This window comes from Nicotiana tabacum, chromosome 11 (genome assembly GCF_000715075.1).
Source record: "Nicotiana tabacum cultivar K326 chromosome 11, ASM71507v2, whole genome shotgun sequence".
Classification (NCBI taxonomy): Eukaryota; Viridiplantae; Streptophyta; class Magnoliopsida; order Solanales; family Solanaceae; genus Nicotiana; species Nicotiana tabacum.
Window position 1 is genome coordinate 132,126,162 of NC_134090.1, and position 72,089 is coordinate 132,198,250.

General features: G+C 36.6%; 4 protein-coding genes, 1 long non-coding RNA gene and 1 other non-coding gene across 9 annotated transcripts in view; 5 read left to right on the plus strand and 1 right to left on the minus strand.

Annotated features, from left to right (window-relative positions):
- Window positions 1–2,763: 2,763 nt before the first annotated feature.
- Window positions 2,764–5,934, plus strand: LOC107767533 (putative serine/threonine-protein kinase WNK11). Of its 3 annotated transcripts, none has more exons than XM_016586565.2 (3): window positions 2,764–2,940; window positions 4,171–4,673; window positions 5,371–5,933. In XM_016586565.2, exons 2-3 carry the CDS (start codon window positions 4,179–4,181, stop codon window positions 5,746–5,748), a joined length of 873 nt encoding a protein of 290 aa, XP_016442051.1. In that variant the 5' UTR covers window positions 2,764–2,940; window positions 4,171–4,178; the 3' UTR covers window positions 5,749–5,933. The 3 variants fall into 3 exon arrangements, with proteins under 3 accessions (XP_016442051.1, XP_016442052.1, XP_016442050.1); XM_016586566.2 differs by lacking the exon at window positions 2,764–2,940 and adding an exon at window positions 2,971–3,172 and having other exon boundaries at window positions 5,371–5,934; XM_016586564.2 differs by lacking the exon at window positions 2,764–2,940 and having other exon boundaries at window positions 2,971–4,673; window positions 5,371–5,934.
- Window positions 5,935–6,535: 601 nt separating this feature from the next.
- LOC107798735 (uncharacterized) lies at window positions 6,536–10,613 on the plus strand. Of its 2 annotated transcripts, XR_012696748.1 has the most exons (4): window positions 6,536–6,923; window positions 7,280–7,336; window positions 8,186–8,286; window positions 9,429–10,613. It is a non-coding gene; the product is annotated as an uncharacterized LOC107798735 (long non-coding RNA). The 2 variants fall into 2 exon arrangements; XR_012696749.1 differs by lacking the exon at window positions 9,429–10,613 and having other exon boundaries at window positions 6,540–6,923; window positions 8,186–8,500.
- A 371-nt stretch (window positions 10,614–10,984) lies between these two features.
- LOC107767531 (uncharacterized) lies at window positions 10,985–13,989 on the plus strand. The gene is made up of 4 exons (XM_016586561.2): window positions 10,985–11,418; window positions 12,532–12,613; window positions 13,235–13,393; window positions 13,590–13,989. Exons 1-4 carry the CDS (start codon window positions 11,215–11,217, stop codon window positions 13,661–13,663), a joined length of 519 nt encoding a protein of 172 aa, XP_016442047.1. The 5' UTR covers window positions 10,985–11,214; the 3' UTR covers window positions 13,664–13,989.
- Window positions 13,990–15,172: 1,183 nt separating this feature from the next.
- LOC107767530 (thymidylate kinase) lies at window positions 15,173–19,332 on the minus strand. The gene is made up of 6 exons (XM_016586560.2): window positions 19,087–19,332; window positions 17,741–18,079; window positions 16,664–16,775; window positions 16,533–16,592; window positions 16,188–16,292; window positions 15,173–15,779 (listed from the first exon to the last, which is right to left on the minus strand). The coding sequence occupies exons 1-6, from the start codon at window positions 19,122–19,124 to the stop codon at window positions 15,663–15,665; spliced, it is 771 nt and encodes a 256-aa protein (XP_016442046.1). The 5' UTR covers window positions 19,125–19,332; the 3' UTR covers window positions 15,173–15,662.
- A 19,056-nt stretch (window positions 19,333–38,388) lies between these two features.
- On the plus strand, window positions 38,389–38,469 carry TRNAL-CAG (transfer RNA leucine (anticodon CAG)). The gene has a single exon. It is a non-coding gene; the product is annotated as a tRNA-Leu (tRNA).
- A 30,417-nt stretch (window positions 38,470–68,886) lies between these two features.
- The window catches only part of LOC107796380 (GCN5-related N-acetyltransferase 9), a 4,664-nt gene continuing 1,461 nt past the window's right edge, over window positions 68,887–72,089 (plus strand). Inside the window, exons 1-3 of the mRNA XM_016619137.2 lie at window positions 68,887–69,166; window positions 70,204–70,275; window positions 70,750–70,837. Of these exons, the coding sequence (XP_016474623.1) occupies window positions 68,992–69,166; window positions 70,204–70,275; window positions 70,750–70,837 (335 nt within the window). The 5' untranslated portion in view covers window positions 68,887–68,991. The remainder of the gene's footprint in view (window positions 69,167–70,203; window positions 70,276–70,749; window positions 70,838–72,089) is intronic.

Below are 72,089 nucleotides of genomic sequence, written 5' to 3' on the forward strand. Positions count from 1 at the left end.
AAAGCAAGTCGCTTAGGTTCTTAAGAAAGATTTTTAGTTTTGTAAAGCGGAATTCTCCTTTGACTCGATCTTTAATTGAAGTATAGCATTATGAAAACTCTTTCAAAAATTCAATAAGTTTCTCAAGGATTTTGAGAAAATCCGACTTAAGACTCGACTTTGATTTTTTCTTTTTATATTTCTTTTCTTGTTTTTTTATTAAATTACATGAGTAAATCATCCATGTCTTTCTTGTTCCACTAGCTAGGAGATAATTTGAAAATGTCCCCTTTGTTATTACTTATTTCTTTATGTCAAAGACGAGAAGCGGGAAACATCATTTTTTTATTCTTTTCTTATGAGGTCGTGTACAACAACCTTAACTGCATAAGCCTGGGCTAGGCCTACTTCCATCCCTAGAGGTGCCGTATGAGGCGGAAGCTCCACGTACAGTTTTGAAGTCGAGCCTTTCCAGTAATAGGGCCTAGGGACCGATATGATGATTGGTTTAGGTAGGGCGACCGGCCTACTACAGGCACTTGTAGGGATTAGTGTGTGAGACCGCGATCCACAAACTGACGCATGGGACTCAACTTTTACTTGGGAATAGAGAGGATAAACATAGCATGTCACAAGAGCGAGGCGAGGGTTGGAACCCTACTGCAGGAGGGACGCCTCGCGAGCCTGGCTTTTAGACATGGGGCCTTTTGGCGAAGCCAAGTCAATTTCGGGCCACCAAACCCTGCAACTGATGAGAAGGCCCTATGGAGTAAAGGGAAGCGTGTACGTTGTCACACTCTCTGCCTTCTAAAGGTGCCTAGAGGACGGGCCAAATGCAGCAGAGCAACGATCGGGGAGCGGGTTCCCCACTAGAAGGGGGACAGGAGACGACCATCTCAAGGCACATCACGACCTACAGGCAACATCGGCGAGACCTGAGAAGGCAACCCGATTGGGTGTCAGAGGATCCATAGTACTTGCAGCCTCCCAGACTTCATATTCATCATTTTTTAAAGCGAGGAGAAGGGATCTCTTTTCTGCAACGGAAAAAACGGAGCAGATTTGACTCGGCACAACCTAACGAAACATCCAATACCAATGATCTGTGCCTAGAATGTGTTGTTAGATCTCTGCTCTAGAAAGCTATACAAGCAACAACGAACGTAGCTTTGACCCCCGGCTTCCCTTTCATTACTTCTTTTAGAAAAGATCATCAGAAAGGAGACAACCCGCTCAAAAGACCCCAATTTTCCGACCAAGACAATCAAAGATAGTTGGCAGGGGCGCGACTTATGTCCGTGGCCCTATGCCCGACCATGCCGAGGTGTGATACCAAGAGAGCCATCGCAACCACTGATCTACCTATTGGCCTAGAAGAGTGTGCTCCTCTATCTCTCGTTCACCATCGAACACCAGCTCGTCTGGAAAGAGCCCTATCTCCTTAGGCTTTAATGCCCTTCGAAAAAGAGAATCGATCATTTTCGCCTTCAAATAGGGATTGAGAGGCTTTCCCCTACCCAACCTGAATTCTAAGGGTAATCAATGTGAACTATAGGGTTTAGAAGCAGCCACTTTCAGTCGTTCTAAACATTTAGATTGAGTAGACATCAAAGGGGAGAGAAGACGATAGCCTGCACCAGCTAAGCGTTATAGAACAGATATTGAAATGTTATATTTACCCGCTAATTGACACAAGGCAAGAGTCGATCGACAAGGTGTCAATGCCACATGTATGGAACATGGAAATAATAATAATAATAATAATAATAATAATAATAATAATAATAATAATAATAATAATAATAATAATAATAATAATAATAATAATAATAATAATAATCTATATGTAATAGTATTATGAAAAAATATTTTCACACCATTCATTGAACAATTAACAAATTCAATTGATTGATGAATGAAACGACGCCGACACGTGGCATGAGTGCGTAGAAGACTACCGGTTTACGTTTTTTTTCTTCGAACTCTTGGTTTACTTGCAGACTTGCAGTGTTTATAAATAGGATTAGGGACGTTCGTGCTTCGGTTTGGATCGGTTTTTTCCTTAAAAAAAATCAAATCAAATAAGTCAGTTTTTCAAATATTAGAACCAAACCAAATCAATTAAGTCGGTTTTTTCTCGATTCGGTTTATGTCGGTTTTTCGGTTTTTTCGGTTATTTATCGGTTTTTTCTTAAATATAAGACATACACTACCAAACACACATTTCGGCGACCTCATTTTCAACGTAACACTATATTAATTGCCCTTTGAGAAATCTATTATTTACCAAGATATATTGATGATAATTGAATCAAATAGTGATGAATAATTTAAGGACTCAATTAAAAATATATTATTTTAACATGAAATAGATTCTTACACTTAACAAAAGAAAACTACCAATAAAACTAGAATGTAAAGGTAAAGAATTGTACTAAAAGTGCAAACGATTAATATTTACTATAAAAATTTTAAAAATTTGTATAAAAGTATAAATATATATAGGTGTAATAATAAATTTAAAATAGATACTCTTATATTCGGTTTGGTTCGGTTTTTTTAATTAAAACCAAAACCAAATCAAATTTGATCGGTTTTTAAATTTTAAAATCAAAATCAAACCAAACCAAAAAATATCGATTTTTTTGGTCGGTTTAATTTGGTTTTCGGTTTGGTTTGGGTTTTCGGATTTTTATGAACACCCCTAAATAGGATTGTTACATTTAATATTCTTGTTTAGGCGGCTAGGCCTTCCTCTTTAATTTCTCTTTGCCATAACTAAATCACACTTGCTTCCCTTTACCCTGCATGGTTCCCTCTTTCTTTATATTACCACCATATATTCTTGTTTTACTTCCAATTTCCCTTTCCTTTCTTCAATCTATATAAGTGTAGATTTTAAATAACAAATTCATCAGCGTGCGGAATATTAACTTTACCCACTACTCATTGTGAAAATAGGTAAATACATTACTATTTCTTTTTGTAAAAAATCTCTTCCTTCTGCCTACCCTACTCATTGTTTAATTTTACGTTGTGTATACCATCATTCTAAATTTCTGCTTTCTTTCTTGATTCTTGTTGTTCTCTCTTGGAAAGTTTAGATTTTTGTTTAACTAGCTGGGTTGATCATATTCAAAGGACACCCACTAAGGAATATGCTTTAAAGATTATCAAGAAAAGGATTATCAGAGTAATTTATGATCAAATTTGAGTTTCAGCAGTAACTTTTGGTGGAAGAAATCTTTTCTTGTGGGATTGAAAATTGGATTTTAAAGGAGAGATTATGAAACTCTGCCTTTTGGAATTAGGAAATTTATCATTACAAGAGGGTCCATATAATTGAAAAGAAGTTTTCTTTATTTATGGTTTTACAGAAATTTTGATCATAAATAGGGATTTTGACCTGAATATGTTAGGCTGTATTAATGTATTAGATGAATTCAAGGGTTTGGTTCTGCTTTCACTACTATAATTCCATCGTAATTAGTGTGTATGAGTTTTTCTTTTCCGGTACAATATTTATCTGTCGATTAAATTGGCACTTCTTGATCTTTTTGCTGTTAAAATTTTGCTGTATATTCATACTTATGAATTTCATCCAACCAAGTCGGAAGCTTTTGAATCTTTGAGTTCAATTTGTTGAAAAAGGATAAGTGATTTTGAGGGTAATAATTGTTGCAAACAGTGACAATGGAGTATGGTGAACGGGTCCAATTGAATCCCCCCTTGGCCGAAAATTTGTTCTGTGTATAGGATATAAAAAAATTCTTTTGGTATATATAACTTTTTGAATCCCCTTTATATAAGGAAAACTTTTAGTGTAGTGTTTGTTTGAATCCCCTTGTTAGAATTTCTGATTCTGCGGCTGAGCAGAGAGTGCCACATTATGCCCTATACACTTTATGATAATAGATGCAGACTTAGGATACCTACATATTTAAGAAGTTTTTCAACTTTATGTGCAACAGTTTGAATTGAAAGCAACGGGTGGTCCCCCAGTTTATATTTGTCCAAGTTTTTCCTGTTTATATACAATAATTTGAACCAAAAGTAATGGATTAGCCTGCGATTTCCCCGAGCTCACATCTCTGTTTCGAATTTAGGTCTTATTATGGCAATAGATATTGTACGATTGTTTCCTCTGAAGAATCTTCTAAATGCTTAGGCTTCTTCTGTTTACTCTTATAGAACTCAGAATGCCGACTGCAAATCCTGATCAAGAAAATGAATTATTTGCTGAGGTTGATCCATCCGGGAGGTTTGGACGGTACGAGGAGCTTCTAGGCCGTGGTGCAGAGAAGATGGTGTATAGGGCGTTTGATATTGCGGAAGGCAGAGAAGTCGCCTGGAATCAGATTAAATTGAGCAGATTCCATGGCGACTCTTTCATCATCAATAAGATATATTCTGAGATCAAGTTGCTGAAGAACTTGAAGAATGACAACATCATAGTCATGTACCATTTCTGGAAGGACTGTGAGAAGAACATTCTGAATTTCATAACTGAGGCATGTGCGTCTGGTAATTTGAGGGAATACAGGAAGAAGCATCGTCATGTTTCGATAAAGGCCTTGAAGAAGTGGTCGAGACAGATACTAAAAGGCTTGGATTATCTCCATACTCATGACCCTTGTGTCATTCATAGAGACCTCAATTGCAGTAATATCTTTATCAATGGTAATGTTGGAAAGGTATGAACTCAGTCTCAACTGACTTCAGTTGTCCGTCTATAGGTATTGAACACTGGCTTAATGTTTCTATGATCTAGACATAACTATGCGACACTACATGGTACGAAACATAATGTCAGATACTCCGTAGCTCTACTTTATGTCAGAAATACAATGTAATGATGCCTAGTCCTAATGAACTAGTTCCTCTCTCTTTCAGATGATCTAACGCTGCAAAATTCATGCCATTTACTTTCTTGATATATTCATGGAAATGTGAGGTTCTGTTTCTCTTACATATCCTTAAGTCTCCGGGAAGACAACTTGTGCTAGTATTATTAGAGATAGCTTATGGAACTTAAATCCTAAATTTGACTGAGTGGGTATTGGAGTACACACGCTTCAGGCTGCTGGGGGCACATTACCTCTACACCTACTGTCACGATGGATTAGCGGGTGAAGTTATAATCTATAGCCACTTAACTTAAAATCGCGAATCTACATCTGTGTGTTATTCTTGTCACTTTGTATAAAAGCGGGAGTCTAAGATCACCTTACGATATAAAATGTACCCTTGCATAGTGAAGTACATTTGGAAGTGTTTGGTTAATTTAAGGGCGGGCTTCAAAAGTATTCACTCGTGATCGTCAGTGTAAATTTAATCAGATACAAGACTCTTGATCAACCTTAACATCCTAACAATATCATGTTTACGCAGGTAAAGATTGGTGATCTTGGTCTGGCAACAATTGTAGGGAAGAACCATGCAGCACATACTCTACTAGGAACACCAGAGTATATGGCACCAGAGCTTTACGAGGAGGACTACACCGAGTTAGTGGACATCTACTCATTTGCAATGTGCTTGATTGAAATGGCTACTATTGAGATACCTTACAGTGAATGTGACGGTATAGCAAAACTATACAAGATGGTAACTGCTGGAACAAAGCCTCAAGCTCTTAACAGGGTGAGCGATCCTGAGTTGAAGGCCTTCATTTTAAGGTGCATCGGGCAGCCAAGAGCAAGACCCCCAGCCGCTGAACTGTTGAAGGATCCATTCCTTTCTGATGTTGTCAGTTATGATGAGAATTAATGATCTTTGATAGCTGATTCATTTTGTTGAAATTTTGTTAGTTATTGAGTAATATTCCTCATTGTAGCTCAATATTATTTTTGGAATAAATCTGTTCTTGATCATGCAATATACAAAAGACAGTCTCAGTATCCCACCTTTTCTGCTCAATAGAAGTTAGAAAGTGTTGCATAGAGATCCATTGAGATGTATAGTTTGAACGGAAATTAGTTGACTATAGTTGATATAATATTCACTTTCTAGATTTTTGCATTATGAGTTTTTGTAACATTTAGTTCATTGATACTAAGTTTGTAGGTTAAAGAAAGTACCAGTAGCAATAAGTGTACTCAACATATTTCATTGCAAGGGGAGCAAAACAATAAAATAAAACGGGAGAAATTCAAAAATAGTTAGATTTACAACTGGTCGTTCAAAAATAGCTCAGTTTCAAAAGTAATCAAAATTTAGCCACGTTTCATGTAAAGATAAATCTGAGCGAAAACACTGTTCAAAACCCGGAAAATACGCCAGTATATTATACTGGAGTTCCAGCATAAGTGTTACACCTTGTGTATTCGGCGTTATCATGCTGTAAATGGGCTAATTCGATAGGAAGATAATTTATATGAAATATTTAAATGATGTGATAGTTATACATTAAGATTGGAAGTCATTTGAGTTGTGACTAAAAATTCGACAAAGATCGCGCGCAAGTTACGGGTTTAAATTTTACTGGAATTTGGATAAAATGTTGATGAGCGTTTCTCTCAATATACTGGGAGTTATGGTGTGTTCTACCTACCGAATCGAAGGTCTATGAGTCTAGTTTCCAACTCAACAAACCGTTCATTAATACGACTTCGGAGTAGAGAGATATTAACATTTTCGTACAGGGGTGCACACTGTTACGGGAACAGTGTGCCTAGTCGGGTTTAGTCAAAATTTCCTTATTTAAGTCAATTTTTAAAACAGAACCCCTGCGTTTTATCCTCTCCAAAACAGAACCAAAAACCTAGGGATTTTCTCTCAAACTTCTCCCATCCATCTAGCCAAGCATAACAACAATTTAGTCATCCTCAAGATGGAGAACACCATGGTAGCTTCGGAATCGTGAATTCTTCGGTGTTTCACTTTTCATAGCAAGACTCCGCCTTGAAGTAATTTCGAATTTTGAGTAATTCTGGTCACGTAAGGTATGATTTAACTTCTCTTTGATCTTTGTAAACTTCTACCATAAGAATTCTTAAGAAATAGTTGAAACCTCTATAGAAATATTCTTGATTTTTCTTAAGAAACCTCTATTAATATGGCTTGATTGTTGGGGCTGTTCTATATGGTTTTATTGTGTTGTTTTGATCTGTGAAGACATGGATGGAATTCTGTTGATGAGGAGATGTAGTAAAGAAAAATTTGGGGGTGTGTTGGGGGGAAATTAATCTACAAAAGAGTCTACAAATTCATGGCCACAAGTTGTTCGCGTAAATGTCTAAATGAAGAATTATTTAAGCTATGAGCTTGAATTTGATTTTGAATGGTTTGTATTATGTAGGAAATCATTCCTAAGGCTTTTGAGGTCTTGGAAACAGTATATAACCCCATCGACAAGGTATGTAGGGCTTTCGCTATACTTTTCGGCATGACTAGAATTCGAATAAACGTTTATCGAATTGTCTCGTCGGATTTGAGTTATTTCACCTTCAGCTTATAAAGATGCTTAGACCTAATCTTTTCTCATAGATTGCTTACTCTAGAGGATATCTATGAATTCTCGGATTTCCTTGTTCCTTGCTTAAAAAGAACTAGAGCCTTTTTACTCGTTCTCATTTCGACATTCATATAAATCATGAATAAGGAACACTTACTTCAAAGGTATTCATAATACATAACTCTCATGTTCTTAGTACTTGTTGGCTCGTAGTTGAAAAATTATATATTTTAGCAACAACCATGATAGTTGAGGAATAATGATGATAGGCCACTTCGACTCTTCTTAGAATACGTCTTTTAAGGTTGGTTTCGCATTGCACCTATATAATTCATGATTTAGTACATGTATGTATTTACTTTCATTACCGAGCCGCACTATAGACGGCCGGGTATGACACATATTGTGTAACCACTGATCAGTTGGGATTACCGAGCTCCACGTGGCCGGGTACGATTCTACCGAGCCTTTATTATGGCCGGGTATGTTATGGATATTATAGCCCCACAGAGGGATTTATTATTATATAATGTGATATATTATAAGTAGCGATAGTGAACGACGGTGTCACGAGCATACATTTATATCCATGTTGAATTTTAGTTTCCTACCGAGGCTAGTTTCAGAATTCAAATTATCTCTATGTCTCTTCTATTGTTAATTACATTTTTCATGTTACACTTGTCGCCCTACATATTCAGTACATATTTCGTACTGACGCATTTTTATGTGCTGTGTTCATGCCCACAGGTTCGAATAGACAGAGTGGCGTGCCTCCTCAGTAGGACCCCCAGGATCAGCGTTGGGTTTCGCACTCCACTTCTTCGGAGTTGCTGACTTTGAGTCCATAGGTACTATTACAGATGTATATGTGTGGTTTTGGGCATGTCGGGGGCTTTGTCCCGCCCTGTTGAGATTGTCTTACACTCTTAGAGGCTTGCAGACTAGCGGTCATTGTATATATATATTTTTCGTATCGCCCTATCGACCTTCTGGATAGCTGTTATACTGTTGTTACAGCCTTGTTGGCCTAGTTTTTATATATATATATGTCGTGTTGGGCTCTTCTGCCTGCAGGTTATTATATTTCAGATCATATCTCATGGTTGGTTCACTCGGGCCTTCGGGCATCGGGTGCCAGCCACACCTCCCAAGGTTGGGGTGTGACAATAAGTATGCTTTAACTCCAGCATATTATACTAGAGTTCCAGGATAAGTATGCTGGAACTCCAGTATAATATGATGAAGTTCCCACAATAAGTATGCTGGAACTCCAGCATAATATGATGGAGTTCCAGCATAAGTACACTAGAACTCCAGCATAATATATTGGAGTTCCAGCAAGTATAATTGTCCAGTATAATATACTGAATTTTGGATCGGTGCTCCAGTCTCCAGTATATTATACTGGAGTCAGCAAAGTATACCGGTCCAACATAATATGTTGGAGTTCATACACAGGTGCACCGAACTCCAGTATATTATGTTGGACCGGTCTCTGTTGCAACAAAATAGTGGTTATTTTTCATTGACTTCGTAAACGCTGGCTATTTTTGAATGATCAGTCCGAAAACTGGCTATACCGTGCTATTTTTACAAATAAAACCTGTAAAATTCAAAGAAAAGTGAAGTGAGAACAAAATTTCAAATTTGAGGAAAAATCTTATATAGTATATAATATTATTATGCAGTAGTATGTGGCTATTGCCCCCACCATATCTCTTTAGTTGGGAATACCGAAATGAATTATTGGTTCACATATAGGTTAAGTAAACTGTAAAACAACATATTTATTACTGTATTATTGTGTCATAAATTAAATAAACGAATTTCTAAAAGGGATAGCTCAGTAACTACGAGGTCATAATTCTACTTTCAAGCAGGTTATGCTAGTAGAGATCTAAGAAGTGGAGTAAAGTAGAGTGTCACCAGCTAGTAGAGAAGATCACTACAAATATTCAAGTATTTTATGCTAAACTACTTTCATATGCAGGTAGATTGCAAGTGATCAATGCAGTGTTGTTTGCAATATACAACTTTTGGGGGGTTGTCTTTATACTCTCTCAAAGTGTTATAAGAGCAATTGATAGGAAGTGCAGGGAGTATCTATGGGGCACTATAGAAGGACACAGGAAGATGGCATTGGTATCATGGGAGGTATTATGCAGGCCAAAGAAATATGGAGGGCTGAACATTAAGGGATGTAAAAATTGGAACATAGCTTCTGTTGGAAAACTACTATGGCGATTAGTGACAAACAAGGAGGTACTGTGGGTGATATGGGTACATGGGGTGTATATGAAATCTTGTAAAAGCATATGGGAGCATAATCCACCCTCTGACTGTAGTTGGTATTGGAAGAAGATAAACAGTTTAAAGCATAATATGGCACAATGGTATAATGGAAGAACTTATAGGCTGACAAGCAATGGAGATTATTCGGTATCTAGCAGTTACAATGTAATGCTAGGACAAATGTCAAGGTGTAGGGAAATGGATTTGATATGGAGTAGGGTAATGCTACCAAGACACAGATTTGTATTGTGGCTGGCATACCAACAAAAAATGCAAACAAAAAGCAGACTAGTACAGTTGAACATTCCTATCACAGGTGATGCTGAATCTTGCATGTGTGAGCTGGGAGTGATAGAGACACAATAGCATCTGTTAGGGGATTGCTGTTGGGTTAAAAACATGAGAGATACTCTAACTAGATGGGCAGCAGTTAGTTTACCAAACATGGCAATACCAGAGATGATACAGTGGATTAACAAAAGGCACTGGAAGCAATTAAGGAAGGAGGTTGCAACAGCAATTATAGGAGCAATTGTATACCACACTTGGCAAGCGAGGAACTGGAGAATTTTCAGACAAATTAGCCTAAATCTGGAGTTTTGTGTATGGCAAATTAAGAAGGAGATGGTGGACAGAATAGGCATGTTTGTAGAGTCTAAAAGAGCAAAGCAATGTCCACCGATGATACAAAGATTCTGTAACTAAGAAGTGTCTGTAGGTAGGATTCTTGTAGTTTATTAATTCTAAAGTCATAGAATTTTGTACTTAGAAGAGGTGTTTTTTGTTCGAGGTCTTGATGTACTAGAAGAGCTAGTACACTTGATGCTCATAGGATGTAAAGCAATTGGTTGTTATGGTAATATTCACATTTATTACAAAAAAATAGTAACTCTAAATAACTACTATTGTCTTTATCTATTCATTTATAAATATCATATCAATTAACATCACCTCCAGATTAATTTACATGAGCTAGATGATCGATTAATATTCTTTAAAATTAAGCTAACTCTTTCATCATACACTTATATTGTGATTCTTCCCCTAGATTAAATTAGAACACTTCGATCTTCAACTAGTTGGAGTTGGCTCCATGAATCTTTGAATTCTTGGTAATACTTGTATTTATTTTACCACAATCTTCGCAATCTATTCAGGTTTAGAATCAGTTACACACTCTCTCATTTTATACGGGACATTTAAATATTTCAAAGAATATTAATTTTTAAACTTTTCATTTTACAAAAATTTGTTCTTTCTCTAACTTCTACCGATCCCATTTCGAATATTATTTGTGAAACCTAGAGTTATCACTTAAACGTACAAAATTAAATTAATGTTTTTTATAAATTTTCCTGAAAGAAGAACAAACGTACAAAATTTGTTCTCATTTTTATTCATGTTACTTATCTGAAAGAAGAAATCAAAATTAAATTTTGTGGGTGGCCAGGAAACCAATTGTAACCACAAAAGAAAAGAGGCAAATGATATCGAGCTGTGTGTTAGGGAATGCCGCAAAATCAATAGTAGGAACAAGAAGAGATGAAGTATACGTAGCAGCTGTGCCGTTGAGAGCCACAAAAGGGCCAGCCCAGTTGCTCATGTCCACTGCTTACTCTTTCAATTTATGGGATTTGCAGCATTTCATGGTCATCATCAACCCCAATTCCTCCTCTCTCCCCTCTCAGGTTTCTCTTGCATTTTGTCCTCCAAATATAGATTCTTGCAGGCCCAAATTCCAAGATTATTCTTTTCAATCAGAAGGTTTTCGATTTGGGTTAGTTTGGTTGATTGTATAGTCCCAACTAGGGGCAGCAAAATGGTTAAAAGAAAATATTTAATCACCCATATTATCCATTAAAAAATTGGTTGGATAATGAACTTTTTAAAAATATATCAAATATGGGTAATAACCATATTATCCATTTAGAAAATGAATAACCAATGAGTCTAATTTTCGCATTTGTAAAGCCTCAAATTGGGGTTCCTCAAGTTAGGGAGACTAAAAATTTTATCAAAAGTGATCTTATGCAAGAAGTCAATCCGCCGGTTAACCCGTATTTTATCCATATTAAATATGAGTCGGGTCGGATAATTTATCCGTTTTTTTATTACACGTCTTCGAGCAGAACCATATCCGGCCCGACCCGCCCGTTCGTCACTCCTAGTCCCAACATAAAATCCCTTATAAGGCAATACAGTTCTAGTTGGCTGCATAAGTAAAAATAATTTCCCCATAAGTAATGCATCATTTGGTTGGCGGTATTAAATAATACCTGTATTAAGTTATGCAGGAATTTATGTATTATTTTATACATGATAAAACTTGAAATAAGATTACGTGTATTAGCAATGCAGGGATTAAACAATTTAAAGAAAAAAAATTATGCCCTTTTGAAGTAAGTAATTCATGTATAATAATCTCTTCGTTGTTACTATTTGCATGAACAATCCAACAACAACAACCCAGTATAATTTCACAAGTGGGGTCTGGGGAGGGTAGTGTGTACGCAGACCTTACCCCTACCCTAGGGTAGAGAGGCTGTTTACAATAGACCCTCGGCATCCTTCCCTCCAAGAATTTCCCACCTTGCTCTTGGGGTGACTCGAACTCACAACCTCTTGATTGGAAGTGGAGGGTGCTTACCATCAGAGCAACCCATTCATTATAAATTACCTTACTAGGTGGGCACGAATCTGGATTAATCAAGCTAGGGAGTTTCAGATAACCAATGATTAAACTGAAAAAGAAAATATAAAAGAACAGTAAGTATTAACAGGTTACTACTTATCTGTTGTAGGCATTAGTGTATGATTTCCAACCTCAAGATCCTGAAAGCATAGCTGTTGCTGTTGCAGCGCTATCCGGCAGAAATGTACCAGGTGAAACCTTTTAGCACTTAGAACTTTTCTGTGGCTCTGGCCTCCATCCAGCTTACTCTAAAAATATATGCTACACCATATAAGATGCTTAGACAACTGTTCTCTAAAATGCAGTGGAAATGGCTGGAAATTTTTTAATCCTAACTTTGCAGCTTATCTGAATGATAAACAAGTTCAAACTTTTAATCCTTTTGGACATTGAATCAGCATTATGTTCAAACTCTATCTCTCTTCGGAACTGACCATCATAGGGATCAATTTCTAGTCACACTTCATATTAAGTCTGCGAAGCTTCTGCATGTACTCTACTTCAGATTGAGCCTACATCCATATTTTTCAAGGTAGGGGTAAGGACTGCATACAAATTACCTTCCCCAGACTCTACATGTGAGATTTCATTGGGTGGTGGTTGTTGTTGTTGTTGAGCCGACATCCATATGGTCATCATTCAATAGGAAATGAGCACTTTAAACTTTTATCACCAATGTTTTATGGAAGTAAAACAAGCTTTTGCCGTCTCTTAACCATTATAAGTTCATATATCTGTGGTTTTAAGTTTGATTGGTAGTTGTCAACATCATCTCCTACGTAATTCATGTCTCCAAGTTTATACCATGTCAGGAGTTGTTCGTATGAGGACTCTGAAGAAGCTGCCAACAAGGAAGTGCTGGTTTGCTGGCTACTCCAAGAGTGATGCAATAGATGCGGCAAACAAATTCAACAAAGGGTGGGAAACTGACTTGAGGATAAAACATCATGACTGCCGAAACTATGCAAATGGTAATTCTACTCACTAAAAGAAATGCAATTCTCAATAATATTTGCCTTTGTTTATAACCAAATTGGAAACAAATACTTTAGTTTTTGCCCTATACATGCAAAATGCATATTTCTTTGTAGTCATTATTTATAGTACATGTCGCTGAGTAAAACTTCCTTTTCATACTTTATTCTTTGCTGATTGACTACTTCAAAGGACTAGTGGAATATCTCACTGGAACGAAAGCAGTGCTGGAGCACCTAAGAAGCAGCAGCGTAGGCAAGAATTGACATGCCATTACCCAGAAAGGACTAAAGCATCGTACTACCATATGTCATAGATGTGTAGATTAAGTCATCAAGTAAACCTTTTGACACTTTGCCAGCCAATAGAAGTTCTGCAAATATATGCTCACAGGCTTTATTTACCGTAGTCTGTAAATCACTTCTATTCTTCCTTACACATTTCTTGAATGAGTCTAGTCCTCATAGTAACATGATAGTAATTGTTCAATTTGTTGTATATCATTTTCTGAACTGTAGAGCTGTTGTGTATAAATCTCCAAATGCTTAAGAGCAAAAATTGTCTGACACTGTGATACAGATGCGTAATTGTGACATGTAGGTTATGTAATCAAGGCTACACGCCGTTTATGTCCACTCTATAAACTGCTCTTCCCCTATATGTACACTGGCCGGGAGCACATCGTGCACAGGATAAGCCCTTTTAACAGCACGAGTTATCCATCTTGACTCATGAGAGCAGGGGCGGATTTAGGGGGGCGGAAGGGGTTCACGCGAACCCCCTTCGTTGAAAAATTACACTGTATATATAAGGCAAAATCTGATTTTTTTTACCTCTATATATTAAGTTTTGAACATCCTTAACAGAGTTCAAAAGTGTAGCTTAGTGGTCAAGGGGGGTCAAAACCTTCCTAAGGTCGTAGGTTCAATTCCCGTTAGCTAAAAAAAATTTAACTTTTTTTTTTGAACCCCCTTCGTGGAGATCGTGCTTCCACCACTGCATGAAAGTACTTGGTTCATGAAGAAACAAGAGTTACTTCCGGTTGGAAAGAGGACGGGAAAACTGTGATGTGAATATAGTTTGAAGGGAAAAAGCATATGGTAATTTGACGGATTGTGCGACTGATAATTGATAATGATCACTGGTTCCAACAAATGTCTGGCTTCTACTAAATGTTGTTTCTGTATAATCTGGGGTGAGGCAATGTACCTCCTTAAACACGTAATAGGGATGTATGCACATAGGTCCTCGCTGTTTTTCCTTCGTCACTGCTCATAGAATAATGTTCTTCACAAAAAGCAAACTGAGATTGTTCTTTCTTGAATCAAGTAGTGAAACACATTCATCTGGATGCTTTTTGTGATCTTTACTGTTACAGCCCTTTTCCCAGACCCTTTCAAAGAGCAGAATAAACAGTTTAGTAATGTGATTAGAGAAAATGTAGTAGTTTGAAAGACGAGCAATGCAAGTTCACCACGCCTTGTGCACATTGATTCAGTAGCCTGCACGGTGCTATTGTCATCCCCTAGAAGATGAAAATTTGGCGTTCCTTTTCCGAGAAAGATTCTCTCCGGACTAGAAGTATTTGTTCTTTCACCTGTATTTACTGAATCCTTTTTCTTCTTTTTTTAAATTATCGTCCACCCTATCCTAGGAAGCTCAAAAGTGCTACTGACCTTCCACCTGACTGGAACTCGAACCTACCGATTAATGATGGAAATATTCTACTAGCAGGCAAACCTCACTCGTCAAGTGTAAGTTATACCACTAACCAGTGAAGTTTCAAATAATATATTATACGTTCATGTCAATGTTTCCCAACTGTTATAAAAACATAATTACAGAGACCAGTGCTAAACAACTAAGCTCATGAACACCCTTTCTTTCTTTTTACCAAAAGCAACAGGCAAGAAGACTAGGGCCGTTTGGAATACCAGGGAAAATGCAGTTTCCAGAAAATCAGCACCTCTCCAAGCAACATCATCAAGAAAGAAATTTTGGCTTCAACATCATCAACGCATGCAAATTTGAATCGACAGAAGAAGGTGACTCCATGATATCACGACTTAATCCAGATACACACTCTCCAAAAAATGTGGAGAAAATTCAACTCACAGCAAGCTGGTATGCAGGGATCTATAAGACAAAGTGCTTCCACAGTAACAAGGGAATGGCTGAGAAGATAAATAAATGCCAAACTCAAACTAAAAGGAGACATGTTACAGAGGGACTTGCATATTCATGCCGATATTCAGCACACTTGACCTACGATGGCCATAATTGAGACAATGGTTTCCCTTTTTGGCATATCGTCATAGAGTCTAATACAATTTCTCTGAGCTTTTCCTCTATATCTTCAACAGGAAGGGTTGCATCAATAACCTACAATACAGCAAAGACAACATTAAAAAAGCAGTTATTGCCTAGGCTTTGGATGTGATGCTTGTAGGAGCAGCTATACAAGGCTAATCTGTTATCTTGTAAACAAAAGTAATTAATGTATCAAAAGCTTCAAAGTATATAAGACGAGAGTCTTAACTAATACTAGGATATAATCAATTTACATAGCATAAGTTAATAAGGTGTAATATAATGCTTTTATATTAACCTTAATTACCATACTCATGTAATGGATACAAAAAAATTGATAGGAAACGTCCAAACAAACTCAAAGAGTACTAAAGTAAAACTAAAAAGTTAGTATTCCAGTGAATATTACATCACTTGCTGCATAACCTTCTATTAAACCATCATTTGTTGATGCACCTAGAAAAAGAAAAGGAAAACTACCTTCCACGAGGAATCATGAAGAGTCAAATAAGAATTGGCGACCTTTTTCTGAAACTCAAGCTGTTCATATCTCTCACCTCCATAACCTCCTCTCTCTGCGGCTTTCTGGTAATTTTCAAGACCAAATCATCAATATCCACAATCAAATCACTACAGCAGCATGTCTTTCATATAAGAAAATGACTGATGAAAATGAATATATATTTAACAAGTAAAGAAATGGGTAACTGGCAAACAACTAGAAATATAAAATGAAATAGCAAAGCTTTATCCTGGATAACAAATGAGCATATCTGACAGGACCAAAGATTGCTTAAGAAATCAAGACTAGATAATGAAAACTACCTCAGGTGATATGTCAAGGTATACAACCAGATCTGGAGCTAACAACCCTATCTCGGGAGCCTGCGGTAAAAGATCTCGTTGCTAAAACTGATTTGAGAAACTAAATAGCAATGTTGAGGACTCGATGTTACCTTACACCATTCAGTATCAAGTCCCTTGGCAGATGAGAATGCTACTCCAGAATAAGAATAGCGATCAACAACGAGAGTAGTTCCACTCCTCAGCTTTTCCTCCATCAACATTCTGCCGAATTGGACAGAATAATTAGAACTATCTGAATGCACCAGCTTAACAATACTGAGCTGATTCGCCTGAAAATTCTTACAGAAAGAGTTGGACATGGAAGTAAAAGTGTTCGCTACCATAACAGGTAAAACTTTCAGTTAAATGACAATAAAATTCATTGCAATATTGTTAAAGAAAATGAAGACTGGTACTTAATTACATACCAAGATAATAAGTTTTATTGTTTTGATTGGTGCCTTATGTTGAAGGCAAGACTATTGGCAGGGAATAGATAAAAAAGCAGGCAAAAGATCATTAACACTTCCATTTTGGTAAGAAGATCATACCATATTCAAGAAAAGGTACATGATTAATTGCGGGAGAAGGAAATTCAAAGAAAATCTTTCAATAATCTAAGGGAGCTTTTTCCCTCCGCTGCGGGTTCTAGCCAGATTCCAGCTGGCACACAGGTTGCAAACTCGGGGGAGTATGAACTTGCCCCTTACCCTCCTCCCAACTTAAATACCAAGTTTTATCCTCACCGGAGTTAAAACATGACATGCACCTAACCCACATATCACTTGTTGCATCTTTTTTACTAAACCAAAACCCTAGAGCAACAATCTAAGATAGTTGAAGAACACAAATGCATATTATACATGCTCTCAGTCTGTCAATGCCATACTTTCCTGGAAAAAATGATAATCTATGCAGAGAGCTTGTCAAGTAGCTATTTAAATAGATAGTAGCAGAGAGAACGTCAACACCACTTAGTTCATCTTTCAATGTTATACAGAGATAATTTTAGCTCTCTGTCAAAAACTGAAACATCTGCTTATTAGTTCGAAACTAGCACGGTGAGAACAATTAACGAGCAGCTGGCCTGCATTTCCACACATGTTCTCTAGTGACATCACAATTTGAGCCTGTCAAATTTCTAAATGATTTACTGCGGTTCAAAATCGCCAAACTAATAGGCACACCTCTTCTCCCAACGATTTGCACTGAATAGAAGATGGATCGCATGGTCATCCAAATGCGCCTGGTTAGCAAGATAAGAAGAAATCATTTGCCCAACACCTGTATTCCTGTCAGGAAATCTCCATGATTCAACTGAATATCCTTGCTCATCAAGGTACTTGTATAGTCTACTAGATTGTGAAGTCTTCCCACAGCGGTCAAGCCCTTCTAAAACAATTAAGGCACCTCGTGAACTGCTGTTTTCTTTGTTTTCCATATGAATATTTCTTGAAGGCTTGAAAGGTAACTTCAAATTCAAACTAGACTTCAATGAACCCTGAGCCGCTACTACACCAAATTTTCTGGGGAAAAACAGAAACTGTATTAGCACAAAGCTTTCGCAACCAAACAAGTTTACTCCACTTCTTTACAAATAAAAAATATGATATACTACATAAATTAAGCCTAATGACATATAGGGAAAAATTGTGAAGTTCCCATCATTTAGCTTAATCTCATTAATCTACAACTCTAACATGTAGACTTATACATAGTATAGGAAAACATGCAGATACTATTGTAATATGCTCTAGCATTTAGCTTAATTCATTAAAACTACAACTCTAACATGGAGACACATAGTATAGGAAAACATGCAGATAATAATGTAATATGCTCTTAGTGGGTCTATTTATGATGATTGATTATAGTGTCCAGGTCAGCTTGCGCACATCTCGACTATTCCATTGGGTACCTACTCTTTGTGGAATTCTTTCAAGCAAACTATGTGTTGCATCCATTACATGAATTTCCGTCTAGATAAAGACATAAATGTATGTATGATTATACGTTGCTTATTAGAATCTCGTACTTCTCGCTATGAAGTTCATTTACACATTAATACTACTCCTTCTGTGCCATATAATGTTGCATTGTTCTACATTTTTAAAACTTGTGGTCTAAAACAAGCCCTATATATTTGTGTGACTATAAATCATCTCATTAAGGGTAAAATGAGAATTTTGAAGCTCAATTATTTTTAAATATAGAAATGAGTAGGGTAAAATGAGAATTTTAAAGTTCAATTATTTTTAAATATAGAAATGAGTTTTTTTTTTTTGGGGCAGATTAAAAAGAAAAGCGGCCACATAATTTGAGACAGTGTTAGTAATAGTAAAGTAGCTAAATGGCAATTGGTAAATAAATTTTGAAATGGACAAAGGACAAAGACAAGTCATCAAACAAATCAAAGAAAAACCTGCAGCGGATCATACAGTTTCTACGGACCAAACAAAACTGGGATCGATCAATGAACATCCAGGTATAAAATGTTCACTGAGTTAAGAAATTGAGCGTTGAGGAAACTTACAAAGCCTTGCTGATGGTGAAATTGCAGGCATATCTCATCTCATCATTAAACCTATTATTCAATTTTGCCAAAATTATCGCTCCTCGTGTTTTCGTCGCCGAAATTTCCCGCGCAACGTCTCAATTTGTTCGCGCGTCTAGGGTTTTTATATGAAGGGTCAATTGTAGCCTTCCCTCCAATTTATGAAACTTGTAATTTGCAAATGTCTCCTCCATAGTGAGATTAAGAATCATATTTATACCCTTCAAACTTTTGAGTGTTTTCATTCCAAACTTTTTAGTCGTAGAATTTTCTCACCTGATTTTTATGCCAAAGTCCAAATCATATTAATTAGTTAGCTTTGTTATGAAATAAATTGAGATAGGAACATGTATCTATCTATATTTATATTCATATTATATTAGAAGTATGAAGGTTTTACTGAAATAGTTTGCATTTTTTATCTTTTAAAAATATGTTTCGTACTGAATAAAACTATTATTATAATTTAATTATTTTTCTAATATTAATGACTTTTAAATCAACTAAATCTTTAGTTATTAAATCTTTTCTTATTGAATTGTATTAAATCCCTAATATTTAGGAACTTAATCCATCTAAAGATTTTATATCGTTAAAATTCCTAATTCTAAATATAGAATATCCAAGTTAGTCTAATAGTTTTACCAATATATAAAATGTATGATTCATTTAATAATCAATTACAGCTAATGATTCTAAAGACACAAAGTTCTAAAAGTGAATTTCATATCAATCTTATTACGCTTTGATAATATAATTCTTATTGGATAAAATTGTAATTACACTTAAATATTTAAACTTACGGATGACCTAATATGAAGAATTTAAATCAACAAAAAAATAGACTATTTCCTTTCATGTTGACAATAAATAATTAAGTGTTTAAATTAACTAATTAGCAGAAGAAATTAATTTAATTAATTTCAGTGATACCAGATTTAAGGATGATATATATTTTCGTACTTGGTTATTAGACTTAGCCTTATCTATGATATTATTGAACATGTTTACACTTATTATATTTATGTTAGTGGCTTTATTTAAGGATTTGGGATTATTGGTTCGCCTAGCATGTATATTAGTGTCGTCACGATCGTTGGTGGTTTTAGGTTGCGACAGTCAGAGGACGTATGTGTTTGCAACAAATTTTCGTAAGACGAAAATAAACGGCAACAAAAATAATATAAAGAAAAAAAGAGATTTTATTGATAAATATTTGTGAGTACAATTCTATGTACCTCTTGATTCTTCTCTCTAAATTCTCTTTGATTCGAGGGCTTGAGAAGCGTCTTTCTCGAATGTAGGATGATGCAGACCTCCTTATGATGTATTTAATTGTCAACAACGCCGAGTAGCACTTTGTTGTTACGGGTTGATCTCCGGGAAGAACTTCATTGATCACTCCTTTGTCAAAGAACTAAACACTTGATGATTGATCTCTCTGTCTGTAGATGCCTTCACCAATTGCGGAGTGTTCTTCTCCAACTCTGAATGTCCTCTGAGACTAATGTAACCCCTCTATTTATAGTTGTAGAGAGTGGACAGTCTAGCTACATATAAACTCTCTTGCTTGATTCTGATTGGCTCATGTCATTTTAGCCACTTGGCGATCCGTGGTTGGTTCTTGCTTTTTGACTTGGATTGCCACATCATTTAACACGCGGCGTCATCTTGTTGGCTTGCAGTTTGACTAGATATGCCATGTCATTTGACACATGGTACGAGTCTGGGCCTTAAGATGAAGAGAACCTTGATCTCGAAAATAATAAAATGGACTAATTTAACTTGTAAAGCTCAAATTAATTATTTAACCCAATCGAATTTAAACCAAATTTTGTATGGATTAAACCTAATAAATTTTATATGTCTACGGATGCCCCTACTTCAAGTCTTGTCGGCGCGTAAACTTGATTTGAAGTGAAGACAAATACTTGAAGTATCGGTGAAGCATCAAACCTAGGCCTCGAGTTAAGTTAGAGCTTCCGAAGGAAATATCCCCCGATTAATTTGAACTTCATAAACTTGGCAACATGTCTTGGAGACATTAATGGTACTTCATAGTTGAACAAGAATAAAGCTAAACCATAATGATGAAGCTTGTATTTGTAATCCCATCATATTCATTATTGACGTAAAATTACTGTCCAACATGAATTTGGTTGGCAATTTACATTCTTTGCAAAAGTAAACTTCTTTGCTACTGATAAGGATACATCGAAGTCCTTCAGATGACAGCCACGCATATACTTGATTTCTTCTCCATATTGGAAACGAATTGATGTTGCCGCCTTACCGGTAAATTCTTCTATCCCACACCGTGAATAATTCTTGTGGACAGCCAATATAAGCTGCTATATATACCACGATGTTCTTCAATTGCGAACCTAAACTTGCAACATTTACAAGTTGCTTCAAGTCAGCCTTTGACGATTAGAAAATACTAGAAGGTAATTTCTTCTTCTGCGTATTTTTTAGTTTTTTTTTTTCAGTTTTTTTTCTGTAGGCTCGGAGATGATATACATGGCGAATTCTCCAATATTCATCAAGAGAAGAAGGGGATGATCACCCCTCCCCTTTTGTAGGTTCATTAAGCGTATGATCCATCGAGGATTTGACGGAGAAGTGCACGTCATAATGTTTACCCTTCGCATTGAAGCGTCGTGTCACAATGCTCACCATTCGCATTGAAGGTGTCACACTGATATTTGCTGCTGAATCAAAGCTTTTTGTCATTGGCACCAATCAATCATGTGGGATCTACAGCTTCGTATCACTGGCATCGCGTCTGTAGAAGCAAAAACATCGTGCTATGGCACCGATATCCATTAATCGAGCTTATCGTCGTGCTACTCGCACCGTATCTGCAAAAACGTCATCTTGTTGGCACCAAGGGCTCCAAAATCTTTTCTTATTTTTGCAGGTTTTCAAGAGAGTACAACAACAACTTGGTACATCCTTTCTTGCAGCTTGACGAGAGACGTATTCCTATGTGAGCTTGATCGACGAGCCATATCCCTACTTTGCAACATGCGAGCGAGAACATGGTGCATCTCAGCCTTGCGATTTGGCAAGAAAGAGGCTTGGAGCTCGAGCGACCATATTTCATCCTTGGCGAGCGAGTGCTTGGCAAACCTTTGCAAAATTATTAATTCCTTGATGTAGGAGCGATGAAATCTGAAGCTTCTTGCTTTCAAAGAATCAAAACTTGAAAAGTTACATCCTTTAAAGAATTTACGGATAAAATCCTTGAGAATTAGTCGGAGTCGACTTTTGAAGCTGGTATACATAACTGACATTTTGACTTTACAGCATTGCATGTTGTCATCAAAACATATATATTTCAAGCTAGGAATGTCCAAATCGCGAGCCGTCTGCGCCATTGGAAAGAAGACTCAGAGATAATGAAATCCTCAAGATATCATAGAAGAATTCATAGCAGATTGTCCGCAGCAACTTTCTGAACTTGACCCATCTATCCGCGAAATTGCTTTTCAGCTTTGCGCGCTTTGGTGGAAAATTCATATCTCGAGTTAGGAGACTCCAAATTGGGATCCGCTTGCGCCATTAGAAAGTATACTCATAGAACTGCAAATACGTATGAGTTTCACGGCAGAACTTCTATCGAGCTGGAAACAGAAAATTCTCAAAGTCCACCTAGCTGCAGTAACTTTCAGATTCGTGTAGTTCCGACAACAAAAATCGTATCTTGAGCTAGGAGCCTCCGAATCGCAAACGGATTGTGTTGCTGGAGACTAGACATCCAAATCTACAACATATAAAATGTTTGGGGTAGAACGTCTTCCAGATGGACCACAATAATTTTCCAAAGTTGATCTCGTCCTCCGTTGAGCTCGCTTCCCATCTCTATGCTCTCTGAGTTGTCCTATGAATGTTGTTGTTTTCTTGAAATTGACTTTACAGTCTTGAATATAGTAACTTTAGCTATTGTGCTTCACAAATCTTATCTCTTTATTTATTTCTTTTGCAGACTTGCAAAGAAGTTCAACGAGTCCAGATATCAGTCTGAGATGTCATACAAGATGCAGAGTCCCCTTTACCAACTGTTGCACTTGATTTGTTGACGGTTTTGAAGTTTATCAATGGCGGCTCCCATGGTGATTGAAGGTTTTTCAAGAGAGATGACTTCTCAAATATGGGACCTTCAACCAACACTTGGACAAGATAAGCAAACTATCATGCTCGAGGCATAACAACGAGATACGCGGTCAAGAGATCATCACAACTACTAAGCGAGAGACATACATCGAGAATGACATTAAATGTGTAGACGTCATATAGACTTGGAAAAACATTCAAGACGCGTCAGCAACAAAGCCTAGTTTACGATCATTTTCATCACTTAGGCTTTGTATAGGATAATGTCCAATTTCTTTCGTCTCCACATCTTTGGGTGTATCAACTTTTGTATCATTGAAGCAATAAAATATCTTTTACACTTCAGCACAAATTGTCTTCTTTCTCGTATTTATATATGCCTCTGTACTTGAAAGATTTAATGTGATGATCCCATAAGCCAAACTTTTTCTTTTTTAAACTCATGCAACTGAACTTAGAATGAAACTCTAAGCTGGCTACGTACCTCGGTGAAGAGGATCAAGTCATAACGTAGTTCAGAGGGATGAGTTTTTTTTTGGTCACTTTTGCCTAGGCCGCCTCTTTCGAGGTTTTCAACCTAGCAGATCTTTCTTTTTTCTTTTTTTTTGTTGCCATACACAGTTTAGGCTCATGCGGGCCAGGAGTGTGGCAACGTGCAGTTTAGGCTCATGCATCAAGGAGCGTCATGACTTGCAGTTTAGGCTCGTATGTCGAGGAGTGTTGATGACTTTCATGGGAAGTACTGTGAACACCTAATTTTTGACCGCACTCAAATTTTATACTAGTTTAGTGTAAATATTTCTTTTAGGTCTAAGCTTAATATTTAAAAAAAATTATCTTACTTTTAATATGTTTTACTTTAGAAAAAAGGGGTGCCAAGAAAAGTTAAAATAAAATAAATAATAAACTAACGGAAGAACAAGAATCAGTAAATTAAGAAAGATACAAAATAATATCTCTTTTACCCATGATCTCCTCAACCGCCCCACGATTTCTCCCCCTAACTCCCATTTTTCCACTTCCTCATGTTAGTGACTTTCCCATTTCCTCATATTAGTGACTTTTCCACTTTCTCATATTAGTGACTTCCCACTTCCTCATGTTAGTGGTCATGTCCCAATCCCCACTTCCTCATGTTAGTGCTCACTCCCTCACGTCTCACATCATGCGCACACATACAATCACTGGCACACACACACGATCTTACACAAAAAACACACATACACATCTATATAATACACTTCACAAATAAAAAGAAAAAAGAGAGAGAAAAAATAATTCAAGTAAGAAGAAACGAGAGGAGAAGTTCAAAACACAGACTAAAAAAAGGGATGGCTTCTTCTTAAAGGAGACAAGGGGTATACACTTGATATACAGTTACTATACATTTTATATACACTAGAGATACTCTCGATATACACTGGATATACACGGGCAGCCATTGAAAAATACAAGGTCATGAACCCCACCTCAGACGACCACTATTTCGTCTTCTTCGTCCTCACTGTTGGAAACAGATACACACACACACAACAAAAGAAAGAACAGGAATTCGTGGACTTCAGTTAGTTCGAGAAACTCCGGCGACCTCCATTAACGCCGACGAAATCGCATTTTTGTCTCTCCACTGTTCTCCTCTCATTTTTCAGTTATTTTAGTGACTTTGTTCTACAAAATCAGATCCGACTGTTTTTTAAAAAAAAAATCCGACGAGGTTCCGTCGAGGTCCGAGCTCCCGTCCGTTTGAGTTCCTATCATGGCTGCGGTGTCGATTTTGTTTGTGTAATTGCTGAATGCTTTGAGGAATTGAAACTTCATTTTTCAGGTGCAATTCTTACTTCTTCTTATGTTTCTCTAATGGTAATGGTGTGGATTCATTTTGAGTTTATTTTGCAAGTATTATTTTCTGTTTGATTTACAACAAAGTAAGGAAACATGATTAATTTGGTTATAAGGAGAAGAAAACGGTACTGCCCGTCATTTTGATAATAGAAAACCATCCAATTTTCAGTTAAGGATTATATTCATTAATTCATATAAAGTAATTGTTAATATATACATTTTGTAATATTGTAATAAGTGTCATTTGGAAGACGTATACATATTGTAATGACACTTATTTGTGACCTTTTTGATTAATGATATACGCAGGAGACAAGAATTTTTCCCAACAGAAAGCTCTTTCTTTTCTATAATGTTTAGCATCTTTCCATCCTTCAAGTGCTTTAAGAAGTGCAATATGTGATTTTTACACTGTTTCATCTTCACAAAAGGAATTCTATAATAATCTTCCACGAGTTATGTTTTGATAATTACTTGGACTGGAGGATATGTAGTTTCTGTAATTTATTAGTCATTGCAGTTGAATTAGCAATTATCGTGATTGTGTACACGTTAGCGTGACATGATCATGATTCTAATAATCAATTCGGAGTATGCCTTCGCGCAACTTCGATCAAACTTTTGTTAATAATAAAAATGGGTTTCCATGGGCTATTAATTAATTTTAGTTTATATAGATTGAGGTGTGCCATTCGCAATTTTATCATTTGTGGCCCCCGTATTAACTTCACGACTTAGATATAAAATGACAAATGTTTGTAGCATGCTTTAGGCATGATTAATAAATAAACCATCGTGATTGTGTACACGTTCGCGTGATATAATTATGATTCTAAAATAAATTGAGGTATGTGTTCGCGCAACTTCGGCAAAACTTTCTTAATAATTAATATAGCGTGATTAATTGTTAAAATAAAAACGCAACTTTCTTTTGTTAAAATAAGTGAGGTGTGTCATGCCAAACAAAATTTATAATTCATGGCACTCGTAAGATTAGATTAAGAACTAACACTTATAGAAAATGTTTGATGTGTGCCATAAATAAATTAAATCATCCATGGCCCTCACAAACATTGCTTTTAAAAATTTGAACAATCGTAATTTGCTTTAGGCCCGATTTAGATTAGTATTGCGATTATATATACTTTCGCGTAATATGATTGCAAATTTAACTCTTAAAAGACTTGAGGGATGCGTTCGCGCACCTTCAACCAAATTTTCCTAATGAATCAACGAAGCGTTATTAATTGTGGACACGTTCGCGTGACATGATTTTTGACGTGCCAAAGGAAAAGAGTATACGTACGCGTAACTCAATTCTTTAATTACGAATAAATCAAGTGATTTAAATGCGGTAAAAAGATAATTGCACATAGGTTCTAAAATAAGTAATTAGACAATTTAAGTCGAGTATAAATTGGTAAGCGACCGTGCTAGAACCACGAAACCCGGGAATGCCTAACACCTTCTCCCGGGAACAGAATTCCTTACTTAGAATTTCTGGTTCTCAGACTTCAAAAAGGAAAGTCGAAATTTCCTCGATTTGGGATTTAAAATAAACCGGTGACTTGGGACACCATTTAAAATATTCCAAGTGACGACTCTAGAATTAAATAAATAATCTCATTTCGAATAAAAACTTAAATTGAAAAAACTCCCTTATACCCCTCAGGTGTGTAAAAAGGAGGTGTGACAAGTACTGTTTCAGAAATTTTCTGTTGATCGGACCAACTCTAAGACCATCCTTATCGATAATTTTGTATGCGCCACTTGAATAGGCTTCCTTCACAACATATGGCCCATCCTATTTTGAGGTAAACTTATCGCATATGCGTTTGTTGAGGATTATGGTTCATCGAACATCTAGGACTAAGTCTCCCACTTGGAATGATCGTGGCCGCACTTTTTTGTTGAAAGCTCTAGCTAGTCGATCTTGATAGCACTCCAATTTTTGTTACGCTTCCAATCTTTTCTCATCCAATGCCTCTAACTCTGCTAGGCGAAGTTGAGCATTCTCCTCATATGTGAGTCCTTTTTGGATTACAATCCGATGATAGAATTTGTTGCTCCAACGGAAGGACTGCTTCCACGCCATATACCAAAGAGTAAGGAGTTGTTTGTGTAGCAGTTCTGAAGGTTGTCCGGTATGCCCACAAAGCTTCACTGATTTTCTCATGACAATCTCTCTTGTTCTGTGCAACAACTTTCTTCAAAAGGTTACCAAGCGTCTTGTTAAAAGCTTCAGCGAGGCTGTTGGCGGGTGCATTATAAATTGAAGACTTATGTTGTTTGAAATTGAACTTCTCGCATAGACTCTTCACGATCTTGTTGTCAAATGGCGTTCCATTATCAGTGATTATGTATCTTGGTATGCCATACCTAAAAATTATATATGACTTGATAAAATCGGCAACGGTTTCCTTTTTTACCTCCTTGAGTGGAACAACTTCAGCCTATTTAGAGAAGTAGTCTGTAGCGGCCAATATGTACATCTGTCCCTTTGATGACTTTGGAAGTGGTCCAACAATGTCAAGTCCCCATGTATCAAAAGTCCATGAAGCTACAGTTGGGTGAAGAGGCTTTGGAGGTTGGTGGATGTAGTTGGCATGAAATTGACACGCTTGACATCTTTTGGCATGATCCATGCAATCCTTCACCATTGTCGCCCAGTAGTAGCCCATCCTCTTGATGCGAAAATGGAGCTTGGGACCAGATTGGTGTACTCCACATGAGTCAGAATGTGCTTTCTCCATCGCTTAGCGGGCTTCTTCTTTGTCAAGACATCGCAAGAATAGCCCTTCAAAAGAGCGGCGAAACAATGTCCCCTTATAGAAGATGAATCGTGGTGCTCTTCGTTTGATGTCTGTTCTTTGTCATAGATCTTCAGGTAACATTCCATGTTCAAGGTACTCTATCAGTGGTTGCCTCCAATATTCTTCTTCAATCACTCGAACAGACGTGTGATGGCTTTCGTTGATTTGAAGATCTAGAAGTCTAGGAATAACCCATTGATGACACACGTATACCTTTGTCGACTCATTCTCTCCAAATGCCATCGTCATAGCCAAGTTAGCCAAAGCATCAGCCTTGCGATTTTCTTCTCTTGGGACGTGGTTTAAGAACACTTGGTTGAATTTTTCAATTAAACCAGAAACATATTGATGGTATGGCAATTGATCTTCCTTCTTTACCTCGTAATTCCCCAAAAAATTGTTGATGATTAGCTTAGAGTTGTCGTAGATCTCCAATTGTAGAATCTTCATTTCTAATGCCATTTCGAGACCGATGATCAAAGTTTGGTACTCTGCGGCATTGTTGGAGCATGTTTCACCTAAAACAAAGGAGAACGGCAAGACTTGTCTTTCTGGAGAGATCAACACAAAACATGTCCCTACACCATTACGACATGCGTATCCATCAAAGAATATTGTCCATGGTGGAAATTCTTCGATGAACAACACGTCTTCACCTGGAAACTCATCTGAAAGCTCCCATTCTGCCGGAAGAGGGTGATCAGCCAGAAAATTGGCTAGAGCTTGTCCTTTCACAACTTTTTGAGGTGTGTATGTGATCTCATATTGGTTAAACAATATGGACCATCTTGATAGGCGTCCAGAAAGAACAGCTCGAGTCATCACAAACTTCACGGGATCTGCTCGAGAGATGAGTTTGATGGTGTATGCTTCAAAATAATGCCTTAGCTTCTTTATTGCATAAAGTAACGCTAAGCATATTTTCTCAACAGGCGTATAGTTCAACTCAGCCCCTATCAAAGTTCGACTAAGGTAGTACAAGGCTTGTTCCTTTCCTTCCTCATTCTCTTGAGCAAGTAGTGCTCTAAGTAAACGTTCTTATGCCGCGATGTAGAGTATCAATGGCTTCCCAAGCATTGGCGCCCCTAACACAGGTGGATTTAGCAGGTATGTTTTAATGCTTTCAAAAGCATTTTGACATGACTGATCCCAATGAAAAGGGATATCCTTCCTCAATTGATGATTGAAGGGTTGACACCGTCCGGCTAGATTAGAGATGAACCTCCGGATGAATGCTAAGTTGCCTTAGAGACTTCGAAGCTCCCTTAAGTTCTTTGGCTCGGGCATTTTCTGAATGGCGTCAATCTTTGCAGGATCAACTTCAATTCAACGATGACGCACAATGAAGCCAAAAAACTTTCCTGAGGTACCTCCAAATGCACACTTGAGTGGATTCATCTTCAGGTCGAATTTTCTTAACCTTTAAAAACAATTCGAATGTCTTCAAGGTGGTAACGCCTACTCTTCGTCTTCACCACTAAGTCATCGACGTAGCATTCAACCCTTTTATGAAACATGTCATCAAAGATGTTTTGAACCGCGCGTTGGTAGGTGGCACCAGCATTCTTCAGACCGAAGGGCATCACTTTGTAGCAATATATCCCTTTCGGAGATCAAAAAGCAGTACACTCTTCATCTTTTGGAGACATTCTGATTTGATTGTATCTGAAAGACCCATCTATGAATGGCATAGCTTCATACCCTGTTGTAGCATCAACCATGAGTTCAATAGTTGGTAGCGGGAAGTCATCTTTTGGACATGCCTTGTTTAGGTCTCGAAAGTCAACACAAACACGTATTTAACCATTCTTCTTCTTGACAGGTACAATATTAGATATCCATGATGGGTACCTCACCTCTCGAATAAATCCCGCCTCGATGAGCTTGTTGACTTTGGCTTCAATTTGTGATACAAGCTCGGGTTGAAACATGCGTTGTGATTGCTTCACAGGGCGTGCTCCACTTTTGATCCCTAAATAATGAACAACTACCTTAGGACTAAGACCATACATTTCTTTATATGACCAAGCGAAGACATCTTTGTATTCGGTCAACAACTTAGAGTATTCCTCCTCATCTTGAGGCGTAAGCAGCGCACTAATGAAGGTGAGGCGTGGATCTTTCGGAGTACCTAAATTGAGTTCCTTAAGATCATCCACAGTTGATTGCCCGCCATCTTCTAGTTGAGGGGGAGCCTCATGTACTTCATCATCAACGTTAAGGCATGGGCTATCTTCCACAGTTATGTAATAGGATGTTTCCACAAATTCTGACTTTTCTCTTTGACTTCCTTGGATGGTCGGCATGACTTCTTTCTCTTTCTTTGCTTCTTTACGAGGCTGGCAAGTATAAATAATGGTTCTCCTTTGCACCTTCAGTAGACCATCTATGGATATTGACAAAATAGACTCCTCTTCATACGTGATGGGAAAGCACTACAAATTTCTTTGTCAGCAACAACTTCAAAATGATCCTGCTCCTCGTGGACTTGCTCCTTATGTTTTGACAGTATATTTCTAGATGTCGACTTCCTTGTGGTTCTTATGCGACAAAAGATAGAGGTATTTGAGGTAGTGGAAACTTCTTTTAGATGTTTGGAAGCTACATGTTCACCTTTGTGACTTAGCCTTTCAAACACCGAGACCGGAGGGGTTGAGCCTCCCATGCGATCAAATACCAAAGCCCGTTGTTTTATTTTCTTGCCCTTAATTTCCTTTATCTCCTCTACCAAGGTGTATTGTTATGAAGCTATCTCTTTGCTTATCTTTGATGAAATTCGAAGAGGCTCTGCCAAACTGAACCCCAACCCAAACTTTGGAGTGGCGACGTAGTGCCCTTGCTTTCTCAACTTCATTTGGGACTCATTGAGCCCATGTATCTTTTCACCAGTGACTTCGTCTTTGAGTTCTCCTAGTTGAGATGGATTAGAGAAGTCATAACCAGACTTTTCAAGCAGTATAAAGGCCCTAGGATCATAGTGCCCTTTTATTTTATCAGCTTGGAGATTGCCTTTAGCAGACTCACCAATCACGGATGGGATTTGTGCAACTAGGACAGTCATATGCTCCTTCAAATGTTGGATATCTTTGTGACTCATTTGCTTCTTTGGAGTACATTCCTGTAGCAAAGGTTGCCCTTTCTTTCGACGCTCATGTGGGACAAAGCGAAAAACCAGATGCTCCTCAGTCTTTGTCTGTATGTCACCTTCAGATGATGATATCTTAATGGAAACTTATTCCGTTCCCTTCGTAGGCAGCTTGGTGGTAGTCCATTGAGCCTCATTTTCCTCTTCTGACTTAACACCAGCTTTGTCATCTGATGATGGTTTCTCCACTTTTGGTTCACAAGAATCTAGGTAGAATTTTGCGTCTGCAAAGTATGACTCCGTCTGAATGAAAGGCTTGATGTCTGCATCAATTTTGACTATCTCACCATCTCTTCTATACTTCAGACATTGATGCAAAGTAGATGATACCACCCCATTCTCATGAATCCAAGGACGTCCAAGCAACAAGTTGTATGATGTTTTAGCATCTATGACGTGAATCATGGTATTTGAATTCATCTCACCAATGGATAATCCTACGCGGATCATACCTATGGCTCGTTGTCCTCCTTGGTTGAAACCTTGGATTGTTAGGCTACTTTTGGATAGCTCATCGATAGAGATCCTAAGATTTTTTAGCACCATCTTTGGCATGATGTTGACAGCCGAACCATCATCAACAAGTATGCGATTGAGATGTTGTTCCCGAATGGACCCTACAACAAACAAAGGTCTGTTATGTGACTTAGACCCCAGCAACAAGTCATTATCTGTGAATGAAATTATTGCATAACATGTGACAACTTTTCCGTTATCATGATGTTCATGTGTTTTCATTGGAGCAAGCTCATCGTTGCTTTCCTTTGTTTCATTGGTACTAGAAACTACATGAGTTGCACTAACGTGACCTCTATGAAGGAATTTTCTCGGAAAGAATTCATGCAATATGATGGGCTTTCGGAACTTCGGCGATAAGGCACTGTTAATCTTCTTGCTAGTAGAAGATTTGATATTTCTTGGTGATTATAGCCTATCTGCATTGCTCATCATCGCTCTTGAATTAGGAATTTGTAGCCTCAAAACTGCCTGATGTTTTTGCTTCTTGTGAGTGACTAGAATCCAAACCTCATCATCTTTGTCTTTGGAATGATTGTCTAGATCTAGTGAACATTCCAGAGTTTTCCTTGGAAGATCAACTTCAACGGGCTCGAAACTTCCAAATTGTAAGAAGGCAGTGCTTGACACGTTATGCAACTTTGAACATTTCTTTTCCTTGAGCGCGATACTTGCATGATTTGCTTCTGCTGTTTCATCAATGCCTATGATGATTTTTCCTTCACTTACAAGAGCCATGATTTTCTCCTTCAAGACGAAGCATTTCTCTATAGGGTGGCTAATGACGCGATGAAACTTGTAGTTTTCGGATCACCAACTTTGCCAATTTCCTCTGGCCTTTTTGATTCAGGGAGATCGATGACTTTCTTGTCCAGCAGTTCATCAAGGATTGTGGGTACATCTGAATCTGGAAATGGATAAACCTTCGCCTCTAATTCCTTCAAGGTTGGACGACGCTTCTCCTCTTTGGGATATTGACTCGGGGTCTTATCCTCCTTCACATTTTGATTAGTAGTGACCTTCACAAAAGTTACTTTCACCGCCATTGATTCAGGGAGATCGATGACTTTCTTGTCCAGCAGTTCATCAAGGATTGTGGGTACGTCTGAATCTGGAAATGGATAAACCTTCGCCTCTAATTCCTTCAAGGTTGGACGACGCTTCTCCTCTTTGGGATATTGACTCGGGGTCTTATCCTCCTTCACATTTTGCTTAGTAGTGACCTTCACAGAAGTTGCTTTCACCGCCATTGATTCTTTGGTTTGGTTCTTTGATGCAACATTTTTCTTGAACTCCTTTTGATCAGCAAATGGAGATGCCTTTCCATGACTTGTGATGCTTAAATCCATGTCGTGCGCTCGTGTTGCAAGTTCTTCAAAAGTTCGCGGTTTGATCCTTTGTAGAATGTACAAAAGGCCTCAGTGCATTCCTTGAATGCACATCTCCATAACAGATATCTCTAAAAGGCGATCTTTGCAGTCCAAACTTAACGCCCTCTAACGATTAATGTAATCCACCACAAGCTCGTCCTTACTTTGCTTGGTGCCTGTCAACTCTATCATGCTTACAGTCCTTCGGTTACTGTAAAAACGATTGAGGAATTCCTTCTCAAGTTGATCCCAGCTATCAATGGACTCGGGATCCAAGTCAATATACCAGTCAAATGCGTTCCCTTTCAGAGAACGAACAAATTGTTTTACCAAAAGGTCACCATGCATTCCAGCATTGCTACAAATCTTAACAAAGTGGCCAATATGTTGCCTTGGGTTCCTTTTGCCATCAAATTGATGCAGCTTTGGTGGTTGATAATTGGTGGGCATGGTTAAACAATCAATCCTCTTAGTATAAGGCTTAGAGTAGTACAACGAACTTTGCGATGGTCCGCCATATTGAGCTCTGATGGTGTTTGTTATCATGTCTTGCAATTGTTGGACGTATAACGCCGCAACTGAAGTAGATTGCTTTTCCTTTTGAATGTTTAACTTTGCAAATGATTCCTCAACAGTTGTTTTTTGGGAGGTGAAGATAGGTGTATGAGGAGGGACATGGCTCGACTCTCCAGGTGCATAGGCCTCCAATTTGTTCATGAGTTGAGCGATTTGAAGGTCTTTGTCCTCAATAGATTTCTTCAAGACCTCTATAGTTTGTTCCATCATGGCAAAATTTCTGTCCACGCTAGTTGCGTCAGTCATCAAGGCATTGACTTTCGTTGAAACTGAAGAATCTACCAAATCCTCAAATCTGCCAAGGTTTGAGGCTGTTTGAGAAAGTTCGTCAAACACCGAGAATGGGGTGTTGCCCCCAAGGATTGCGGTTGCGAACGTCATATGAGATCTGCTTTTCTTTGCCATCTCCAAGGAGGCGAAGTATTCAGATCCATCCAAGCCACTAGCCTTGAACTTGCTTCGAGTGATTGAGCCAATATGACTGAGCTCAGTGGATGCGGCAATAATAGCATCTTTTCATGAAATATCACACTTGTGGAAGGCCATTATAGCAGTAGATCTAAAGTTTGTAGTTTTCAACTTGCAAGAAGGAGAGATGAAGGGCAGAATTGGTCCCACTGGTCGTGCCAAAATTTATTTGCAATAAATTTTCGTAAGACGAAAAATAAACTACAACAAAAATAATATAAAGAAAAAAAGAGATTTTATTGATAAATATTTGTGAGTACAATTTTATGTATCCCTTGATTCTCCTCTCTAAAATTCTCTGTGATTCGAGGGCTTGAGAAACGTCTTTCTCGAATGTAGGATGATGCGAACCTCCTTGTGATGTATTTAATCGCCAAGAACGTCGAGCATCACTTTGTTGTTACGGGTTGATCTTCGGGAAGATCTCCGTTGATCACTCCTTTGTCGAAGAACTAAGTACTTGATATGATTGATCTCACTATTTGTTGATGCCTTCACCAATTGCGGAGTGTTCTTCTCCAACTCTGTAAACCCTCTATTTATAGTTGTAGAGAGTGGATAGTCTAGCTACATATGAACTCTCTTGCTTGATTCTGACTGGCTCATGTCATTTTAGCCACTTGGCGACCTGTGGTTGGTTCTTGCTTTTTGACTTGGATTGCCACATCATTTAACACACGGCGTCATCTTGTTGGCTTGCAGTTTGACTAGATATGTCATGTCATTTGACACATGGTACGAGTCTGGGCCTTAAGATGAAGAGAACCTTGGGCTCGAAAATAATAAAATGGACTAATTTAACTTGTAAAGCCCAAATTAATTATTTAACCCAATTGAATTTAATCCAAATTTTATATGGATTAGACCCAATAAATTTTATATGTCTACAGTATGCACTGAATTAAGTTGATTGCGGAAATAGGGCTTGGTGGTGCACGCACACTACTGGAAGCAAATGTAATCAAAGCAATCACATATAGAGGTTGCATTAAGAGTGGTGAGGTACATCAAATTTGCACTAGGTTTTGGACTGTTGATGCCTTTTGAGAGGTTAAGAAGTCTATTAGCATTTTGTGACACAAATTAGGGTAGTTGCCTACATATTAGAAGATATTTTACAGGTTATCTTATCAAATTTGGAGATGAATTGGTATCTTGAAAATCCAAGCAAAGGACAATAGCCAGAAGCTCTGTTGAAATAGAGTTCAGAAATATGGCTTCAGCAGTAGCAAAATTCATATGGCTGACATGGTTATATAAGGAATTTGGAGTGCATGTTGAGTTACCTATAAGTCTCTACTGTGATAGGAGAGTTGCAATCCATATTGTAACTAATCCTATTTTTCATGAACGAACAAAACATATAAATCATGTAGCTACTCGGGAATCACCCCAGCTTGAGGGAGGGTGTTGAGATAGATGTATTGTGAGGAGGTGATAGTTAGGGCTGTTCCAAATCGAACCGAAACAGTTAACTAAACCGAACCGATGGCTTATTGGCTTATTGGTATCGTATTATCGGGGTAGTGGATGGTGAACAAATTGAGATTTTATAATTAACGGCTTACCGATTTAGGGGCGGATTACTCAATTTTCTTATAGGATAAATCGTTAACCCGTTAAGAATTTTTATATTTATACTTTTACACCCTATGTATATAAAGTACTATTGAAATCCTAAATGGTTAAATCCCTAATGTCTATTTTCTAATTCTCAATTGTCTGTAGCCACCAGAGGCAGAGAAGTCGTCAGTCTCGTCTCTCTCTTGAACTTCGAACTGAGAAATCGAAAAATCGAAATCTGAATGATTAATACGTAGTCTTGATGGTATTAAAATTTTGGTTAATACGTGTATGACAGTATGAGTAGTCCCGAAGGCTCTTCAATTCAAAAATACGGTTTGGTTAGATCTTAGAAGGTATTAAAAATTTGGCATTAATTTGAACTGTTTGGTATTGATTGAATGATTGTTCAAATATTTTCTATTTGGTTTAGCCGATAAGCCGCCCGATAACCGCCCGGTAATTATCAATCTGATACCAATCCGCATGTTATCTTATTAGATGGCTAGAGGATTACTACATTTATAATCTGATAACTGTTAAGTCGAACCATTAAGCGTAATTATCCGTCCGATTTGCCCGATAAACACCCCTAGTGATAGTTGTACACACCTGTATAACTTAGGGGTCGTTTGGTATGATGCGTTAGATAAAATAATGCAAGCATTAGCTTTGTGTATTAATACCTTGTTCAATACACCTTTTGAACCTATGCATTAGTTATACACCATATTTGGTATTATCTTATGCATAAGTAATGCATAGAAAACCATGTCATTAACAAATGCAATGGATTTTAATGCATGCATTAGCTTAATTAAAGACAAAATTATCCTTCAAAATTTTATCTTGATTAAAATATGATATTATATTAATGTGAGTTTAAAATAATCCAAAAAAGTAAGAAATAAAACTATATCCCTATTAAATAATTAAATACTTAGCATATTCCTTCTTTTATAAATATTCTTCACTAGAATATAGCGAGTAGACAAATCAAATAATTTGTTTAAACCCTTTTCATATAAAAATATTTTTCAACATATATGTTTCTTTTTAAAAAGATGAAGTGATGAACTGGTTATGAGAGTATTTTGGGTGAAATTCAAAAATAGCCAGATTTACAACTGGTCGTTCAAAAATAGCCCAATTTGAAAAGTAATCGAAATTTAGCCACTTTTCATGTAAAGATAAATCTGAGCAAAAACACTGTTAAAAACTCGAAAAATACGCCAGTATATTATGCTGGAGTTAAGTATACTTATACTGGAGTTCCAAGATAAGTATGCTGGAACTCTAGCATAATATACTGGAGTTCCAGCAAGTATACCGGTCCAGCATAATATACTGGAGTTTGGAGCATCGGTGCTCCAGTCTCCAGTATATTATACTAGAGCCAGCAAAGTATACCGGTCCAGCATAATATGCTGGAGTTCATACACATGTGCACCGAACTCCAGTATATTTTGCTGGACCGGTCTCTACTGCATCAAAATAGTGGCTATTTTTCATTGACTTGGTAAACGTTGGCTATTTTTGAATGACCAGTCCGAAAACTGGCTATACCGTGCTATTTTTACGAGTATTTTTGTAAACAAATAATTTTTTAGAAATTGTGTAACACTTTAATACATCAAATCAAACAATGAATAAGAAATATGTCAGCACAACTAATACAATCATAACTAATATCAGCATTACTAATACACCCTATCCAACATTATTTTTATGCACCATACCAAACAACACCTTAATGTAATTAGAGTGTGATTAGTTGACCAGTATAACAATACATTTCAGCTCATGCACATATAATAAGAAGCAGTTAGTTTTCTTTGTCGATCATCTCCTTCTCCTTTCCCTTATTTCCTCTCTTCATAATTGTTGTGCATCTGAAGGATCTAGAAGGTCATCAGATATACCCCTGTACTGTAGAAAAAAAGTTTAAATTTACCATTCATTATACTTTGGAACCAAATATACTCCTATTGTAATACTATTGGTTCAACTATACCCCCTCTTATATTAAGTTTGTCCAAGATGGACATCCAATCCTACGTAGCACTGACATTTGATGAAGTGGATACCACATGACATACTACCTCATCGCCCTAATCCATATATAAAAGAGTAAAATTTAAAATATAACATTTTTCATGGTGGTGATAATGGTGGCAATAGTGGTGGAGGGGAAGAAAATTTTAGTGGTGGAAAAAAAAATAGAGGGGGGGGGGGGTAAAATGGGTTAGGGGCGCTGAGGTGGCAATTCATGTGGCATCCACCTCATCAAATGTCAGTTCCACATAGGATTGAATGTCCGCATTGGACAAACTTAATGGAAAAAGGGTATATTTAAACCAATAGTATTACGGCAGCAGTATATTTAGACCCAAAATATAACGAAGGATATATTTAACTATTTTCTGATAATACAGATTTATATTTGGCCCTTTTCCGTTTCTCAAATTTGACTGGCAAAGAAAAGCGCCATAGTTTTAAAATTGAGTGAAGAAAAGCAAAATACCGTGAGTGTTAGTTGTTTAATGCATGGTAGATGTAGGATTTGAAATTCCATGGTTTTGTTTTCAGCAATGTATATGTGATAAAAGTATAGCCACTCAAACAATCTACTCAACCGAGTAAATTTGCGAAAAGCACAGTTATAAACCCAGGATGTTTGTATACTTAGCATACCCTTATGAGATTTTGTAAATTATCTACATATGTCAAACGATAAAAGTATGCTCATTCAACTTGATTAACAACACATGGTACGTTCTTATACAATTAAGATCATGAAAGTAAAGAAAAGGAAAGGAATAATTTAGTGTATATGAATATATAAAGAACATATAACGAGTGCATCTATATAGTCAAGATGGCCGAGTTGGTCTAAGGCGCCAGTTTCAGGTACTGGTCCGAAAGGGCATGGGTTCGAATCCCATTCTTGACAAATGCTGTTTTGCTCGCTTGATGTTATTAAACAAGACTTCTTGTGATTGCCATTTGACAAGTAAATTAATTACAAGTACCGATAAAGAAAAAGTAATTGAACTACAAAGTTAAAACGTTAAGATGTATTTCCCGATGAGACTTTTCCAACCAAATAATTGTACACTCTCAAGATATGGCTTCAATTCCTTTTTCTCACCAAATCATAGAAAAGTATAATTCTTAGCATGATCCAAAGCAAAACATAATGAAAGAAAGGGGACAAAAACGGTAATTTGTGTTACTATAATAATTGTCACACCTCCTTTTTCCGTACCCGAGAGGGTACAAGGGAGTTTTTTCCAATTAAAGGACAATCAAAACGGGATTGGTTTATTTATTTCAGAGTCGCCACTTGGGAGATTTAGGGTGTCCTAAGTCACCAATTTTAATCCCGAGTCGAGGAAAAGAATGACTCCATATTACAGTCTGCGTACCAGAAATCCAGATAAGGAATTCTGTTAACCCGGGAGAAGGTGTTAGGCATTCCCGGGTTCCGTGGTTCTAGCACGGTCGCTCAACTGTCATATTCGGCTTATTTCTGATTTTTATACAATTATGAACCGGTGTGCCAATTTTAACTTTTTACCACTTTATTATTATTATTTTTAAAAGAATGTGAACATCGCTTAAAACATGTCTTTGGATTGCGTCACATGAAATGCACCCACAATCCGGAACACATTTTATTTGATGTTTTGGGATTTGGATTTGGGTCGCATGAAATGCACACCCAAGCTTTAAGAAAGTAAACTATTAAACACGCGCCTAAAGAGACTATCGCGTTATTATTTTGGGAAGGTCGTGAAATTCACTAAACGGTCCTTCTGAATTCTATTTAAACCATACATTTTGTGAGGGCCCCGCAATCTATACGTTTTATTTGGCGAGGCTCGTCTCGTTTTTATTTAAAAGGATGAACCTATAGTGACTACATTTTTCTATTAGGTTCGTCACTAAAATAAAAAAAAATCCCTCAATTAATTACATGCTAAAAAAGACGTAACTTATTAGTTATTAGTTTACGGCTAATGCAAATGGAAAATTGCAATCGAGTTTGTACCAAGAAAGATTGCTTTTATTCAATATTCTACCATTTACTAATACTAGAACATGAGATAGATACACAATAATATTAAAACAGATTAACTATTCTTCGATTTACTTAAACTAACATTATTAGATGAAGAAATTATACATATGCAACCTCATTACTCATTAATCATTCAACTACATCTTTATACAAAGGAAGGAAAATTTTATTCAAACACAAATCCAAACAAAAGGAATTCAACAGGAACAAGAGCCTGATTAATATTTCATTTCGCTTCAAACTGAGAGTGTACAAATATGTACCTGGAAATGGCAATACAAGAAGAAATGAAGTAGGAGTCAGCAGCAATAATACCACAGCAACAGCAGATTCAGCAACACCGCAAAACCAGCAACAACCAGTAGAATAACCAGTAACAGATTGAAAACCCAACAATACCAAAGTGCAATCACAGTCAAAGCAGAAGAGCAAACGACACAAGATGCAGTAGTTTAATGATTTTTGAATAACACTCGAGAAAAGCAAACGAAAATTATTCGAGTGAAAGTTCAAATTGCATTTCTCTTTTACTCTCAAAATGTTTCAAGTCTGTCCGCTCTCAAGTGTAAAAATCTGTTTTCTTTTAATGTTCAAATCGGGTCTCCGTCCCTCTTAATGTTCAACCTAAAAACTCTCTCCCAAATTTCAAGTCTAAGTCTCGTCCTAATTCCCGTCCCCTCTTTTTCTCTCAAATCTCCCTTATTTATAGGCTAGAACTAAACATTATTTATTCAAAACTTTCACTTTCAGCCTGTATATTCCCTCCCATGTGCATCTATACACTTTTATCATTAATCCCATGCTTATTTTCTAATTTTCCACCCTTAAAAATACCAGACAGGGTGTATTCTGCACTACTAATTCCCTTTTTATTAAATAATTCATTAATTTAATTATACACTAAATATTCAACTGGCAGACTACTTACACTAAACATTTTAAATCTTTTAACACCCAAAAATACCCCTGAAAATCCCCTATTATTATTGCCTTGCCCTCGCTCTTAACAATCTGTATTTAAACCTCTCTGATTTATAACTTCACCAAATCACTACATAGCTACAACCAATCCTTAAATCAAATTCACACAAATGATTCAAGTATCAAAACAAACCAAAGAAGTGATTCGGGTTGTACTCGTCCAAACAAAGCAGTCATAAACTAACTATTCGACGAAGTTGTTCAAATCGAAGGTAGCTTATAACGCACACTCAAACAAACAGAAGAAAAACTTTGACCAAATAAAAAGGTCTTGAAGAAGAAGGAGAACTAATGAACAAGACAAGATTTACAAAAAATAAACACTTTAAACAAAGATTCAATAATCCGAAAAATAGAACGAACAAAACAAGATTACGAACAACACTTAAAACCAAAAACCCTAACAGGAAATAAATCAAAGGAACTAAATAATCTTGAAAAAAAAATCTAAAACATGAACGAACCCAAGTCGAACTCGGAGTTGAACTATTGGAAGTCGAACAGACTGTTTTGTGGACGTTAAAAAAAAAAAGACGAAGCAGCAGCTGGACGTTTTGGACTGGCGACGCAAATGGAGGGACGAGGGTGGTGATTGTGAGGGGGACAGCAGCGGTAGCAGCTGGACTCGTTGCTGCCATGGTCGATGGGGCAGCAGCAGCGAAAGGTCGCGAGGAGCAGCAACGACGACAGGTCATGAGGAGCAGCGACAACGACAGTAGTCGTGAAGAGCAGCAGCAGCAGCACTGCTCGCTGCATGGTGGCGACGCGATGGGGAGCAGCTGCGGTGGTGTCGAGGTCAACGGGGGCAGCGGGGTTTGGTCGAACAGCTGGAGGTAGGGTCGTTGGTTATGGAGATAGCGAACGACGCAGCAGCAGTTGCTGCTGCTCGACGGGGGGGGGTGAGCCTTTTTTTTTTTTGGTTTCGTTTCTTCTTCTTCAAAAATGAAGAAGAAGATGAACAGTTGCAAAACTCCTTTTCTTTTCCTTTGGTCCGTGCATGTGCATCCCTCTTTTCCTTTTTTGTTTTACAAACGTAAGTCCTTTCCCTTTTCTTAAAATATTGTTGGCTTTTAAAATTCTTTCAATACTCTTCTTTTCTCACGTTCTTTCCCCCTTTCCCTTTTTAAAAACCTTTTGCTTTGAAAATTCAATCCCCTTCACGTGTTGTCCCCCTTTCTCCTTTAAACAATTTTCAGCCTTTTCAATTTTTAATTCCTCCCCCATGCCATGCTTTATCCGTATATCAAAGGACATGGACCCCACGTGTGTAGGGGTCCAAGACATGTGTCCCCCATGCGCGGTGGGGTTCGGATTATTATGGGTCAGGTCCGAAAATTAGGCCTAAAAACGGGTAGTTTAAACCCAAATATTATTCTTTGCACGGACCCGAGAATAAAAACACGATGTTATTCATTTAGTCCTATGTAAGCAAAATACTACCAAATAAGACTATTTAAAACAAAACTATTTCTTTCTGTTTTTTTTATAGTATTCTTTCAAGATTAAAATAGCTACAAAGCATAAATAAAACTATTTTTGTCATTTTCGTTTTTATATAAAGATAAAATATAAAGTACTATTTTTGTATTTTTCAAGATTAAAATGGATACAAAATGTTAATAACTCTTTTTTTATATATAATTTTCTAAATTATACAACGATAAAAATATAAAGTACTATTTCTATATTTTTTAAGTTTAAAATGACTACAAAACATTATTAAAACTACATATTTTATAATTTTCGAAATTATATAAAGTATAAAAAAATAAGGTACTATTTTTGTATTTTTTCAAGTTTATGAGAAATACATAAGCTAAAATTTACATATATATTTTTTGTAATTTTTCTTTTGCGACAAAATAAGGTAAAATAGTCAAAATAGCTATATTAGACTCAATTCAAATATTAACGTTTTGTAGCCCTCTTTTTTTTTCTTTTTTTTCTTTTTTTGATAAAACTAAAATTCTAAATTGAGATACAAACTAAATTAACTCAAAAATACTAATTAAACTCCTAACAAAAATTATCATACACAATTAAACACCAATTAAAACAAAATTGCATAATTTGACATTAAATGCTAACAATGCAAAATATTCCTATTTTTGTGACTTTCATTTTTTTGTAAAACAAACTTAATTAAATACTAAATGAAAATGTGATATATTTTATATTTTTATTAATTAAAACAAATAAACATGCACTCATAAAAATACAAATAATTATACAAAAATACCACAAAATAACAATAATTGCACACAAAGGAAAATTGTTTTATTTTGAATTTTTTGGGAGTAATTCTTTCATAGGGCAAAAATCACGTGCTTACAGCTGCCCCTCTTTGCCCGAAGAGACGAAGGGTTTTCGTGCAAAGATAAAGTGAGCGATTTTTGCCCATCCGAGTACTCCGTGTGAAGCATTTTTTTTTTGAAAAAGATTTAACCGAACCTTTGCTTCAAAGGTTTCCTACATATCCCTGGCTAAAGGGGAATCGGGTTAATGTAGTTCGGGAAGTTTTGGTAGCTGGGACTGCCGTGGGACTGCAATGTTACTTGCTGTTGCATGCTATTACCACTGCTTACCGATCTCCTTGTTACATCGTGCTTAAAAAAAACAAGAAACTAGGCTAAACTGCAATTTGTTCTTGTTGCCTTGCTTTCTTGTCGGCTTGTGTTTCCTCTGGTGCCTTTCTTCCGTGAATTTCTGGCCCTTTGCTTTTCTGAATACTAGTTTTCATCATTTTGCTCGGTCCGCTGGGGATATGGCTTCCTTCATTAAGCTTTTCGGCGGTTCCTATGGGGATACGACTCTCTTCATCAGATCTGTTATACTGGGTATAATTTAATGTTCACGTGCCACTTCTTTCAAGACGCGTCTTTTCTTCCTTTTGACTCAGGCACTTGAAACTTGTGCTGGGACCTCTTGTTGCAACCTTCTGCTTTCCGGTGCTGGGGATTTTTATTGTTTCCTGCTGGGGATTCCTGTTGTAACCTTCTACCTTCCGGTGGGTTACTGATTTCAAGATCTGCAGTATAAGAGTCAAAAGTATTCCTCTCGTTATACAGGTGGGTGCCTGAATGCAAAAATATGAAATGTATGCCCGCATTATACTGGTGGACGACCTAGAATAGAAATGAAAAGACAGAAATGTATTCCCGCATTATACTGGTGGGCGACCTAGAACAGAAATGAAAAGACAGAAAATGTATTCCCGCATTATACTGGTGGGCGACCTAGAACAAAAATGTATTCCCGCATTATACTGGTGGGCAACCTAGAACATGAAATGAAAAGACAGAAATGTATTCCCGCATTATACTGGTGGGTGACCTAGAACAGAAATGTATTCCCGCATTATACTGGTGGGCGACCTAGAATAGAAATGAAAAGACAAAAATGTATTCCCGCATTATACTGGTGGGCGACCTAGAACAGAAATGTATTCCCGCATTATATTGGTGGGCGACCTAGAACAGAAATGTATTCCCGCATTATACTGGTGGGCGACCTAGAACAGAAATGTATTCCCGCATTATACTGGTGGGCGACCTAGAATAGAAATGAAAATACAAAAATGTACTCCCACATTATATTGGTGGGCGACCTAGAACAGAAATGTATTCTCGCATTATACTGGTGGGCGACCTAGAACAGAAATGTATTCCCGCATTATACTGGTGGGCGACCTAGAACAGAAATGTATTCCTGCATTATACTGGTGGGCGACCTAGAATAGAAATGAAAAGACAGAAAATGTATTCTCGCATTATACTGGTGGGCGACCTAGAACAAAAATGTATTCCCGCATTATACTGGTGGGCGACCTAGAACAGAAATGTATTCCCGCGTTATACTGGTGGGCGACCTAGTACAGAAATGTATTCCCGCATTATACTGGTGGGCGACCTAGAACATGAAATGTATTCCCGCATTATACTGGTGGGCGACCTAGAACATGAATGTATTCCCGCATTATACTGGGAGGCGACCTAGAACATGAAATGTATTCCCGCAATATACTGGTGGGCGACCTAGAACATGAAATGTATTCCCGCATTATACTGGTGGGCGACCTAGAACATGAATGTATTCCCGCATTATACTGGTGGGCGACCTAGAACATGAAATGTATTCCCGCATTATACTGGTGGGCGACCTAGAACATGAAATGTATTCCCGCATTATACTGGTGGGCGACCTAGAACATGAAATGTATTCCCTCATTATACTGGTAGGCGACCTAGAACATGAATGTATTCCCGCATTATACTGGTGGGCGACCTAGAACATGAAATGTATTCCCACATTATACTGGTGGGCGACCTAGAACATGAATGTATTCCCGCATTATACTGGTGGTAGACCTAGAATATGAATGTATTCCCGCATTATACTGGTGGGCGACCTAGAACATGAATGTATTCCCGCATTATACTGGTGGGCGACTTAGAACATGAAATGTATTCATGCATTATACTGGTGGGCGACCTAGAACATGAACGTATTCCCGCATTATACTGGTGGGCGACCTAGAACATGAAATGTATTCCCGCATTATACTGGTGGGCGGCCTAGAACATGAAAGTATTTCTCTCGTTATGTAGGTGGGCACCTGACATGAAATGTAAAGACTGAAAAGTATTCCTCTCGTTATGTAGGTGGGCGCCTGATTTAACAACAACTTAGGAGGAAATGCCTCTCCTATGGGTAAAACTAAACTTAGGAGGAAATGCGCAAAACTAAACTTAGGAGGAAATGCCTCTCCTATGGGTGAAACTAAACTTAGGAGGAAATGCCTCTCCTATGGGTAAAACAAAATTAGGAGGAAATGCATCTCCTATGGGTGAAACTAAACTTAGGAGGAAATGCATCTCCTATGAATGAAACTAAACTTAGGAGGAAATGCCTCTCCTATGGGTAAAAACAAACTTAGGAGGAAATGCATCTCCTATGGGTGAAACTAAACTTAGGAGGAAATGCCTCTCCTATGGGTAAAACAAACTTAGGAGGAAATGCATCTCCTATGGGTGAAACTAAACTTAGGAGGAAATGCATCTCCTATGAGTAAAACAAACTTAGGAGGAAATGCATCTCCTATGGGTGAAACTAAACTTAGGAGGAAATGCATCTCCTATGAATGAAACTAAACTTAGGAGGAAATGCCTCTCCTATGGGTAAAAACAAACTTAGGAGGAAATGCATCTCCTATGGGTGGAACTAAACTTAGGAGGAAATGCCTCTCCTATGGGTAAAACAAACTTAGGAGGAAATGCATCTCCTATGGGTGGAACTAAACTTAGGAGGAAATGCCTCTCCTATGGGTAAAACAAACTTAGGAGGAAATGCATCTCCTATGGGTGAAACTAAACTTAGGAGGAAATGCATCTCCTATGAGTAAAACAAACTTAGGAGGAAATGCATCTCCTATGGGTGAAACTAAACTTAAGAGGAAATGCATCTCCTATGGGTAAAAACTAAACCTAGGAGGAAATGCATCTCCTATGGGTAAAATAAAACTTAGGAGGAAATGCTTCTCCTATGGGTGGAACTAAACTTAGGAGGAAATGCATCTCCTATGGGTGGAACTAAACTTAGGAGGAAATGCCTCTCCTATGGGTTAAATAAACTTAGGAGGAAATGCATCTCCTATGGGTAAAAACAAACTTAGGAGGAAATGCATCTCCTATGGGTGAAACTAAACTTAGGAGGAAATACATCTCCTATGGGTGAAAACAAACTTAGGAGGAAATGCATCTCTTATGGGTAAAACTTTGATGATTTCAAACTAGGAAGTGCGTCTCCTATTAATGAAATCTTCACTTAGGAAGTGTGTCTCCTATGCGTGAACCATTTCCTTCTTCCTGAATTATTTACTTATCTGTGTTGTCTTCCCTCAAAACTACTGGGGATTATTTTGATGGGGATGATTTTTCCTTTTTTTTCCTTACCCACTCTGGGTTGCCCGAAACTCTGTCGAGGATGCTTCTACATCTTGATGATCCGGTGGGGATAACACTGCTGAGTAAATATGTTATCTTACTCCTTTCAAAATTACTTACTTTTAAGTAGGATGTTTCATTCCTCTACAAACTGCTTCCCCTTTTTTTTCTTTTTTTTTTCTTTTTTTTTTCTTTTTTTTGTTTTGTTTTTTGCATAGCTTCTTCCTTCGAAGACTACCTCCTTTGAGACTCATTTTGCCTTTCCCCGAAAGGAACCGTTGAGGATACCGATTTGCACCAAACTTGTGTTGGACTCCTCGAAACTGTTGGGGATAACACTGTTGGGGAGTTATTTACTTACCTGTTGGGGGGTAAAATGTTATCAGCTGGGGATAACGCTGTCGAAGATAACACTGCTGGGGGATTCTGATTCCTTCAGAACTAGTGATTCACTCTTCGGAAGGTTGTTGGGAATGATGTTGGCCTCTTGCTTTTTCTGAGCTCAAGTTTCATCCCTTTGCTGGGGAACAACTTCCTCCATTGAAACTTATTATGTTGGGGGCAACACTGGTTCTAAGACCACTTCCCTTGAGACTGGCGTTATCTTTATTCTTCCCTGAATGGGTACCTGACTTCCAGAAAATTTTCTAAATGGAAGGAAAATTTTCTGCCCCAGTTTGATAATATCCCTTGTGCATGCACTTCTGGCATCAATTCCATTACCTTTACCTGTTTCAAATCAAACAAAATTTGTTAGTTTAAAACATGGTAGTTGGTTGTGATACTCCTAGTGGGATGGTTTTCCCTTTCTCCTTCCTTGCTCTGCGCTCCACAACTTGTTGGGGATGATATTCTTTGCTGGGGATAATTCCTTTCTGCTGAGGATATCCCTCTTCTTTTGTGGCATAGTTCGGAAACTGGCATTTCCCCGACCTTTTAGTCTCGTATGAATTTCCCCAAATCATGCTCATTGCTCTCCTTGCTTTGTCCACGGGCCTCGGCCTTGAGGTTTATAACCTTTGATTTTGGCTGGGATATCCCTCTTGACACTCGTCAATCCTTCTGTCAATTCCCTTTTGCTAGGGATATCTTTCTTGACACTGGCCTCGCGCTTGTTCCTTGCTGACTATACCATTTTGATGTACTAGTCAGATCTCATTTTGTATAATTGAAAAGCTGATGGCATATTTTGAAGTCAATTCTCACTTGTTCTGACCAAACAGACTCTATTGGGGAATTTTTCTATGAAAGGAAAAAGATAAAAGGGAACAGAATAAAAAGACAAAGGAAAAAGATGACTCTTTAACAAAAGAAACTATAAACAAAAACCTATCAAACGCAGATACCGCCTCTAATGGTCATGACATGCACATGTGGCCTATCCTCCGCCGTCAATCGTCTTTCGAGACCTTCAATTGGCAATTCCCCATCCGATTATCAATCTTATTCGACTTGTAGTGCCCGAAGGGTTTTCACTATCAAGTCTCTCTCATTTTGGTTTTTCTCTCAGCTTTCATTGTCTTACGGTGTCCGTAAATATTTTCACCGATAAGACTCTCTCATTTGTATCACTTTCCAGCTGGGGATTTGGCGTGTTGCCGGCATGACTCTTTCTGCTGGGGCTTAGAATCCTTTCTGCTGTGGAACAGAGTGTTATGTTCACCGGTAACTCTCATTTGTCTGACTTGGCATCTTTTGAAGACTGATCAGAAGGTCTTTCTTTGGACCGTAATGTGGGTTTTGGATAGGCTAGAAAGAAAGGGTATTAAACGCTCAAAAATGCATCGATTTTGGGTTATTAATTACAACCTTCGGAACTAGATTTATTTACAACAAACGCAACATCTGCCCCAGTTTCTTGCTTGGGGATATTTTAATTGATTGATTTTTTTTTATTTTTCAAAACTATGACCGAGCCGTGAAGCGCCTACGTATCCTCTTTGAGGAATCAGGTCAAACGTAGTTCCCAATTCCTCCATTTTCTTCTGACTTTCTTTTTTTTTTGTTTTTTCTCGTTTCCCTTTTTCGTTTTGTCGTTTTCTTTTCTTTATCTCTTTTTATTTTATTTTTATCTTCCATGTTTTGTGTTTCTAACCTGTTGTTACCGATTCCGAATGAGGGGTATGAAAGAAAATAAATAAGGATCAAAAGGGGTAACGAAGGATAAAGTGTTTAGGTAGCAGAACAAAATGCCTTCGTCATTCCAGTCTCCAAAACATGTCAAGTGCAAACAACACAATTAAACAAAGATTTGTAGCCTCTTCTGATGGTGCTGGACTTGACAATTATATTCACACATTTGCTTTTTCATTTGTCATTTCTAAAGCACCGTTGGGCGACACTCTCACTTCTCCTTATCATGAAGACCCTTATGTCAATTTGGCGAATCTTGCTTTTAACGGTTTTCTTTATGTTTTACTTGCCCCAGTTCCATATGACTCGAGCTCTGAATAATCTCAAACCGTCCGTATTTTCTTTAAATGTTCTGATCACCTCTCCAGGGTTTTATGATTAACTTTTAAGATTAGGCCCGAACTGTGTGCGCATGTCATGTCACTAGAATTGGCATTGAACAAAAATGATAAAAGGACTAAACAAAAGATGACTGGAAATAGTAAAAGACTGGATTTTGAATTAGACTACCGGTGAAATGGTTTGAATAACAAAACAAAACAAACCAGAACAAAACCCAAAAAACAAACTGGACAAAACTTAAACAAACCGCTATGACAAAACGGAAAGATAAGCGGAAAGATATTGACACAAAACAATATCCGAATTACAATCCTAATAATCCGAACAAACAGAAATGACAACAAAATAAGCCACCACAAGCTTCTCTCTTGCTAACCAAGGAACGGAGCGTCCTCCCATTCTATCAAGACTGGCATCTTAGCCACTGAGCTTTGCATTAGTAATGTCCAGACCGTTACCAACTTCAATATCATCAACCTTAGTCAACAAGTCCCCAATAGGATTTGAGTGCTTCTGCTATCAGGCCCGATCCCCGCAATGTGTGCATCATGATGTGCGAGTAAAGGATTCTGCGCGATGTTCTGGGTGTCATTGTCCGGCTTACCACAAACCAACCACCTTCTTTCTTTGTGATTCAAAACGAAATAGGTTAAAATGGACTCAGTCGGTCCCCATTATTAACATCTTTTCTTTTTTTCTCTTTTTTTTTCTTTCTTTTTTTCTCTTTTTTTTTCTTTTCTCTTTTTTTTTTAATTTTTCTCTCTTCTTTTCATTTTTCTCTTTTTCATTTTTCTTTGTTGTGGTCGAATCTTATGGAGATTGCCTACGTATCATGACCCCGCATGAATCAGACCTTGCGTAGTTCGGACCAATAAAAGATAAACAATACTAAACACCCTTTTTCAATTTTCATAATAAAACAAACTGGGTTTCAAAGGTTTAAAGATGACCTACAAACTCGAAAATCAAACAACCCATATATTCTAATCAAGAGATTTATAAACTCAAAAACAAAAGGCTAGTTCCCTTTCTCTGTTCGACAAATGCAACCAAATGGTTATTTTTGCAAATGTGGCTTCTTCCAAATTTCACATGAATTTTGAGGCCGGGGAGGATTATTTTATAACACTTTACAAACTTGTCCGTTCTTTTACGAAAATAACCTTTCGACAACTGACAAATACTCTAAGGCTATTTCGGCAAGAATGGTTCAAGACGCGGCCGAAGTTGGCTCGGCTTATTTTGACTAAAAATCCAAACGGTATTCACCTGACCGCTGACTCTTTTTTTTTTCAAAATTACCAAAAAAAAAACTGGTGTTACAAACACGACCCTTCAGCGCCTCGGGGACGAAGATTTTTAAGGTTGTGTGGGTCAACTGGATCAAAATCCTTAACATGACCCAAAAGGTGGCTGTTTTGCAAAGTCAGCCTTCCGGCGTCCCTTTCGGGAACATTCGGCTATGTCTTGATAAAACAGCGTCACCCGACTTCTTTATGATAAAATTAAAATTTTGACATGTTTTTTTATTATTATTATTTATTTATTTGCTTTTGGCTATTTTAGCAAAAGGTGAGGTTGGACATCACCCGACTTATTTATGACATGTTTTTTTTTATTTATTTATTTGTTTTTGGCTTTTTTAGCAAAAGGAGGGTTGGACCCGATGAGGGTTGCCTACGTATCTCACATCCGGTGAGAATCAAACCAGCGTACTTCGGACAATCATGAATAAAGTAAATAAACTAACCCTTTTCTTTTTATTATTATTATTTATTTTTTTCTTTGGAATCTGTGAAAGAACTGCTTTAAAAGAAGAAAGGAAGTATATATTTTTTTTGGATTTTTGATTGATTTTCTTTTTTGAAAGAAAGATTTCTAAGAATTCCTTTTCTTTTGATTTGAACTTTGAGAATTTCAAAGTAAAAGGAAGATATTTTTTTGTTTGAATTTTCATTTGTTTTCTCTTAATCTAAAGAAGAAAGAAGATATTTTTGGAATTTTACCTTTAATAAAAGAAATGCTTCTAAAAAATAAAAATATTTTTTTGAATTTTCTAAAAAATAAAAATATGCTTCTAAGAAATTCTTCTCTTTTATTTTTATATATATATATATTTTTTAAAAACAATTTAAAAGACTTTCTAAAGAAGTCAATAATGGAAAATAAAGATATATATATATATATATATATATATATATATATATATATATATATATATATATTTGTTGCAAGACATATATTTTTGAAATTTTACTTTGAATTTTCTTGGCAAGACAAATACTCTTTGCAACAAATAAAGATATATATGTATATCTTGGAAATAAAGAAAAATTACTTTTTGGATTATATATATATATATATATATATATATATATATATATATATATATATATATATATATATATATATATATATATATATATATATATATTTATTTATTTTGGAACAAATAATAAAACCAAGTTCAACGCACGACTCTTTTTATTTATTTTTGGCGTTTTCAAATAAATAAATAAGAACCATTTTAAAACAAACCTTTTTTCATTTTCATTTTCATGGCAAAACAAACTATTTTCCTTTTCTATTTTTTTTTAAAAACAAGACAGGACAACGACTTTTTTTTTCTTTGTTTTTAATAAAACAAACTAATAAGACATTTTTTTTCATTTTCTCAAAATTTCGGCAGAGTTTTGACAGTATTTGTGTATTGGGTTTTTTCAAAAATAAACAATCAATTCCCTAACCGCTATCTCTTTTTTTTTCTTTTTTCCTCAATTTCACAATATTCCTGATATTCAAAAATCTGTCAACACACAAGTCCGAATCGAATAAATGCGCAAGTAGCAGCAAGTAAGATGCATCAGGATGGTCATTATCATTTTTGGGTACACCTGTCCTAGACAGATCCAACCCCTGCGTTGAGCCTCCAAAGTCAGATGCACATGATGCAGATAAGCGTTCCTACTAGGGATCCGGCATGTGGCTTTGTTATACTAGGTTCAGAACCTGGGTGTTTGTTCTAGACCTGGCTTACCCGAGCGGACAGCTCGAGCCGAGGGGAGGCGACAGTCCGGGAATACAGAAGCTTCACCGGCTTTGCGACTTATCCAAACCTCGTTCTAAATTGGGACTTGACACTATACAGAAAAGAAGTCGTACGAAGTACACCCTTCTTCATGATTAAGAAGACTCAGAGAGAAGATGGGTTTCGGCACAGTTTATATACAATTCACGTAATATCAAAGCGGTAAAAGGCAACCAATTAGCACATTGAGCCAAAACATGTAACAAAATCAGATAAAACCAAATATAACAATTTATATAAGCTCGAATTTCTAACCCTGAACCAGTGGTTCTGGGTTTATTCCCCAGCAGAGTCGCCAGAGCTGTCACACCTCCTTTTTCCGTACCCGAGAGGGTACAAGGGAGTTTTTTCCAATTAAAGGACAATCGAAACGGGATTGGTTTATTTATTTCAGAGTCTCCACTTGGGAGATTTAGGGTGTCCCAAGTCACCAATTTTAATCCCGAGTCGAGGAAAAGAATGACTCCATATTACAGTCTGCATACCAGAAATCCAGATAAGGAATTCTGTTAACCTGGGAGAAGGTGTTAGGCATTCCCGGGTTCCATGGTTCTAGCACGGTCGCTCAACTGTCATATTCGGCTTATTTATCTGATTTTTATACAATTATGAACCGGTGTGCCAATTTTAACTTTTTACCACTTTATTATTATTATTTTTAAAAGAATGTGAACATCCCTTAAAACATGTTTTTGGATTGCGTCACATGAAATGCACCCACAATCCGGAACACATTTTATTTGATGTTTTGGGATTTGGATTTGGGTCGCATGAAATGCACACCCAAGCTTTAAGAAGTAAACTATTAAACACGCGCCTAAAGAGACTATCGCGTTATTATTTTGGGAAGGTCGTGAAATTCACTAAACGGTCCTTCCGAATTCTAATTAAACCATACATTTGTGAGGGCCCCGCAATCTATACGTTTTATTTGGCGAGGCTCGTCTCGTTTTTATTTAAAAGGATGAACCTATAGTGACTACATTTTTCTATTAGGTTAGTCTCTAAAATAAAAGAAAATCCCTCAATTAATTACATGCTAAAAAAGACGTAACTTATTAGTTATTAGTTTACGGCTAATGCAAATGGAAAATTGCAATCGAGTTTGTACCAAGAAAGATTGCTTTTATTCAATATTCTACCATTTACTAATACTAGAACATGAGATAGATACACAATAATATCAAAACAGATTAACTATTCTTCGAGTTACTTAAACTAACATTATTAGATGAAGAAATTATACATATGCAACCTCATTACTCATTAATCATTCAACTACATCTTTATACAAAGGAAGGAAAATTTTATTCAAACACAAATCCAAACAAAAGGAATTCAACAGGAACAAGAGCCTGATTAATATTTCATTTCGCTTCAAACCGAGAGTGTACAAATGTGTACCTGGAAATGGCAATACAAGAAGAAATGAAGTAGGAGTCAGCAGCAATAATACCACAGCAACAGCAGATTCAGCAACACCGCAAAACCAGCAACAACCAGTTGAATAACCCAGTAACAGATTGAAAACCTAACAATACCAAAGTGCAATCACAGTCAAAGCAGAAGAGCAAACGACACAAGATGCAGTAGTTTAATGATTTTTGAATAACACTCGAGAAAAGCAAACGGAAATTATTCGAGTGAAAGTTCAAATTGCATTTCTCTTTTACTCTCAAAATGTTTCAAGTTTGTCCGCTCTCAAGTGTAAAAATCTGTTTTCTTTTAATGTTCAAATCGGGTCTCCGTCCCTCTTAATGTTCAACCTAAAAACTCTCTCCCAAATTTCAAGTCTAAGTCTCGTCCTAATTACCGTCCCCCCTTTTTCTCTCAAATCTCCCTTATTTATAGGATAGAACTAAACATTATTATTCAAAGCTTTCACTTTCAGCCTGTATATTCCCTCCCATGTGCATCTATACACTTTTATCATTAATCCCATGCTTATTTTCTGATTTTCCACCCTTAAAGATATCAGACAGGGTGTATTCTGCACTACTAATTCCCTTTTTATTAAATAATTCATTAATTTAATTATACACTAAATATTCAACTGGCAGACTACTAACACTAAACATTTTAAATCTTTTAACACCCAAAAATACCCCTGAAAATCCCCTATTAGTATTGCCTTGCCCTCGCTCTTAACAATCTGTATTTAAACCTCTCTGATTTATAACTTTACCAAATCACTACACAGCTACAACCAATCCTTAAATCAAATTCACACAAATGATTCAAGTATCAAAACAAACCAAAGAAGTGATTCGGGTTGTACTCGTCCAAACAAAGCAGTCATAAACTAACTATTCGACGAAGTTGTTCAAATCGAAGGTAGCTTATAACGCACACTCAAACAAACAGAAGAAAAACTTTGACCAAATAAAAAGGTCTTGAAGAAGAAAAAGAACTAATGAACAAGACAAGATTTACAAAAAATAAACACTTTAAACAAAGATTCAATAATCTGAAAAAATAGAACGAACAAAACAAGATTACGAACAACACTTAAAACCAAAAACCCTAACAGGAAATAAATCAAAGGAACTAAATAATCTTGAAAAAAAAATCTAAAACATGAACGAACCCAAGTCAAACTCGGAGTTGAACTATTGGAAGTCGAACGGACTATTTTGTGGACGTTAAAAAAAAAGACGAAGCATCAGCTGGACGTTTTGGACTGGCAACGCAAATGGAGGGACGAGGGTGGTGATTGTGAGGGGGACAGCAGCGGTAGCAGCTGGACTCGTTGCTGCCATGGTCGACGGGGCAGCAACAGCGAAAGGTCGCGAGGAGCAGCAACGACGACAGGTCATGAGGAGCAGCGACAATGGCAGTGGTCGTGAAGAGCAGCAGCAGCAGCACTGCTCGCTGCATGGTGGCGACGCGACGGGGAACAGCAGGGTGGTGTCGAGGTCGACGGGGGCAGCGGGGTTTGGTCGAACAGCTGGAGGTAGGGTCGTTGGTTATGGAGATGGCGAACGACGCAGCAGCAGTTGCTGCTGCTCGATTGGGGGGGGGGGGGGGGCTTTTTTTTTTTTGGTTTCGTTTCTTCTTCTTCAAAAATGAAGAAGAAGATGAACAGTTGCAAAACTCCTTTTCTTTTCCTTTGGTCCGTGCATGTGCATCCCTCTTTTCCTTTTTTGTTTTACAAACGTAAGTCCTTTCCCTTTTCTTAAAATATTGTTGGCTTTTAAAATTCTTTCAATACTCTTCTTTTCGCACGTTCTTTCCCCCTTTCCCTTTTTAAAAACCTTTTGCTTTGAAAATTCAATCCCCTTCACGTGTTGTCCCCCTTTCTCCTTTAAACAATTTTCAGCCTTTTCAATTTTTAATTCCTCCCCCATGTCATGCTTTGTCCGTATATCAAAGGACAACGTGTGTAGGGGTCCAAGACATGTGTCCCCCATGCGCGGTGGGGTTCGGATTATTATGGGTCAGGTCCGAAAATTAGGCCTAAAAACGGGTAGTTTAAACCCAAATATTATTCTTTGCACAGACCCGAGAATAAAAACACGATGTTATTCATTTAGTCCTATGTAAGCAAAATACTACCAAATAAGACTATTTAAAACAAAACTATTTCTTTCTGTTTTTTTATAGTATTTTTTCAAGATTAAAATAACTACAAAGCATAAATAAAACTATTTTTGTCATTTTCGTTTTTATATAAAGATAAAATATAAAGTACTATTTTTGTATTTTTCAAGATTAAAATGGATACAAAACGTTAATAACTCTTTTTTTTTTATAATTTTCGAAATTATACAACGATAAAAATATAAAGTACTATTTCTATATTTTTTTAAGTTTAAAATGACTACAAAACATTAATAAAACTACATATTTTATAATTTTCGAAATTATATAAAGTATAAAAAATAAGGTACTATTTTTGTATTTTTTCAAGTTTATGAGAAATACATAAGCTAAAATTTACATATATTTTTTTTTGTAATTTTTCTTTTGTGACGAAATAAGGTAAAATAGTCAAAATAGCTATATTAGACTCAATTCAAATATTAACGTTTTGTAGCCCTCTTTTATTTTTTTATTTTTTTTTGATAAAACTAAAATTCTAAATTGAGATACAAACTAAATTAACTCAAAAATACTAATTAAACTCCTAACAAAAATTATCATACACAATTAAACACCAATTAAAACAAAATTGCATAATTTGACATTAAATGCTAACAATGCAAAATATTCCTATTTTTGTGACTTTCATTTTTTTGTAAAACAAACTTAATTAAATACTAAATGAAAATGTGATATATTTTATATTTTTATTAATTAAAACAAATAAACATGCACTCATAAAAATACAAATAATTATACAAAAATACCACAAAAATAACAAAAATTGCACACAAAGGAAAATTATTTTATTTTGAATTTTTTGGGAGTAATTCTTTCATAGGGAAAAAATCACGTGCTTACAATAATATTACTTTAATATTACTTGTGAGCAGAATTACACGAATTGGCTTGAGTTGTATTGGGCACTGTCCTAAGAAGCTATTTCAGTAATGTGAAATATTTTCCCAAGATTAAACAAGCCTACCTCTATTTATTTAGAGGATACATGAATCAACAAAATGAATATATTAAAAAAAAACAAATAAAGTATTTATTGAAGATAGAAAAAAGTGGAGACATAAAAAGAACATTGGAATGAAAGAAAGAGAGAAAGTAGTAATTTGAAGCTAATGATTAGCTTTTCTTAGTGTTTAATCCGTAGAAATTGAAGGCCTATTTATAAGCTCAATAATAACAATTGTTTGAGACAAGTGGTATGTCTCCTCTGCCACTTGGTACTTGGCTTATGCCAGTGACCCAAAACCAAGAGAAAGAATGCCATATGCTGGATATTAAAATAGACCAAAGACACTTGTGGAATCCCACATGCATAGTAACCACTTAGAAATAGATAAGACGTTTGTAAAATAAAAGGACACTTGGCTATTTAAATTTTTTCGAAAATATTGCCACAACCCCACATATTTTCAAAAATTTATAGGAAAAGGATAAAGGAATGGAAGAATTAACAACTTGTTGGATTTGCATGGTCCAAATGTAATAGGTTTGGTGTCTTCAGGACTATGAATCAAACTTAGACCAATAAAATTTAACTCACAGAATTACTGGTGAAATATAATATTTCTATGAACCAATAATTCTTATTGTAAGTCAGAGATTTTATCAATCACATCTTGACGCTCACAATTTTGTTGTTCAATGCGGTTTTGCGCCACTAGGCCATGCGTGTGCCGGTAATTCATGAGAGCTCTAGAGACTAGGCCAAAATCTCATAGGAGTGGCCCACTCCACTCTCATATAGGCGAATTCATCAAGTATCTACTACTTTTAAATACATCATCCATAAGGAATATGAATTCATTAAGAGTTATAACTCAACCTCTCAATTAGTAGCAGTCAAGCACTATCTTTTAGTGTTTCAATATCGATATTGACTTGTTATTACCCATATGAACCTACTTCATGGGATATCCAATCACATAGGTTGGGTTACCATCTTTATTGACAACATGTCGGTCTTAACCCCATCTCTTTTGAGGTTTGAAAAATTAATTTTCTTCCTACTGGTTTAGTTAGAGGATCAACCAAATTAACTTCTCACTTCACATAATCAATGGAAATTATTCCATCTCTCAGCAGCTGATTTATGACTTCATGTCTCAATTTCATGTGTCTACTTTATAAGAGTTATTCTTTGCAATAGCTATTGCCGCTTGACAATCATAATGTATAGACACAAAAGGCAATACATCCTTTATTAAAGGGATATTAGCTAAGAAGTTTCTTAGCCACTCAGCCTCAGAACCAGCTAACTCCAGAGTTACAAACTCTGATTCCTTAGTCGATCTAGCTATGATCGTCTGTTTAGTTGATTTTCACGATATTGCACCACCACCAAGAGTGAATACATAACCACTAGTGAATTTTGTCTCATTTGAATCAGAGATCTAGTTTGCATCACTGTATCCTTCTAAAATAGAAGGAAATCTACTATATAGGATACTATAATTCATGGTTCCTCTCAAATATTTCATTAGTCTAGCTAATACAGACCAATGCTCGTTGTTGGGATTATGAGTATATCTACTCAGTCTACACACAACATAGGCTATATCAGGCCTTGTAAAATTCATTAAATGCATTAGACTCCCAATAATCTGAGCAACTGGGTCACCATTATTCTTTTTCAACTGAGAGTTAGCGTCAAATGAAGTGCTCACATGCGTGACATTAAAATATTCAAACTTCTTAAGAAGTCTCTCAATATAATATTCTTGTGACAACATTATGCCATCTACACTCTTTATAACTTTAACTCCCAATATCATATTTACTTCACCCATATCTTTCATATCAAAATTAGCAGACAAAAATAATTTAGTACTTTGCCCAATATTTAAACGTGTACCAAATATAATCATGTCGTCAACATACAAACATATTATTACATAATCACTGTCTATCACTTTAGTATAAATACATTTATCTACCTCCACTGAAGAAAAATCATCTCTCAGTAAGACTTGTTCAAATTTTTCATACCATTGTTTAGGAGCTTGTTTAAGGCCATAAAGAGATTCAATTAATTTACACACTTTAATCTTGTCCAGGAATGACACAACCTTCAGGTTGAACCATATAAAATTTTTCTTCTAAATCACCATTTAAAAAAGCTGTTTTGACATCTATTTGATGGATAAAAAGCTTATGGATTGAAGCTAAAGTAGTTAAAACTCGAATAGAAGAAATTCTAGTCACTGATGCAAATATATCAAAATTATCTATATTTTATTTTTGAGAAAATCCTTTTGCTACTAACCGAGTTATATATTTATTTAAAGATTCATCAGGATTAATTTTTTTTAAATCTATTTATAACAAATAGGCTTTGCACCAGAAGGTAAATCTGTTAAAATTCATATTTTATTTTTTAAAATAGAATCGATTTCAATTTTTATTGCCTCTTTCCAATAATTAGCTTCTGAAGAATTCAAAATAATTTGATGGTTCATTATCGACAAGAAACGTCTGAAAATCATTTCATAAGAAAAATATTCTTTCATAGGCCTTTTGCTCTTTCTTAGTTCCTCATTAGAGGTAATTTTACTATTTATTTTAACAGGTGTATAACAAATTTTATCAGACAGTGGCTAAATATATTCAAATAACTCAGCATTCTTTGTCTCAATTATAGTATTGCAATCAAGCACATAACTTTTTGAAACAAGAAATCTATATGCATCACTATGTTCAACATATCTAATAAGCATGCAATCAGCAGTTTTAGAACCTATTTTTTTCTCTTTTTAGGTTCAGGCAAAAGAACTGTAGTAAGGCACCCCCATACTTTTAAATATTTCAAGTTAGGTTTATAACCCTTCCACAATTCATGTGGAGTTTTGCCAGTTCTTCTATGTGGTATTCTATTTTGTAAGTGACATGCAGATAGTATAGCTTCACCCCACAAATTATCAGGAGCATTAAAACTAACTAACATAGAGTTCATCATCTCTTTCAATGTTCTATTTTTCCTTTCAGCTGCTCCATTTGACTCAGGTGGATAAGGCAGAGTTACTTCATGAATTATTCTATTCTTTTCACAAAAGTCATTCAAAGATAAATATTCTCCACCTCCATCAGATTTAATTCTCTTGATTTTTCTACTAAGTTGATTTTTAACCTTGATTTTATAAGAAATAAAAGCATTAAAGGCATCATCTTTATTTCTAAGCAAAAATAACTTAGTATATCTGGAAAACTCATCAATAAATATCACATAATACCTTTTACCACCTCTATTCATGGTTTATTTTAAATCACCTAAATCAGTGTGAGTCAAGGATAATAATTCAATTTCTCTATTTACAGAAAAATAAGTCTTTCTAGCACTTTTAGTTTCAGCACATATTTCACACTTGTCTATATTGTTTGAGTCTAAACCAGATATTAAGCCTAGTGAGTGCATTTTTCTTATATATGTGATGTTAATATGTCCTAGTCCAGCATGCCACAGAGAAATTGATTCAACCATATAAGTAGAAGAAGATGCATTTTTATTGCTAGTATCAGAAATATTAAGCACAAATAAACTACAGTTACAATATCCATTGCCTACAAAATTATTATTTTTGGTCAATACGACCTCATCATTCTCGAAAGAAACCTTCACTCCAACTTTTTCTAATAATTCCACATAAACCAATTTGGTTTGGATATTAGAAACATGTAATACATCACTCAATGCTAGAGTTTTACTAGATGTGAGTTTGGGAAGAATTGTTTCTTTCACATGAATGCGAGTTGTTCTTGAGTCACCAAGATAAAAGTTTCTCCTCCTTCCTCAATTTGGGTGTAAGCTGCACAAATGTGCCTAGTAGAACCAGAGTCTATCACCCAATTTTTCATTCTAGCCACATTATTTATTTGAAAAATGACCGCAATAATTATATTATGCGCTTTAGTCAAATTTAATTTTGACTTAGCGAGATTGTTATTTATCCCAACTCTTCTCTTGCACTAAGATGCATTTTTCTTGAAGGTTTTAATATTAGTATTGAATATGTAACCATGTCTATTTACATACCTATATTTTGACATTATTATCTACCAAAGTTGTGGATGCAATAACGTACTTACAACACCATGAATATCTGGCAGGACAATGGGAAGAGTAGCAGCGGGAACAACACCAAAATTGGTAGCATCAACAAAATTTTTTGTAGCGGTATTACTTGTCATAGTTTCTTAGATTGTAGAAAAATAACATGGAAAAATAACAACAATAATACAATAATATTATTTGTGAGCAAAATTACACGAATTGGCTTGAGTTGTGCTGGGCACTATCATAAGAAACTATTTAAGCAATGTGAAATATTTTTCCAGGATTAAATAAGCCTACCTCTATTTATTTAGAGGATACATGAATCAACAAAATGAATATACCAGCAAGTTGTTAAAAGAAACAATAAAGTATCTATTGAAGATGGAAAAAAGTGGAGACATAAAAAGAACACTAGAATAAAAGAAAGAGAGCAAGTAGTAATTTGAAGCTAATGATTAACTTTTCTTAGTGTTTCATCCGTAAAACTTGAAGGCCTATTTATAAACTCAACAATGACAATTGCCTGAGACAAGTGTTATGTCTCCTCTGCCACTTGGTATTTGGCTTATGCCACTGACCCAAAACCAAGAGAAAGGATGCCACATGGTGGATATTGAAATAGATCAATGACACTTGTGGAATTTCCCACATGTATAGCAGCCACTTAGAAATATATAGGACATTTGTAAAATAAAGACACTTGGCTATTTAATTTATTTTAAAAATACTGCCACATTTTGTCCCAACTTGGAATTAGAGTCCTAGTGTTCGTTTGAAAGCAAGTATTGCCATAGATGAATTATGAATATCAGAGGGGGAAAGTAGAGAGAATTCTTAATTTATTTGGCCTATCAAAAACTAGTATAAAAGCTCATATATGCTTGTTACCGGAGGCAAAGCTAGGATTTTAAGCTTATGAGTTCAGGATCTTATTCCTTTTAAAATTATTGGGTTCTAAATTAATAATTTACATATATTTAATAAAAATTATTAGACAAATACATAATTTGAACCAAAACTACTGGGTTCGGCAACCCGTAGTCGACATTATGGCTCTGCTTCTGCTTGTAAGTGAAACAAGAAGCCATTGACCGTGCTCCTCAATTTGTCTTTAATTCGTAGAAAGAATCTCAATTCTGGACTGTTTCACTTGAGTTATCCTTTTCCGAGCAGTTTGTAGTGTGTCCCAAATCTCTTCTGCATCAGTGCATACAGAAATCATGTTGTATTCATAAGAACTAAGGCTACAAATAAATATTTTTTTAACCTTAGTATTTTTCTCCATAAGATTTGTGTCAATATTGTTGAATTCACTCCTCTCCTTGGGAATCACATTTCCCTCAACATCTAGTTTGATAGAAACATTTGGTCCATCTAGAACAATGTTTCACATCTCGTAATCTTCAGTAACTAGAAAATCTTCCATCCTTACTTTCCACCAGCTATACACACACACACACACACACACACACACATATATATATATATATAGGTACTGGCCATTGAACAAGGGTGGATGTGTAGTAGACTGTCCCTCATTCATCCCAGGCGGTGCACTTATTTTGTAAATCTCTCAAAGGTGTTAGTCTAGTAATTGTGAGTTTGCTCTAACACCAATTGTTAGTTTTGTATACTACTTATATACTAGAGGAGGGTGAACAATATATCGACCTATTAATTTTTTCTACCAGAAATTCCCTCGTTATACCAAGAACTAGGTTCTTCAATCGATTCTTGCAACTCCTGTAACAAATAAGTGTGAAAAATAAGAAGATATGAATTGTTACGTGAAAAACCTTCTTGCTTAAGGGAGTAAACTTCTTAGATTTTTCTCACAAACTTCACTAAAAAGAACGAGTCGTTTTAAGCTAAAAAGTGCTTTTATAACCTAAGAGACTAACCCAGTCACTCAACCGACTGCAACCCAGCGCTAATTCTTTAGTCTAGGCCTAAATAACTTTCTCGAAAACAATTCTTATAAAAATGCTTCTAGAATAATTAGAGTAAAGTTATAATTCGAAACAGCTACTACAAGATTAAGACAACATAAACTGAACTTGACTTAATTCTTGGAACTTGGTTCTTTAGTTTATCTTTCTCCTACTCTCTCAAAGCTCTCAGTGTAGATGTGCAAACCTACAATAAGTCAAACGCTACACGTATATAGTATACAGTTAGCAGTAGGGTTAATTAAGAGATAATAATCCTGAAAAATCTTCTAATCCTAGAGAATAAAGAAAATAAAGATCATGTTGATTTTGTTCATTCTCATATGAACTTTACTTCCTCATAAACTTATTGCGGAAGTCAAATGTATATAGTGTGAATAAGTCACAACTACTATACCAAAAATTATGACAGCCACCAAATAATAAATAAATAAGACAATAAAGCAACAATAAAGGAAACACCAGAATTTACGACGTTCGGCTAATTTTGCCTACTCCTCGGACACAACCAATATTTTATTCCACTCCAAAAATACAAGTGAAATAATACTAAAGAGAGAAGATACAAATGCCTTAAACAGATGAGAAGGCAAATGAGAGGTGTATTTAAATCCTAAACATTAAGCCTTCTTTTATAGGGGGAAAAATCCTCCCAACTATTGCTAACCCACTGATGTGGGAAGCTGAAATATTTGACATTTCAACAAATCTCCACCTTGGCAAAAATTCCACGTCTTCAATTTTCTCTCTATAACAAATTTTGGTTGTGTCTTCATCTTCAATCTTCAGTGTTCAACAATGTTGATCAAATCCAAACAATGTTGAAACTTGACCGCAGTCACCACCTTTGTCAGCATATCAGCAGGATTCTCCGTAGTATCAATTTTCTTCACCGTGACTCCACCTTCTTCTATGATTTCTCGTATGAAATGATACCGAACATCAATGTGCTTCGTCCTTGCATGATAAACTTGGTTCTTTGCTAATTGAATAGCACTTTGACTATCACAAAAAATTGTGATACCTTTTTGTTCAACACCAAGCTCCTTTAGCAATCCTTGAAGCCAAATTGCCTCTTTCACAGCCTCTGTAATAGCCATGTACTCTGCCTCTGTTGTAGACAAAGCAACTGTTGGCTGCAAAGTAGACTTCCAACTAATTGGTGTCTTTGCAAAAGTAAACACATAACCAGTAGCTGATCTTCGTTTGCCCATATCACCCGCAAAATCTGAGTCACAATATCCAACTACAAACTGATTGTCTTCCTGCTCAAAAACTAACCCGACATCTACAGTATTATGAATATACCGTAGCTACTTCACAACTTGCCAATGCTCCTTCCCTGGATTGTGCATATATCTGCTAATAACTCCAACAGCTTGTGAAATGTCAGGCCTTGTGCAAACCATTGCATACATCAAGCTACCAACAACATTTGCGTATGGTACCTTTGACATATACTCTCGTTCAGCTTCATCCATTGGCGACATAGTAGTACTTAGCTTAAAATGGGGAGCAAGTGGAGTACTAACTGGCTTAGTCTTGTCATCTATGCCAAAACGTTGTAGTACTCTCTTCAAATATTCTTTCTGAGATAAAAAGAGTTTCTTTGAACGTCTATCTCTAATTATCTCCATGCCAAGAATTTTCTTTGCCTCACCCAGATCCTTCATCTCGAACTCCTTCTTCAGTTGAATCTTCAACTTATCAATTTCTTCCGAATTCTTGGAAGCTATCAACATATCATCAACATATAGGAGAAGATATACAAAGGAACCATCTTTAAGCTTGTGCAAATACACACAATGATCGTATTTGCTTCTCTTGTACCCTTGCCGCAACATAAACTCGTCAAATCGCTTGTACTATTGTCTAGAAGATTGTTTCAATCCGTACAACGATTTTTCAAGTTTGCACACCATATTTTCTTTTCCAGCAACTTTGAATCCTTCTGGCTGAGTCATGTAGATTTCCTCCTCCAAGTTTCCATGTAAAAACGCAGTTTTTACATCCATCTGAACTAGTTCCAAATCCAATTGTGCTACCAAAGCCAACATAATTCTAATGGAGGAATGTTTTACAACTGGAGAAAACACTTCATTGTAATCAATTCCCTCCTTTTGAGCATATCCTTTGGCCACCAATCTTGCTTTGTAGCGAACATCTACTTGGTTAGGAAATCCTTCTTTCTTTGCAAATACCCATTTGCACCCAATTGCTTTCTTTCCCTTCGGGAGATTGGCCAATCTCCATGTATGATTCTGATGAAGGGACTGTATTTCATCATTCATGGCAATCCTCCACTTATCTTCTTCTAAACTTTGGACAACGTCTTTATAAGTGGTAGGAACATCATCAGCTACAATTGAGGTTGCACAAGCAACCGTCTCAATGAGACGAACAGGTTTCGTTATTGTTCTTTTTGGCCTGCTGGTTGCTATTGATTCAAGTTGTTGTTGAGGTTCCTGAGTTGGAATCTCCTCTACTGGCTCTCCTTCCAGAGGGTAATCTTTATTTGTTTCCTCCTCTGCTTCTTATGTAGGAAAAATAAATTTTTCCTTAAGCTCCACCTGCTTAGAAGCACCTTCATTTTGTTTGGTATCTTTTGTTACCTTATTTACCATAGCAGATTCATCAAAGGTAACGTCCCTGCTGAATATTACTTTCTTTGTCATAGGACACCATAAACGATATCCTTTGACTCCAGAAGTAATTCCCATAGAAATAACCTTCTTTGCCCTTGGATCCAATTTTGACTCTGTCACATGATAATATGCAGTTGAGCCAAACATGTGCAAAGAGTCATAATCTACAACAGACTTTCCATACCATTTTTCAAATGGTGTCTTGCCATCAATAGCAGCAGATGGTAAGCGATTAATGAGGTGGCATGCATATGTAATTGCCTCAGCCCAAAATTCTTTGCCCATGCCAGCATTGGACAACATACACCGTACCTTCTCCAGCAAGGTCCGGTTCATACGTTCTGCCACTCCATTCTGTTGTGGTGTATGTCTAATAGTGAAATGTCGGACGATGCCATCATTTTCACAGACCTTATTGAAATGATCATTTTTGTATTCACCTCCATTGTCTGTGCGAATACACTTGATCCTCTTGCCTGTTTGATTCTCCACCATCGTCTTCCATTTGAGAAAAATTTCCAACACTTCATCTTTGCTCTTCATTGTATACACCCATACTCTTCGGGAAAAATCATCAACAAAGGTTACAAAATAGTGCTTCCCACCCAATGAAGGTGTTTTGGAAGGATCCCAAACATTAGAGTGTACATAATCCAAAATGCCTTTAGTATTATGGATCGCTGTACCAAATTTAACCCTTGTCTGTTTCCCTTTGACACAATGCTCACAAAACTCCAAGTTACAAGTCTTTACTCATTTTAACAATCCTTTATCTGATAGAGTTTACAAGGATTTTCCTCCAGCATGTCCCAAGCGCATGTGCCATAGCTTGGTTGCTTCTGCCTCTTTGTCGTCACTGGATGTCACTGTCGTTGTCCCAATAACTGTACTGCCACGATAGCGGTACATATTATTATTCTTCTGATTAGCCTTCATTACCACTAGTGCACCGGAGCATACTCTCATCACTCCGTTTTCTGCAATGATTTTGAACCCTTTTGATTCCAGGGCTCCCACAGAGATGAGATTCTTCTTCAAATCCGGTACATATCGAACATCTGTAAATGTTCTGATCATTCCATCATGGTTCCTTAATCGTATTGAACCAATGCCATATGAGGTAAGAGGGCTGTTATCCGCTGTGTGGATGACTCCATATTCTCCTTCTTGAAATTCCACAAACTAGTCCCTGTTGGGACACATATGATGGCTACAAGCCGAGTCCATCAACCATATGTCTGATGATGTTGATGACTCTGTTGTAACTAATAAGAAGTCTGAATCATCACAATCAGCTACATTTGAATCCATAATGGCCTTTCCATTATTATATTTGGCCTTATTCTTCAACTTCGGACAGTCTTTCTTTCAGTGCCCTTTTTCTCGACAAAAGGCACATTCATCTTTGCTGGGTCTGGATCTTGACTTGGATCTTCCCTTCTTTGTCCTCGTTTGATTTTGAGGACGACCCCTCACAAATAGTGCTTCTCCTTCTCCGCCCTTCTGTTTTTCTCGCTTTCTTTGTTCATAGCTGTACAAAGCCGAACAAACTTCTCTGAGAGAAATTTCGTCATTTCCATGGAGTAGAGTAGTTTCAAGGTGCTTGTACTCATCAGGAAGTGACGCCAACAACATTAAGGCCAAGTCACCATCATCATAAGTTGTATCCATATTTTGCAAATCTGTGACCAACTTATTGAAACTGGTGATATGTTCATTCATCGTGGTACCAGGAATATAGGTGAAGTGAAACAGTCTCTTCTTCATGTACAATTTATTTTGACTGTTTTTCTTCAAAAATTTATCCTCCAGTGCTTTCCATAATTTACTTGCAGAAGTTTCCTTTGTGTATGGATATTTCTGCTCTCTAGCAAGGTAGGATCGAATGGTACCGCAAGCAAAACGGTTGAGAATCTTCCAATCTTCTTCTCCAATAACATCTGGTTTCTTTTCTTCAATGGCCAGATCTAGCCCTTGTTGAAAAAGGACATCTAGAACCTCGCCTTGCCACATCCCAAAATGCCCGGACCCGTCAAAAATTTCTACCGCAAATTTCGCATTTGACACAATTCTTGTCATAAGCGAAGATGCCAATGATGACGTATTGTTGACACTTGATGTAGATTCTTCTTGTTTATTGTCTCCCATATTTGACACAAATATTATTTAATAGCTGACGACACAAATCAAGATTATTCCTTTCTGATGTAGAAGATCAGACTAAGCTGCAACCACAGAGCATACTCAGACAAAACCTTGACTCAGTTACCAAGATAATTCTTTTCTGATGTGGAAGATCAGACTATGCTGCAACCACAGAGCATACTTAGACAGTACCTTGGCTCTGATATCAATTGTTGCGGAAGTCAAATGTATATAGTGTGAATAAGTCACAATTACTATACCAAAAATTATGACAGCCACCAAATAATAAATAAATAAGACAATAAAGGGAACACCAAAATTTACGAGGTTTGGCTAATTTTGCCTACTCCTCGGACACAACCAATATTTTATTCCACTCCAAAAATACAAGTGAAATAATACTAAAGAGAGAAGATACAAATGCCTTAAACAGATGAGAAGGCAAATGAGAGGTGTATTTAAATCCTAAACATTAAGCCTTCTTTTATAGGGGGAAAATCCCCCCAACTATTGCTAACCCACCGATGTGGGAAGCTGGAATATTTGACATTTCAACAAATCTCCACCTTGGCAAAAATTCCACGTCTTCAATTTTCTCTCTATAACAAATTTTGGTTGTGTCTTCATCTTCAATCTTCAGTGTTCAACAATGTTGATCAAATCCAAACAATGTTGAAACTTGACCGCAGTACAAGAACCAACTACCAGAATTAGGGATTCAGATTCACCGCACCTACTCAACCAAATTACATGTTTGTTAATCATCAAAATTCAATTTCCAACAATTACACTTGGCTAAGATTTATTTTGGTCGATCATCTTTAGTGTGTCATGTTCTTACCATGAATATCTAGTTTTTATTAAAAAAAATTAAATAGCAAATTGGACAATTGGTTCGTCAACGTTGGGAGGCTTGGGGCTGCAAGCTGATCCGCCTGAGAGACTTGAGTGATGAAATTTAGGCCTTGGATACGGGCAATAAACCTTTTGGAAATTCTCAGAGAATAATGGGTTGGTACTCGAAAGTAATTTATCAATCAACAAGTTCGAGCATGTAACTTTTTGGATTCAAAATGTAAGCTCAAAGAGATCTTTAGATATGAAGAAAAGAAAAAAAAAAGTTGTCATTGAGAATACTCAAAAATTGGCTGAAGTTAGGCATAAATATTAGAAGTTTAGACATAATTATCTAATATTCAGCTATAAAGCAAGACTTCACTATATCTGAAGTTCAAACAAAAATGACTGAACTTTACTGGCACAAGAAGTATGTTGAACTTACAAAATTTGCAACTTCATACACGGAATTTTGCAACTTTAGTCACGTGTCTAAATTGATTCTAAAGTGGCTAAACATGCAAAAATATATAAATTTCGGCTTACCTTAATTAGGGGGTACCAAAATGGGCTATCTGTGCACTTCCCTATAGCAGCCCATTGAATACTGGCTTTAACTTTAAGCTGCTCACTGGTAACTCTATGCGTTCTCGGAGAGACAGAGAGAGAGAGAGACTGAGAGATGAAGGCAAGTCTAGAAGTAGAGAAGGTGACACTGGTACCTTACATGAGAGAGCATGTCCCAAAGTACCATGAATGGATGCAAGACCCTTTTCTCCTCCAAGCTACTGGTTCCGAACCCCTCTCCCTTGACCAAGAATATGAAATGCAACTTTCCTGGACCCAAGACCCCTTAAGTATGTATGCCTTCTATCTTTTTAATTGAAAATTTCACCTTCAGAGATGGTTACCCTTTTGATTATTACTGAAGAAAAAAGCTATCTTTGCCTTAATTACTGTTTCTTTTTTTAAATCAAGAATATGATATGCGACTTTCTGTTTCTGATTGAAATGTCACTATGATATGCGGCTTTCTGTTTCCGATTGAAATTTCACCTCCCATGTATCTTTGTTGATTTTTCTTTTGGGTTTCTAAAATTAAAGTGCTAATCTTTAACGTTTTGGAGGGTAATCTGGTACTGAAAGATAGTGCATTATTGAAGACGAAAATATCTTTGCCTGAATTACTGTTTCTAGATGAATCAAGAATACCTTTACCCAAGACCCCTCAAATTTTTCTGATAACCAAAAAATGCCAAAAGGCTAGTGGCGCACAGTTCGAAACACGGTGGATAATAGGGTTCATCCTTTATCCTTCTCCACTTAAATGCAACGGTTTTTGCGTGCGGCAGTGTTCGAGCTATGGCGAGGGCCTATTACACATCTCGTGTGGTGCTCTTACCACTAGAGTAAAGCCCTTAGGTTAATACCCCTTAAGTATGGCTTTCATTTCTATTTCTGAATGAAATTTCGCTTTCTCTGTTTCCTTGTTTCCTTTTTGGTTCCAAATATAGAAACTGTGATCTTTTAACGTTTTGGAATGTATTAATGCTGAGAGACGGTGACCCCTTTTTATATTAGGGAAGAAAAACCCAAATTACTTTATTAAATTTTTTCTATAAGGCACCTGAATTACTATTTTTTGTTGAATTGAGGAAAAATGCAATGTCAGGACCAATTATAAGTTTGATTTATAGATTTGCTTGCTGACCTTGTACTCTAAGTCGGATGGTAGATTTAAGTGGTAACTCATTCCTGAACTGTGGCATTTCTCGGCTTTTGATTGGGCCAGGAAGGACTAAATAGTGATATGCTGGAAATTTAATGGGTTTTTAGTTTATTTTTTTTCATGTAGTTCTTATGAATATTATTGGAAATGCTTTCTTAATGGCAGAGCAGACTTTCATTGTGTTGGACAAGGAACTAATTATTGGAAAATTCATTCCTGGAGAACCCCATGTTGAAGGTTGCATTTCTTCTTTAATTCTCAACTACCACTAGATTAATCATTCCATGTAGCTTTATTTCAACGTTAATGTTATATTGGTTTTATCTATATGATTTTTGATCAGCACGGGACGTGTGATCATTTACTGTATATGGCATACTAAGATATGAAGCTCTTTCGATTAGGATCTGAATTTTTCTGCAACTAGTTGACTTTTTTCTTTTCATATTTTCTTAATGGTTTTTGCAACCTTTTTTTGTTGATAAAGTGGCTTTTACAAGTTTAAGTAGGTAATAATATTTTCACAATGAAAAGAATGGAGGTTGACTATATGTGCGCCCAATTTCATGTGAATGTCCATATGGTAAAGTTAATAGAGATGTAGGGAAATTGCTGTTGGTTCCAATTGGTTGTCCGAAAATGATCGCTAGTGCAAGAGGACCTGTTTCTTCTGTATTGATATATGATTCTTAATTGTTTGCTTTCTGACAGCCATGATTGGTGATGTGAACATATACATGAATGACTTGGATGATCCCCAAATGGCTGAAGTCGAGATTATGATAGCTGAACCGAAGAGGTACACATGCTTTTATATCTCCGATTTGCTTCATTGTCTTTTAATGTTGTGTCACTAGTTGATCCGTTCTTCTACCTTAAAAGCACTTTTTCTTTTGCAATATTAGGTTCCTATAGTTTTGATTTTGGAGTGAAAATTGGTCTGTCATTGAGGGATAATTATGACTTGTTTCTCAAAAGCTATTTCACCAGTAAGGATTAAGACGAAAAAGCATTTACAGGGTTAGCTATTGGGTTTTCCTTAGCCTCTGTCCCGGGTCTCTCTGTTCTTTGATTGAGAGAAAACTGCACAAATCATTGCATGAAATTTTCTTGTGTCTTTTGAGCATGGAAAATGTATGAAGTGGATGGACACGATGCGGAGATGTGGATGCGGAGATGGATGTGTGGTTATACTAGGAGGGAGTAGATTAGGAATGAAGATATTCAAGATAAGGTGGGAGTGGCCTGTGTGGTGGACAAGATGCAGGAAGCTAGCTGAAATAGTTCGGGCACGTGAAGAGGAAAAGCATAGATGCTCCTGTGAGGAGGTGTGAGAGGTTGGCTATGGCGGGTTCAAGGAGGGGGTGTGGTAGACCGGAGAAATATTGGGGAGAGGTGATCAGACAAAACATGACATATCTTCAGCTTACCAAGGACATGATCCTTGATAGGAGGGTGTGGAGGTCGAAGATTAGGGTTGTAGGTTAGTTAGTAGTCGAGCGTATTTCCTTTCCAAACATGTACTTCCTTCCCTAGCTATAGTACTAGTGTTATCCTTGTGTTCCTTATTTTTAGATCAATATACCTAATGTTTCCTTTGATTCGTTTTTATTTTTTCTGGTTGTTGTTACTATTTCGTTTTCTGTAGTTCTTTGTCATAACTGCTGTGATTTTGCTTTATTGAGCCGAGTCTTCCGGAAACAATCTCTCTACCTTCGCAAGGTAGGGGTAAGGACTGCGTACATACTACCTTTTCCAGACCCCACTTGTGGGAATATACTGCGTATGTTGTTATTGTTGTAAGAAGCTAGAATGCCTTTCTAGTGCTTCTAGGCCTCTGGCTAATAGTTCTTACTTTCGGGCCGACGCTGGATTCTCAAGTGCATCAGAGGTTCACTTGTTCGGCTTGTTATCTCTTCTTTTTTTTTTGTAAGCATCTCCACTTCATCCTTTCTCATGCACATCAGTTTCCTGTTTCATCTGTAATGTATGAAGCAGCTGAAATCTGTATTGCTTTTTCTGATTCTGAAACTTATTTCTGATAGCTCAAA

Coding starts and splice junctions, on each gene's coding strand:
- LOC107767533 (XM_016586564.2), top strand. CDS start 4,140: ATGCTTAGGCTTCTTCTGTTTACTCTTATAGAACTCAGAATGCCGACT. Junction 4,674..5,370: donor TCAATGGTAATGTTGGAAAG/GTATGAACTCAG, acceptor ATGTTTACGCAG/GTAAAGATTGGTGATCTTGG.
- LOC107767531 (XM_016586561.2), top strand. CDS start 11,215: ATGATATCGAGCTGTGTGTTAGGGAATGCCGCAAAATCAATAGTAGGA. Junction 11,419..12,531: donor CCTCCTCTCTCCCCTCTCAG/GTTTCTCTTGCA, acceptor TATCTGTTGTAG/GCATTAGTGTATGATTTCCA. Junction 13,394..13,589: donor CTGCCGAAACTATGCAAATG/GTAATTCTACTC, acceptor ACTACTTCAAAG/GACTAGTGGAATATCTCACT.
- LOC107767530 (XM_016586560.2), bottom strand. CDS start 19,124: ATGAGATATGCCTGCAATTTCACCATCAGCAAGGCTTT. Junction 16,776..17,740: donor GCAAATCGTTGGGAGAAGAG/GTGTGCCTATTA, acceptor CCAATTCGGCAG/AATGTTGATGGAGGAAAAGC. Junction 15,780..16,187: donor TTCATGATTCCTCGTGGAAG/GTAGTTTTCCTT, acceptor GCTGTATTGTAG/GTTATTGATGCAACCCTTCC.